The 70,837-nt window shown below is 46.0% G+C and overlaps 2 protein-coding genes across 4 annotated transcripts; both read left to right on the forward strand.

Moving 5' to 3' along the window:
• The first annotated feature begins 1,183 nt into the window (after positions 1-1,183).
• NARS1 (asparaginyl-tRNA synthetase 1) lies at positions 1,184-27,513 on the forward strand. Its single transcript, XM_081212948.1, has 15 exons — positions 1,184-1,372; positions 4,709-4,791; positions 5,128-5,193; positions 5,756-5,848; positions 6,062-6,151; positions 9,817-9,895; positions 11,829-11,899; positions 12,984-13,070; positions 16,060-16,281; positions 16,927-17,126; positions 19,521-19,656; positions 20,806-20,919; positions 21,820-21,951; positions 23,876-24,007; positions 25,740-27,513. Exons 1-15 carry the CDS (start codon positions 1,330-1,332, stop codon positions 25,869-25,871), a joined length of 1,680 nt encoding a protein of 559 aa, XP_081069074.1. The 5' UTR covers positions 1,184-1,329; the 3' UTR covers positions 25,872-27,513.
• Positions 27,514-33,436: 5,923 nt separating this feature from the next.
• FECH (ferrochelatase) lies at positions 33,437-58,049 on the forward strand. Of its 3 annotated transcripts, none has more exons than XM_081213073.1 (11): positions 33,437-33,679; positions 36,845-36,962; positions 38,247-38,366; positions 40,803-40,951; positions 45,304-45,438; positions 47,222-47,328; positions 47,888-47,986; positions 49,249-49,356; positions 49,853-50,017; positions 52,436-52,495; positions 54,452-58,049. In XM_081213073.1, the coding sequence occupies exons 1-11, from the start codon at positions 33,616-33,618 to the stop codon at positions 54,584-54,586; spliced, it is 1,260 nt and encodes a 419-aa protein (XP_081069199.1). In that variant the 5' UTR covers positions 33,437-33,615; the 3' UTR covers positions 54,587-58,049. The 3 variants fall into 3 exon arrangements, with proteins under 3 accessions (XP_081069199.1, XP_081069200.1, XP_081069201.1); XM_081213074.1 differs by having other exon boundaries at positions 36,851-36,962; XM_081213075.1 differs by lacking the exon at positions 33,437-33,679 and adding an exon at positions 34,030-34,298.
• The last annotated feature ends 12,788 nt before the right edge of the window (positions 58,050-70,837 follow it).

Raw genomic sequence — 70,837 nt, forward strand, 5'->3', positions numbered from 1 at the left:
TAGCTCAAAAATCTGCTGAAAGTGAAGTTTGACATTTCACCACTAGAGGTCTCCTCAGAGACCTGACTTTAGATAGCTAGAATATACAGTGGTACCTCAGGTTAAGTACTTAATTCATTCCGGAGGTCCGTTCTTAACCTGAAGCTGTTCTTAACCTGAAGCACCATTTTAGCTAATCGGGCCTCCCACTGCCGCCGTGCCGCCGGAGCACGATTTCTGTTCTCATCCTGAAGCAAAGTTCTTAACCCAAGGTACTATTTCTGGGTTAGCAGAGTCTGTAACCTGAAATATCAAAATGTTCAAAAGTAGGGGGTCCATGGTTTGGCTTCTGAAAAACATGGAGCCCGCAATATTTAATTAGGAACTACTGTGCTAGATGATGACAAGCATCTTGCTTTCCTTGCTACAGAGGAGTGAAAAATGTGTGTTTAATAAACTACATATACAGCTTTCCCCCTTAAGATAGACAGCTTTTTTTTAAAGAAAACTACATAAGAGTAGCTAAGCCAGCAGCAAAAAAATTACAAGGAACTTGCAGGGGTTTATTACAACATGAACTTTCATGATTCAAGCATGCAAATTTAAAACAAATATGCACACAAACTCATGCATACTCTCATATTCTGCAATTTGCAAAACCAGCATAACTCCCATGATCCCTAGCTAGCAGGACTAGTGGTCAGGGATGATGGGAACTGTAGTCCCAAAACATCTGGAGGTTGAGGAAGCCTGCTTTCGATACCTATTACATCCATAAATTACCATATAGCATATACTGTATATAGCATATATACTGTATTCAACACAAAAAACAGCGACAATTTGTTGTTGATGAAGGACATATAAAGGGCCCCACTACCTTCAGTAGCTTGGGGCCTCGTCAAACCTAAATCCGGCCTTGGGAAACACTGTTTTAATATAATATTTTAGCTTCCTGATCATTACATTTGAACGTATACTTTGACTTTCTCCAGCGACGTTTCACTTCGGATTTAACTGACGCAAACCGTTTCGAATCTTCCTCCCACCCCCCTTGAAATTATAAAGCGGTAATGGAAATTAATAATAATAATAATAAAATAAGTCCCCGCATCCCGCTCCTGACGCAAGCGGCGCGCAATGGGTGGCGACGTCGCGGCGGAGCGCAAAGCGGGGCAGCAGCGACTGCTGCGGCAGCCGGCCTCGCTTTGCGGCAAGGGCGGACTTGTGGGCGGGCAGGCCTGATGCAATCTCCCTGCCCGGAAGCGCAATCCCCTTCTTGAAAAGGAAAGGGAAAGAGGCGGCCGCCACCTGTCTGGTTCGAGGGGCGCGCGGCGCGCAGGAGCAGCGATGTCTTTGGAGATCCTCAAGCAGACGGGCGCGCTGGCCCTGGGTGAGTTTTGTGTGTGTGTGTGTGTGTGTGTGTGTGTGTGTGTGTGTGTGTGTGTCTGGCAAAGAGAGCCCGGCAGGGAAGCCTTCAGAAAAAAAGGCCCTAGGATCTGGCAAGGGCAGGCGGAGTTCCTGTCTCGTTCATAAGCAATAAGAATAATAATAGAAATTATTCACGTTGGGTGAGATGGCGCAGCTGCGGAAAGGGCCCAGGAACAAAAGATGCGCGTCCTCCTCCTCCTTTTGCCATTGTAGCAACTGCAGCCCTGGCCTCGGATGAATGAGGGGCCCGCCATCTCCACGCGTCGGAACCAGATTTCAAGGCCCCGAGGCGTTTGGCTGCGCGCTCCGTGCGCCCTAGACCTTTCCTTTCCCCATCGGCAGCTGTTTAAAAAAAGATCAGCTAGCGGCTGGTGTTAAAGGATTTAAATGGCCACTTATAGACCCGCCCTTCTTCCCCTGCTTTCCTTGGGAAGAGGCGCTGCACGCGATTGTATAGGTTTGCTGGTGCCTCGGGGCAGGGGACCTTTTCTTGTAGTCACCTATTCCCCCTGCCTGCGCTATAGCCACGTCCGCTTTCCCCCCTTGCAACGCAGGCAATCGGTGCAAGGGAGGATGGACCTGACGCTCTTCTGTCTCCTTCCAGCCAGCCTCTTGTCGGGAAAAGCGGCTTGTAGCAATGAGTTAAAGAAATGCAGCTACCAGAGTCATCCTGGGGGGTTGGAAAGTCGGGGTTCAACCTGCCAGACATGTTCTGGCGCTTGGAAACGGGGCTCCTCCTTCCGTTTTTATTACTCATGTTGGGTGTGCCAAGCGACGTCCAGGCTTGGGGGGTGGGAAGGTAATAAATGTCAGATATTTAAGAGGAAGGACCCTCGCCATCCCAAAAAAGAGCCTAATAAGGCCTCGGTGTGCAAATGGAGTGTTACTGGGGTGAACGGTGGACAATTGTGCAGGGTGGATTTCATTTAATTCAAATCGATTTAAATCACGATTTAAATCACTAGTCAGTAAGACTTGATTTAAATCTTTCTTTCTTTTTTACAGAAAGACTTATTCTTGCTGGTATAATCTTAATATTTACAACCAGAGGAAGGTTTCATTTTTTGCATAATAAATTTTCAGAGTTGTTTTTACAGTTGTATCAAAAATTGCTGATTTGGTTATACTGTACTATTAAAAATACATAGACAGATAATTATGAAATTCTTGTGAGGTTTAGTAAGTTAACTGTTTATATTTGGACAACTTATGCTGTACTTTATTGGAAGAAGAAAAATAATCATTTCCTTAATAACAATTTAAACAATTTTATTTAACTAAAGCAATAACATTATAGCATATGTATCCATGTTTGTTAACTGATGTGGTTAAACTTTTTTTTAAAAATGAAACAAAAAGTTAGACTGAGTTTTAGCACACATGAAAAACTTAAAACAAATCCTTATTTCCCGATGAATAGCTTTTGGACTATAATGTAACTTAAACAGAAAACTATCTTTAGAATTTTTTTTTTAAATGTCCAGTAGCACCTTAGAGACCAACTAAGTTTGTTCTGGGTATAAGCTTTCGTGTGCATGCACACTTCTTCAGATACGTGCATGCATACAAAAGCTTATACCCCGAACATAGGTGTCTAAGGTGCTACTGGACAATATTTTTATTTATTTCGACTGCGTCAGACCAACAGGGCTACCTCCCTGAATCTAGAAGATAAAATAGGAACAGCTAAAGACATAGAGGTGGAGGGGAAAACAGACAAATCATTATAGATAATAAAACCGAAACTGTACAGAATCTTCTTTTTAGAGCCAAAAGGACATTGAAGTCTTTAATACTGGGCTTGTTTGGGAAGGATGGTGCCGCAATAGAAAAGCTTGATTTTGGCCACAGCCGCCTGGTCTGCCTCACTTGGTGAGGGTCCTTGAAGGGTCTTGGATGCCTTATTACAGGCATCAGCAACCTTTTTCAGCTGTCCCTCAGGTCCACCGTTCCTCAGACCTTGTGGGGGGGCAGACTATATTTTGAAGGTGGGGGGAAAGGAAGAAATTGCTGTGCCCCACAAATAACCTAGAGATGCATTTTAAATGAAAGGACACATTCTACTCATGTAAAAACACACTGATTCCCAGACCGTCCGTGGGCCGGATTGAGAAGGCGATTGGGCCGCATCCGGCCCCCAGGCCTTAGGTTACCTAAAGGTAAAGGGATCCCTGACCATTAGGTCCAGTCGTGACCGACTCTGGGGTTGCGGTGCTCATTTCGCTTTACTGGCCGAGGGAGCCAACGTACAGCTTCTGGGTCATGTGGCCAGCATGACTAAGCCGCTTCTGGCGAACCAGAGCAGTGCCCGGAAACGCCGTTTACTTTCCCACTGGAGCGGTACCCATTTATCTACTTGCATTGGCATGCTTTCGAACTGCTAGGTTGGCAGGAGCTGGGACTGAGCAACGGGAGCTCACCCTGTCTTGGGGATTCGAACCACCGACCTTCTGATTTGCAAGCCCTAGGCTCTGTGGTTTAACCCACAGCGCCACCCGCGTCCCTAGGTTACCTACCCCTGCCTTATTATATGCTTCCTCCACACCTACTAATGCCATTCTTTTGTGTATGGGTGGAGCTGTTTGGGCTACCTAAGAGTTGTTGCTCAGAGAACGAGTTCATTGGTAGCCATTCCAGAGAGGAGATTAGTACCTTCTTCTCTGCATGTTCTCCTAGCCGAGTCTGATCCATCGACAGTCTCCATCTTCAGATGTTGGACTGCCAGCTCCCTTAAGCCCCATCCAGCCTGGCCGGTGGTCGGCTGTGAAGGGAGCTGAGAGTCTTGGGGCCTCCAGAGCAGAAACAGAGGTTCCCCACCAGTTTTTAGAGGTAACAACAACAACAACAACAACAACAACAACAACAACAACAACAACAAATAATTTATTTATACCCCGCCCATCTGGCTGGGTTTCCCCAGCCACTCTGGGCGGCTTCCAACAGAATATTAAAATACAATACAGTGGTACCTCGGGTTACATACGCTTCAGGTTACAGACTTCGCTAACCCAGAAATAGTACCTCAGGTTAAGAACTTTGCTTCAGGATGAGAACAGAACTCGTGCTCTCGCAGCGCGGCAGCAGCAGGAGGCCCCATTAGCTTAAGTGGTGCTTCAGGTTAAGAACAGTTTCAGGTTAAGAACGGATCTCTGGAACGAATTAAGTACTTAACCCGAGGTACCACTGTAGTCTATTAAACATTATCGAGCGCAAAGCAACAGTTTTGTGTAAATGGATCTCTGTGTGAATGAATGTGTGCTATGTGTAAGGCTCCTAATTTCCATGCCTGCTTTTACAGGAGAGGTCTATGTCTCTGATCGAGAGGGAAGTGACGTTACTGGAGACGGGTCGCAGGAGAAGCCTTACAAAACTGCTCTGAAGGTACCTGACTAGCCCAGTTTTGGTTCTCCCATTTTCTCCCAGGAGTTCACATCCAAGGCCAATCAGTGAGCTTATTCTGTGGGTTACGGCAGCTGGAAAGTCTTTGGTGCAACGGTGCTGGCAGCAGTTTGCACAATGTCTGTGATTGCCTGCTTCGCGTATCCTTAACATTTGTCTGCACAATGGGGTTCCAAAGAGCATTGAGGGCAGCATTCAAAATGTGCCAGGCACATTTTGGGAGTTGTAGTCTGGCAGTGCCCTGGCTGCCCCTGCTTTTAGAACTAGCTGTCTTAAAAAATAAAACAAAACTTATTCCATCCTTTTCTCTTTTTAAAGGCTTTGCTGTCTGCTGGAAAGGAGCCGTTTCCTACGATCTACGTGGACTCGCAAAAAAAAGACGAGGTTGAGTATTAATGGGTGTTTTTCTGCCGTTTCCACGGTGAAAGGATTTGGTTTTGATTGGCAGTAGGTTCAGGACAGACAAAATATAGAGTTTGCACACCAACACATAAGAATTTGCACTCGCTTGGTTAGCTTTAAAGGGGGATGAAACAAATCGGTGGAGGATTAATCAACAGTGACAAAAAGGTACCTGCGACAAAATGTTGCAGCGTGGAGTACTCTGTTCCCTATACCAGTCAGCCAGCCACACCCTTTCCCTGAGACTCCATTATGTTATTTTCCTCCTCCTCCTGCTTTTGCTAATATATTGTGTTTCTGCAAAACTTTGGGGTTCTCTCAATCTTGCTGGATAACTCCTTGCTCCTGGATGGTGAAGTTTTGACAGTGTAAATAATAGCACTTATTTTCTGAACATTGGGGAAAGGGGATGATAGTTCTAAGGAACTTTTGAGCCATCTTGTTGGCCACTAGATGGACTCTGGGGTTTTATGTTTTCATTGGAAAGCGAAAGCGTAACTCTCTTCTTTATGCTTTCACTTTCTCTTCTTTTCATCTGCCCTAGAGATGGGATACCATTTCCAAGACCCAGCTGAAGAATGTCAAAAAGCTGTGGCACAGGGAACAACAAAAAGCTGAAGCTAGAGAAAAGAAAGAGGTAAGGTTTGCAAACGTTGCTCCTTTTTCTTGTGGCATCTTCAAGACTCCCAGTGGCGGTTTAACAATTCCCCCCAGGGAATTCTGGGAGCTGTAGCTCAAATGGGGCCTTAATGCTAACGTTTCCATTGGTTCTAGTGTTCCCAGATCACTCCCCACACGCTTGCATTCAGAGTAGAGTCTCGACTAAACCACTCTTTAAAACAACCCGCAGGAAGAAGATCTCTTGCGCCGTGAAAAGAACTTGGAGGAAGCAAAGAAGATAATCATTAAGAATGACCCCAGTCTCCCAGAGCCCAAATGTGTGAGTAAAGCTTGAATGCTTGTGCAGACAACCTTAACCAGCTCTTTTCAGGGGGTGGGGGAGAGCCCTTTTAAATGACATACGCTAGGGGGTGTAGGCAATGTGGTTGCTTCCATATATTGGTCTACCAACTCATCCCATCATCCCTGACCCATGGGATTGGGAGTCCAACAGTATATAGAAAAGAAAAAGGTAAAGGAACCCTGGACGGTTAAGTCCAGTCAAAGGCGGCTATGGGGTTGTAGCACTCATCTCACTTTCAGGCCAAGGGAGTCGGTGTTTGTCCACAGACATCTTTCTGGATCATGTGGCCAGCATGACAAAACTGCTGCTGGTGCAATGGAACACCGTGACAGAAACAAGAGCGCACGGAAACGCTGTTTACCTTCCTACCTCAGCAGTACCTATTTATCTACTTGCACTGGTGTGCTTTCGAACTGCTAGGTTGGCAGGAGCTGGGACAGAGCAATGGGAGCTCACTCCGTTGCGGGGATTTGAACCGCCGACCGTCTGATCGGCAAGCCCAAGAGGCTCAGTGGTTTAGACCACAGCACCACCCACGTCCCTTGCCCAACAGTGTAGCCCATGATCCACACCCCTGATTTAAAGCGATAGTAGGAGGGTCCAAACGTTGAATGGGAATCTGTATTGTGCATGTTTATAGTTTAGCACATTAAAAATAAACTTAGCTCTCTTTTTTCGGGGTTAGAAACCCAAGTATTTCTAAACATCTGGATCATTAGACAAATGCATGGAGGATAAGCGTATATAACAATGGCTGCTAGCCACAGTGGCTATATTCTACCCCCGCTGTCAATGTGCCTTTGAATACCAGATGCTGAGAATCGTGGAATTGGAAGGGATCATCTAGTTATGTAAACAATTGATTAAAATACAACTTAAAAACAAGATTAAAATACAACATTAAAATGCAGCCTCATTTCAATAGAAACTCAAATCAAAAACTTTTTTGGGGATGAAAATGTCAAATCTTCACCAGACTGGTCCTACGTGAGCCAGAAAAAAGCTAGGGAAGTCCCCCAAAACAGTTCATCACAGAAGGAGAAAGGAAAGAGGGGGAGGGGATCAAGTTGATTCCAAGCCAAAGGCCAGGCAGAACAACTCTGTCTTACAGGCCCTGCAGATGTCAAATTATGTTAGCCTCTGGATCCATGCCTTAACGCAGATTAAAATCTCTGCTTCAGTCCCAAGCATGCCCTGAAGTGGTAGTGGGGAACCCTTCCCAGATCATATGACTGGATGCTTAAAGGGCAACTATCTTCTTTGGCGATCACGCGTACCTGAGTAAGATTGTCTTCCATGAACACGGTTTTAATAGTGAGTCCGCAAGTGACTGTGGAGGCCAATTCTGGATCCACACGTCCTTCCACAGTGGGGACATAGGTTTCCGGGCGGGAGTTGATCATGGTGTGGGTTTGCCAAGCGTGCCTTCCTCTTAGCGTGTTTCTCCCTTTCGTCCTGAGTTCGAGTGTCTTCAAAAACCCTGACACCTTTAGTAAAGGCTGTTCTCCAATTGGAGCGCTTGCAGGCCAGTGTTTCCCAGTTGTCGGTGCTTATACTACATTTTTTTTAGATTTGCCTTGAGAGAATTTTTAAACCTCTTTTGTTGACCACCAGCATTACGCTTTCCATTTTTAAGTTCGGAATAGAGTAGTTGCTTTGGAGGACGATAAATCAGGCAGCCGCACAACATGACCAGTCCAACAAAGTTGGATGTTGAAGAATCATTGCTTTGACACTGGCGATCTCTGCTTCTTCCAGTACGCTGGCATTAGTTCGCCTGTCTTCCCAAGTGATGTGTAAAATTTTTATCAGCATGCTCCAACTTAGGCCCAAACTATCTTGAGAGACTGCCTCCTTCCCTACAAACCTTCTTGGTTGTTAAAATCAGCAGAAGGGGCCCTCATAGTCGTTCTGCTGCCATCAGGTTTGGGGGGGGCATTCTCTGTGGCAACCCCTGAGTTGTAGAATTTCTTCCCCACAGAGGTATTATACAGCTTTTGGTGAATGCTAAAAATGGAACTCTTCAGCACCTGAAACGTCTTCCTGTAATCTGTTTTAACTGTTGTTGATACTGAATTTCAAATTGTTGTAACCTCACCCTGGAATCTGCCGGTGATTCAGGGTTTAAGAAATTTGATGATGGTGCTTTAGGGCTTTTCTGTCCAATAAGCATGTGTGGACCATAAGATCATAAGAGCTGGACCATAAAGAAGGCTGATCGCCGAAGAATTGATGCTTTTGAATTATGGTGCTGGAGGAGACTCTTGAGAGTCCCATGGACTGCAAGAAGATCAAACATATCCATTCTTAAGGAAATCAGCCCTGAGTGCTCACTGGAAGGACAGATCCTGAAGCTGAGGCTCCAATACTTTGGCCACCTCATGAGAAGAGAAGACTCCTTGGAAAAGACCCTGATGTTGGGAAAGATGGAGGGCACAAGGAGAAGGGGACGACAGAGGACGAGATGGTTGGACAGTGTTCTCGAAGCTTACCAGCATGAGTTTGATCAAACTGCAGGAGGCAGTGGAGGACAGAAGTGCCTGGCGTGCTCTGGTCCAGGGGGTCACAAAGAGTCGGACACGACTAAACGACTTAAACAACAACAACAAAGCATGCGTGGGGTTGCAGCCGCCATGTGTTAGCTGTGGAAAGTGACCTTGAGTGCTTGTGTCCAGGCAGGCTGCCAAATTTAGCTTGCAGAAATGCATGGAATTGGCTTCCCAGCTCACTGAATCATTCCACCTCCTCTGGCAGGAGAATTGGATTGGAAAGAATGTTTTTCCTTCCACCAAAAAGAGCAGACCAGGAAATCCATCTAGACTTTGACACATTTGAGGTTAGACTCAAACTACCGTATTTTTCGCTCCATAAGACACACTTTTTCCCTCCTAAAAGGTATGGGGAAATGTCTGTGCGTCTTATGGTGTGAATGCCTACGGATGGCGGGGGGATCCTGCTGCAGTCGCGAGCAGAGGATCCATGGTTCCCCTTCCTTCCCTCCTCCGTGGCTCACTTTGAAGCAGCAAAGCGGGAGAGGAGCTGCTTACACACCTGTAAGCGGCTCCTGTCCGGTTGGCTGCTTTAAAGCCCATGGATCCTCAGGATTTTTGCATTGGGTCACCCCAAGTTCACCATCAGATCACATAGCATGTCCATGGCTACAGCCTGCACCAAAAAAATCACGCACCCACTGTTGCCTGGGGCTGCAATGGCACAAAAACACGGTTACAAAGCACAGATCCACATGGATTCTCAGGATTTTTGCATTGGGCTACCCCAAACTCACTGTCAGATCACATGTCTGCGGCCACATCCACTGTTTCGTTCAGAATATTTTTTTTCTTGTTTTCCTCCTGTAAAAACTAGGTGCGTCTTATGGAGTGAAAAATGCGGTATTTGCTCCTTGTCTTGTGACATAGATTGGTTGGTCCTGATACAACTGGCGAGACTTGGAGTTTTTCTAATGTGTCTTGCTTTGCTTTTAATGCTTAAGGTATTGTAAACGGTATCTGAGGAAAAAAGCAACAACACTCAAGGAGAGTTTCTTTCGTATTCTTGATTCGGTGTTAGGCAAGCAATCTGTGTGTATATCTTGATAATATTTTCAAAGAAAAACAACTTACTCAGCTGCTTTCTAACAGGTGAAAATTCGTCACTTAGAGGCCCACAGAGGAGAGAGAGTCAAGGTCTTTGGCTGGGTCCACAGGCTGCGTAGACAAGGTGAGTGCCGTGTTAAAAGGAACCAGTTCTGTAAAGGGGGAACAACAAACTGCCCCTCAAAAGGATTGAAGCCTAGAAAATTTGTGAGAGAACCAGCATCGTTGCAAAACTTCAAGTTGAAGCTTCCTTAGGGAAAGCCAGTTTAATTTAGTAGACTGACGTAGTTCGTGGTACGTATCTTATCAAAGCAGCCTATCTTTTGTTAAGACTTGGGCTGCTGTTTCAGAGCACTTTCCCCTCAGAAAATGACTTAGTTCTTACCTTGCATGCATTTGGTCTCTGCACAGAATGTGACGCTCCTTTTTTATTTCATGGGCCTTTCAGCTCCGCTGTTTGCAAACTGAAACCAATAGTTCAGAGCTGCACAGTTAGTTTAATTTCCTTGTGAGGGTGTAAGATCCCTGGTGAGCTCTGTAGTCCTTTGCATCTGTGCATGTAGACTTATTTTTATCGTGCATATTTTAAGTACAGTAATACTTTAATGGGGTTGCTGTATTGCATCTTGAATTATAGAAGTTTATATTTTTGTGTTTTTGTACTATTCAAACTGCTTAGAAGCCTATTTTGGCATTAAGCGATTAATAATAATAATAATAATAATAAATTTTATTTATACCCCGCCCTTCCCAGCCAAGGCTGGGCTCAGGGTGGCTAACAACCAATAATAATAATAATGAATACAACTTAAAAACAAGATTAAAACACAAGATTAAAACAATAAAATGCAGCCTCTTCACAGGAGGAGAAAGGAAAAAAAGAAACAAGAAACTATTATTTATTTATTTATTTATTTATTACTTATACCCCCGCCCATCTGGCTGGGTTTCCCCAGCCACTCTGGGCTGCTTTCAACAGAATATTTAAAACACAATAAAACATCAAACATTAAAAACTTCCCTAAACAGGGCTGCCTTCAGATGTCTTCTAAAAGTCAAATAGTTGTTTATTTCCTTGATATCAGATGGGAGGGTGTTCCACAGGGTGGGTGCCACTACCAAGTAGGCCCTCTGCCTGGTTCCCTGTAACCTCCACTTCTCGCAGGGAGGGAACCGCCAGAAGGCCCTCGGTGCTGGACCTCAGCGTCCGGGCAGAACGATGGGGGTGGAGACGCTCCTTCAGGTATACTGGGCCGAGGCCATTTAGGGCTTTAAAGGTCAGCACCAACACTTTGAATTGTGCTCGGAAACGTCCTGGGTGCCAGTGTAGGTCTTTCAGGACCGGTGTTATATGGTCCCGGCTGCCACTCCCAGTTACCAGTCTAGCTGCCGCATTCTGGTGATAATATAGTGATAATAGCAGGCTCCTTGACTTCACTTGTTTCTTAGAACACCCTGGAAGGCTTGGCTGGTTAGGACTCGGCTACATTAGTTTAAAAAACAAAAAAACAGCTTTTGAATGCATTTTAAACATGCAACAGCAGATGGAGCTGGAGAGCAAAAAATTAATTCTTTGCAATTTTCCGTAACTTTTTTTCTTTTATTATAACGATTTAATTTCTGACTTATTTATAGTGGGGTTTTCCCTGTGTGTGGATTCATCCTTAGTTTATCTCTCTTGCTTTCGATCCTCACACACTACATTTGACGAGTATATAGTCTGTGTACACAGTAGGCGAGCTGCACAAATTAACAAGTATAAACCCTTTTCCACACAAGCACTTGTACCTGTGTTCAGGATAATATGTGTTCCCTCTTTCTCTCCATGCTTCTTTCACATGCAGTTCCAAGCTCTTCTCCACAAAATAAAATCATATATGTATTTAAGGTGTCATGGGACGTCTCTCTCTCCCCCCCCCCCCCGGGAATATTTATCTTCCTTGTTTTGTTTTTTAATAGTAGAAATAGTTTTGAGGGTTTGGGATGGAAGGGGATAAAGGATGCCTTTCAACGAAAGGGAATTTAAATTCTAACACTTAACGCTTCTTTTTTGCTAGGGAAGAACTTGATGTTTATTGTATTAAGAGACGGCACAGGATTCCTTCAATGTGTCTTGTCAGACGAACTGGTAAGCTGCTTTAAAGGTGTGTGAGTGTGTGTGGGCACGCACGCGCGCGCGCGCACACACAAACACACACACACTCTTCTCACCCTTCTGTCTCCAACACACACACACACACACCACCCCTTGCTTTTACTCTTCTTCCACTCCCAAACCCCCAGGGCCACAAGTTAACAATAATACAGAGAAAGAGGCTGAGGAGGAGGTCTGGATGTGCAGCATCTTTGAGTCCTTTTGATAGGTCAAGGATGATGGGAGTTGTGGTCCAGCAATGCGGTGCAGCCAACACACATTTTGGAGAGGAAATTAAATAATGTTCGGGTGTGGAAAGTTTAGAAGAGGACCCATTACGATCCAGTCCGTCCCAGTTCTGGGGTGCTCTGTCCTCAGAATATGGCGGCCCACCGGAAGTTGAGTGGGACAAGACTGCAGCGATCATTGGATTACAATCGCTAAAACAGGCAGAAAAATAATGATTAAGTGGTCCATCAAGATCTCTTAAGACCCTCAGAAATCTTCAAGCGGTCTGGTGAGAAGAAAGTTTGGGAACCACAAAGAGAGAACAAAAGGGAGCGATGGGACCTTACTACAAATGGAATTCTATGGCTCAAACATGGCCGCCCCAAGTTCTTACATGGGTGCGTCCGTGTCTTTTTTTCCTATACAGTTCCTTCTGAGAGCAATGGAACATTGTCAAGTTCTCTTTCTCCCTGGAGGAACTTTCTCTGTTCAAGGTGAAAATGGCAGTAGGAAAATCAGTGTGCTAGCTCCTCCATGATATCTGGGGTTTTGCAGAACAATTAAAAGGGGTGAGGGGAAGAGGTAGCGCTGAAACCTGCCTGGACTCGGGATCTGATCTGCATCATGAATCTGCCCAGATCAAATCAGACGAGTCGTCTTTGGAATTCACAATCTATGGATTCCTCCTCCATCCCTAAGCGAGAGACAACTCTTGGCTTTTGTGATGAAGCATTCTCAGTGTTTCCTTGGGAGTGGTGCGCTCCCATCTGCTCTTTAAAAAATAAAAGAAACCAGGTAAAAGCCTAGCCCACACAGCCTGAATTTCCTCCTCTGGTTCTCTCCCTTCTAGTGCCAGTGTTACAATGGAGTTGTCCTCTCAACCGAGAGCACCATTGCTATCTATGGAACTCTGAACCTTCTTCCAGAAGGCAAACAGGTGAGTAAGGGAGTCTGCATGCTCTCTCCTTGCTCCTGTCAAGGGAAGGGCTCTAGCTGGAAGGTAGAGAGTTTGCTTTGCATTCCAAAGGTCTTCCGTTTGGCATTACCTGGTGGGGCTGGGGAAGCCCCTTATCTGAACCCCTGGAGAGTCACTGCCAGTCAAAATGGCCTCCCTGTTCTGCAGGTGGTAGGGAATGTTTGTTTTTTTGTTTTAGTTTAGGGAAGCTTTTAATGTTTAATAGACTATTGTATTTTAATATTTTGTTGGAAGCCGCCCAGAGTGGCTGGGGAAACCCAGCCAGATGGGCGGGGTATAAATAATAAGTTGTTGTTGTTGTCATCCTCTTCCAAGCATGGTATTGCTCCAGGAGATGATCGGACAGGCTTTGGAAACCAGTAGAGATTTGCAGATGACATGGCTGGCCTTGGTTAAGTTTCAGAAGTTGATTGTGTAAACTGATTTGCTGTTGGTGTTTTTTCTTGTGAGAAACATGGTGACTAGCAACTGCTAATGATGTCTCACAGCTAGAGCATTTCTGGATAAGGTCTCAAAGTGTCTGTAAAGCCAGGTTTGATTTTGAGGCTCTGTTCAGTGTTTTGAGAGCGAGAAGAGTGCTCAAGACTTGCAGTTTCTGCTGCTAGCAGCTGGAAGTCATTTAGTCCCAAAGACCATAATTCTGTTGACTATATAGCTCTGATGTGGAGATGGGAATGCAAACAAATGGGTTATCTTGGTTTCAAAGCCAGAAATACAGCATGTATGGCGGTTAAGTGCTGCTGTAGCCCTGTGTCAACATCACACGTGTTATTCACATGCTAAATATATTCATTGAAAGTCATCCCCCCCCCACAACACCCCACCATCTCAAGAACAAAGGACTGCCAAGCTGGTTAAATGGGATATTATCATTGAAGGAAAGAATTTTGATGGTGTTAATCCCTCAAGTCTGGTTTTTCCATTGTGATACATAGTTTTAAGTAATAATAATAATCTAATTTATTATACCCCACCCATCTGGCCAGGCCTCCCCAGCCACTCTGGGCGGCTTCCAACAGAATATTTAAAACACAATAAAACATCAAACATTAAAAACTTCCCTAAACAGGGCTTCCTTCAGATGTCTTCTAAAAGTCAGATAGTTGTTTATTTCCTTGACATCTGATGGGAGGGCGTTCCACAGGGCGGGCGCCACTACCGAGAAGGCCCTCTGCCTGGTTCCCTGTAACCTCGCAATGAGGGAACCACCAGTAGGCCCTCAAGAGCCGGACCTCAGTGTCCAGGCTGAACGATGCGGGTGGAGACGCTCCTTATAAATTCGCAGGAAATGAAACCTGTAATATTAACCAGCAGGGGGAGCTTGTGGAGTTATCTAGAGAAAGAATTTAATTTGCCTGAGAAATAACGCATTGGCCTTTGGGATATGTTCAGTACCAGCCATGTTGTATTAGCTCAGATATAAAGAATAAAACAGTGCAAAATCATCCTGTCAGGGGATGCCTCCCACACTCAAGTTCTTGTTTCCTGAATCTCCGGCTCCATCTGCACAGTTGATTTAAAGTAGTACCATACCACTTTAACAGTCATGGCTCACCCCCCCCCCCCCGCCAAAAAAGCAAAGAATCCTGGGAGCTTTAGTTTTTGTTAAGAGTGCTTGGTACTCCCCTGTTCCCCTCCCAGAGCTACAATTCCCAGATTTCTTTGAGAAGAGGGACTGATTGATAAACCACGCTGGAAACTGTAGCTCTGTAAAGGGAGTAGGGGGACGACCCCCATCCTCTCCTGATCTTTGCACACTTAATTTGGAGATCTGCAGGAAGAGTCTTATAACTGTGTTCAACTGATTGGGAAACCTGATTGCGGGAAGGTTTCAGCTTAACACAGTTAGAAATCCCCCTTTGTGGTCTTTTGCGTGAAGTTCAGGAGAAGAGAAAGGGCTTGTGTGGACCTTAGAAGGAGGAGGGGGCTTTCAGGTGTGTCCGTGTCCCATTTTAATCTCTGCATGTGACAATGACAAAAATCCACCAACAGCACACAAATCAATATGGCTAACCTGATCCAAAACACCCACCCACCCCACTCAAGACATGAAAACAAAGACCACCACAGCCAACCACAAATGAACAACCACACCCTAGGCCAACCCCAACCTCTCTCACCACCAAAGGAACACAAGCAGAGAACCTGCACAAGCAACGCTGACACCAAACCCTACATGTAGTGAAATAGAAACATCGCCACCCGACCCTCCCATCTCTCCCCCCCCACCTCTTCCCCCCTTTTCTTCCTAATGTCTCAACGAATGAAACTGATTTGTAAAAATGTTACATGGGGAAAAAACATGAGAGAGAGACATCGCACACTTTTGTAAATCAACAAAATCTTTTATATATATATATATATATATATAAAATAAAATAATCTCTGCATGTGTGTCAAGGGGCTGCTGGGGAATGCCCCAGAGCTGAGGTAAGGGGAAGAACAGGAGCCTTTAGAAAAGGCAGGAGAGGGAGAGGAGGACAAGCAAGCGGAAGGGACTCAAGCGGCGAGGACACTCCCGGATGCTGGAGAGCAGCAACACCACTTGACTAGTTCAGGGACAGAGGGAGACTCAGTGCCCATTCCTTCGGCACAGGACAGGAGGGGGTTAAAACGTAGGGAACAAAGGAGGCGTTTGGGGCTTCCCAAGCTCCTCTGCTGGAGGAGGAGCAGAAACCTCCCACTTCCTGGATCTGCTACTGAGGATTCGGATGCATGAAGCTATGCTCTGTACCTTTGTAAATAAGGACTGTAAATATATCTCTGAGTGAGTAGAGATATTCCTTGCGAAAGGCTTCTAGACCCATCACAAGTGGACTTTGGACCACCTGATGTGCTGTTGTTTGCTGGTACAGAGAGCCTTGTTGGTAGTTGCAGGTGATTTTAACAGAGCATAATATTTGTGCTTCCATCTCTTTCTCTTTCAACCTATGCCCACACCCAACCACAGGCTCCAGGAGGCCATGAGCTGTGTTGCGACTACTGGGAGCTCATTGGCCTGGCTCCCGCTGGTGGGGCTGATAACCTTGTCAATGAAGAGTCAGATGTGGACGTGCAGCTGAACAACCGGCACATGATGATTCGAGGAGAGAACATGAGCAGGATCTTCAAAGTGCGCTCCGTGGTTGTCCAGTGCTTCAGGGATCACTTCTTCGACCGAGGGTATTACGAAGTAAGTAGATCTGCTGCTTCGCTGATCTTAAAGGAAGGATCTCCAGTCTCTGGGATCCCCCTTCCCACTCCAAGAAGTACATCTGCAGCCTATTATAAAGTTATTATTAGCTCTTTTTTCCTCTTCTCTTTTCTTACTATTTTCTGTTAAGATTTACAGTCGTACCTTGGATCACAAACACCTTGGTACTGGGATGTTTTGGTTCCCAAACACCACAAACCCGGAAGTGATTGTTCCAGTTTGCGAACATTCTTTTGGAACCTGAACATCCAAAGGGGCTTCCACGGCTTCTGATTGGCTGCAGGAGCTTCCTGCGGCCAATCAGAACACACAATTTGGTTTTTGAATGTTTTGGAAGTCGAACGGACTTCCGGAACGGATTCCGTTCAACTTCCAAGGTACGACTGTAGTTTGCTTTTTAATCGTGATGTAAAATGTTTTAATAAAACTTTTTTTAAAAAAAAGTTCTTCTTTATTAGATTTCTCTCTTGCTTTTGATACAGCAGACTACTTCTGTCTTGTTCTTTCTGAACTGTACACAAAGAATCCAACATTTAGCTCTCGGGCTTAAGTTAGCTCTTCGGAGGTAGACAGGAAATGGTGTTACTCAGTACATGCATAATCTCATTTCTGCTTCCCTTCTAGGTCACCCCTCCAACGCTGGTCCAAACGCAGGTTGAAGGAGGCTCCACTCTGTTCAAGATGGACTATTTTGGCGAAGAAGCCTTTTTGACACAGTCCTCCCAGCTGTATCTGGAAACTTGCATCCCTGCCCTGGGGGACACTTTCTGCATTGCCCAGTCCTACCGGGCTGAGCAGTCTCGGACCCGCAGGCATCTGGCTGAGTAAGAGACCCTTTTTGTGGCAGAGCAGGGGAACCTTTTATAGCCCTTCAAATATTCCTGAATTACAAACCCCATAATCCTCAGACAGTGAATGGCCAGGGATGGTGGGAATTGAACAGAAAGCCTGCAACTTGCACACACACACACATTTAACTTAAAAAAATTCCTTCCAGTAGCACCTTAAAGACCAACTAAGTTAGTTCTTGGTATGAGCTTTCGTGTGCATGCACACTTCTTCAGATACCTTTCCGCTGTGGTTTTATCTGAAATGGTGTTCCTTATAGCTTGTAAACCATTGTTGTGTGGGATGTTGGTATACAGAGATTCGACATCCATAGTAGCTAGGTATCTGAAGAAGTGTGCATGCACACGAAAGCTCATACCAAGAACTAACTTAGTTGGTCTTTAAGGTGCTACTGGAAGGAATTTTTTTTATTTTGACTATGGCAGACCAACACGGCTACCTATCTGTAACTGGAACATATTTAACTTGTGCGCGTTCAGATTTGGCAAAACAAAACAAGAAAGAAAATTAAAAAGGGGTTGAGCGTTCAGGAAAAAAGACTTTGCCACCTCCCATTGGCTATGTACAATTTTGGTTTTAGGCATGATAATCCGAAACTTAACCCCTATGTCTGTTGCGGGCTTGCTGTAGTTCAGCAGTGTCAGGAGGGCCAAAGATTGCTCACACCTGATGTATAGGGCAGAGCAGTGTTGTAGCGTGAGTTGCCAGTGCCCAGGGCAAGGTCAGCACCGCCAACTGATAAGGCTAGAACAAAGGGGCAATCATTCGGCAACCTACCAAAATGGGACGGGCTTGGTCGGGAGTGGTTATCTTTCTAAAGCTCATGCAGAGGGTGTCCTAGGAACCGGACATCTTCTAAATCTGCTCCTCAGTCCACCCACACGAACACTGGGAGATTTTCTGTGTGAGGGGGAGGGCATGCCATTTATTATTATTGCTGCTTTCTTCTTTTTTCTTTTAACAATAGTAATAATAATAATAATAATAAATAATACATTTTTATTTATACCCAGCAGCTAACACCAGTAAAATTACAATTAAAAAAACCCCCAATTTAAAATACAGGTTAAAATATCATTTAAAATGTAGTTTCATTTTAATAGTAGCCCATAGATAAGGGGAGGGAAACATAAGGGTCAGACTGAGTCCAAACCAAAGGCCAGGCGGAACAGCTGTCTTGCAGGCCCTGCGGAAAGATGTCTCGCAGGGCCCTAGTCTCTTCTGACAGAGCGTTCCACCAAGTCAGGGCCAGTACTGAAAAGGCCCTGGCTCTGGCCCTAGTTGAGACCAGTCTAACCACCTTACGACTTGGGACCTCCAAGGTGTTGTCATTTGTGGACCTTAAGGTCCTCCGCGGGGCATACCAGGAGAGGCGGTCCCGTAGGTACGTGGGTCCTAGGCCGCATAGGGCTTTAAAGGTCAAAACCAGCACCCCTAATAATTTTGCACAGAGTGGTTTTGTGCCGTTTCAGAGCAATTAGGAAGTGGCCTGCAGGTTGTTAGTAACAACTGACTGTTGAGCACTTTCTGTGTGTCGACTTAAAAAAAAATATATATATTTGACCGACTGAGGTCATGAGGCTGAGTTGCAGAGGTTTTTGGGCCTAGCCTTGTCAGCTTTTCATAGGTACGTAGAAGGGAGAAGTTCAGTTCAGATGCCTCTTTCCACCTCTGCAGCAGCGCCACGAAGAGACAGATACCTGCCTATCTTTTAGAGTTGTGAGCCACACTGAGTCCTGTTTAGCGCAGTTCCCATGTTGTGATCTCAGTCTAATAAGCCACCGTTTGCAAGGCTGTGTTTAAAGAAAAGGTGCTCAGCTGGTGCTTTTGTTGTTGTTTAGTCGTGTCCGACTCTTTGTGACCCCATGGACCAGAGCACGCCAGGCACTCCTGTCTTCCACTGCCTCCCGGAGTTTGGTCAAACTCCTGCTGGTAGCTTCGAGAACACTGTCCAACCATCTCGTCCTCTGCCGTCCCCTTCTCCTCGTGCCCTCCATCTTTCCCAACATCAGGGTCTTTCCAGGAAGTCTTCTCTTCTCATGAGGTGGCCAAAGTATTGGAGCCTCAGCTTCACGATCTGTCCTTTTAGTGAGCACTCAGGGCTGATTTCCTGAAGAATGGATACGTTTGATCTTGCAGTCCATGGGACTCTCAAGAGTTTCCTCCAGCACCATAATTCAAAAGCATCAATTCTTTGGCGATCAGCCTTCTTTATGGTCCAGCTCTCACTTCCATACATCACTACTTGGAAAACCATAGCTTTAACTATACAGACCTTTGTTGGCAAGTTGAGGGGAAGCAGTTTGCAGGCAATAAGACTGCGAGTTCCCAACGTGTTTTATATTGAAGGCGTCAATGTTCTCCTGCAGATACACACACATTGAAGCAGAATGCCCTTTCATGACCTTTGAAGACCTGCTGAACCGTCTCGAGGACCTGGTCTGTGATGTAGTGGACAGAGTCCTGAAATCCCCAGCGGCTGACATGCTTTATGCCCTCAACCCAGTAAGTGGCAGCGTGAAAAACCAAAGTTCTCCTGTTTTTACTAAAGCGTCTTTGCTTCTAAATCTTCAGGGGCCCAAGGCAACCCAAAGTGACTTATAACCAGAGCTTTTTTCCTTAAAAAAAATGTTTAGGGCTGGTACTCATTTTTACTTGAGAAAAGCACCATCAAATTTGGGTGGGAAATGAATACAGTAAATGGACAAAAGTACAAAGGGCATGCATTACCTCATATTACGTAGTTGACAGCTCACAGCAGCTTCCATATTGGCATGAGGTTGTTTGCACTGACATCTCATATTGAAACACTGCCCCTCAATGAGGCCAAACTTTAATCAGTAAAACACCACACATCCACATTCCACACTGCTTCACACATTAAACGCTCACTTCCATCTGAAGCTCTGGAGACACCAGGAAAGGAAATGAGGCTGCCATCGGGGGTAGCAACAGAACTGACAATTCACCGTGCTAGAGAAGAAACTTTTTTTTATAGTTTCTTCTCCCATTAGATTCACAAAACATTTAGGGGTATGCGTACCCCTGTGTACCCCCCAGAAAAAAGCACTGCTTACAACCCAAAGAGACCTACTTTATACTGTAAGCTGATCAGAGCTCCCATCTTGTGAGGATGGTTGGGGTACAAAGATGATGAAATAAATGTGTATTGTTTTAATTATTATTATTAAGTTACTTGTATACTTTGGTCCGGGACGCGGGTGGCGCTGTGGGTTAAACCACAGAGCCTAGGACTTGCCGATCAGAAGGTCGGCGGTTCGAATCCCCGCGATGGGGTGAGCTCCCATTGCTCAGTCCCTGCTCCTGCCCACCTAGCAGTTCGAAAGCACGTCAAAGTGCAAGTAGATAAATAGGTACCGCTCCGGCGGGAAGGTAAACGGCGTTTCTATGCACTGCCTTGGTTCACCAGAAGCAGCTTAGCCATGCTGGCCACATGACCCGGAAGCTGTACACCGGCTCCCTCGGCCAATAAAGCGAGATGAGTGCCGCAACCCCAGAGTCGGCCATGACTGGACCTAACGGTCAGGGGTCCCTTTACCTTTATACTTTCGTCCACAAGCTACCATAACTTGCCTTTGCAAATTGTTGCTTTTGTGGTCTTCCTCAGGCCTTTTCCTTCCTCTGTGTTTGCAGAACTTTGAGCCCCCGAAGCGCCCTTTCAAACGGATGAACTACACAGATGCCCTTGTATGGCTGAAGGAGAATAACGTGAAGAAGGAAGACGGCACATACTACGAATTTGGAGAGGTGAGCCTCTTGGGTTCCTGTTCAGCCTGCTTTTGTCCACTTGTGTTCCTTCAAAATCTATTGCATTGCTTGCTAAGTGTTCTGTGTGGGGCTGCCATGCAGAAGAAGGTTGTTTGCAGACATGGGCAGATTTCTGCATCCAAGCAGTTGACCAGGAAGGCCAGTTAAATGGAATACGTGACTCCCAAGTTAACAACAGCTACACTGGCTTCCAGTCCGTTTCCAGATGGAGTAGATAGCAAATACAGTTCTGTGTTTCCACTTCAAGTCTCCCGCCTCTTTTTAAGGGATTCCCCCTCAAATATTGTATTGTATTCCTGTAAACTATGTAGGTTCCCCTGCCCCCCCCCAAAAAACCTGCTGGTGCCTCTCTCTTGTAGCTGTTTTAGCTCTATGAGGCATATTTGGAGAATGAGTTTGCTATTAGCCTATAGCAGCCTTGCACAACCTGGTGCCATGCAGATACTTTGGATTCGAACTCGCATCAGCCCCAGCCCCAATTTGCTTCTCGGCTGCCGGGTGATAAGTGGTTTGAAGAGGGAGTCCGGCATGTATATCTAAGCACGTATTGCAGGTAGAGGAACCCCCAACTACAATTCCCATCATCCCAAGCCATGCTTGCGGTGGGTGATGGGAGTTGTAGTTCTGCAACACCTGGATGGCCAAAGGTTCCCCACACACCTGATTTATTGGTTGCCTAGTCAAAACAACGGGCGTTCCAAATCGCAAGCTGAGTTTGCAATCTCTATATAAATAAGTAGCGGCAAGTAACGTGAAATGCCAGGGTGGCTGGAGAAACAGTTCCCTTGAGCAGGGAAGTGGCTTAATGAGCGGAAGCATGGCAAGAGGTGTTCTTAGGCAGTAGATGAGCTAATAATAAGTCTTGTTCCCTGTCTGTAGGATATTCCAGAGGCCCCCGAGAGACAGATGACGGACGCCATTAATGAGCCAATCTTGCTGTGTCGATTTCCTGCTGAGATAAAGTCTTTCTACATGCAGCGCTGCCCTGAGGATCCCCGCCTTACTGAATCTGTCAGTTTGCATTCCCCGCACATATCCCATGCAGGGGCTAAGCCTGGGGAGGGACGGAGCTGTTAAGACATCTTCTTAATGGGTGTTTTTGCCCTCTGTTAAAAGGCTGCGTAGATATATTTTAAGAGAGGCGTGAACGTAAGGGTTAGAGGGTTCTTGCAACCAATGTAATCATTAGAGCAGAACACTCCTCTTGAAGCAAGCCTTGTTTTCCAGTTGTTTTAACTACATTAAGAGGCTGGTGTACAATGTCACTGAGCTATACTTTAAGGAAGGGTTTTCCAAACTTGGGTCTCTAGCTGGTTTTGGACTACAACTCCTGTCATCCCTAGCTAGCAGGACCCAGTGCTCAGGGATGATGGGAATTGTAGTCCCAAAGCAACTGTGGACCCAGGTGTGGGAAACCCTGCTTTTTAAGGGTTACATCACACATGCATGAGCATCCCTTGATTTCTGGCACTTGCTGAATGAGGTCTGGTCAGAACAGTCTGCAGAATAGAAGTAGTAAGACTGTGTCACGTCAAATTGCAGGTAGGAGACTCACTATGTGTTTTGAGTGTTCCCTGCATGTAGTAATTTAGCACATCGGAGAGAGCTGTGTTAAATTTCTTTCTGATGGGCTCGTTTTCTACATGCAGGGAACAGTGGCGTAGCGTGGGGGGTGCAGGGGGGCCGGCCACACCGGGCACAACATCTGGGGGGTAGGGTTAGGGGGCGCAAATCCATGGGTTAGGGGGCGCACATTACTTGCCTTGCCCCGGGTGCTGACAACCCATGCTACGCCACTGGCAGGGAATCTCTTTTGAACTATGGTCCAGCCTTTAGCACCACTTCCACCTGAAGTCTTGAAGTGATAAGAGCTTAGAATTCTGCCACTCAGTTCTGTGTAGAGTAGCTCTTACTCCATAGAAAAAAACATTGTATGTTTCTAGCGACACATAGGCTCTAACCTGTGCTGGCTCCTGTATATAATCCTGCGATAATCTCTGCTGGGCTTCGTGGTGCTGAGTGCCTTCCATAAGCTTTAGATGATGGCCCAGCTGTGTTCCTATCTGGACTGGGATAGCCTATCAGTTATGCTCTGGTAACCTCTAAGATAGATAACTGCATCACATTATATGTGGGGCTGCCCCTGAAGACTGTTCAGAAACTTCAGCTGGTGCACAATTCCATGGTCAGGTCGCTCACTGGGGCAAGATGGTTTGAGCATTTAACACAAATCCTGGTCTGACTGCACTGGCTGCCAATTAGTTTCTAGGCCCAAATTCAAAGTGCTGGTTTTGACCTATAAAGCCATCAATGGCTCAGGACCGCAATACCTCAAGGACCGCCTCTCCCCATATGAACTGACCTGGACCCTGAGATCATCATCTAAGGCTCTTCTTCATGTGCCTCCTCCATGAGAAGTCTGGGTGGGGGGTGGGGGGTGCAACACAAGAAGAGGAATGTTTTTGCTTGGCAGGGAGAGGAGCTGTACTTTCAGTCCAGTCGTAGGAAGTCTCCAACCCACCTGGGAGCCACAGAAACTGGGTTTGAGGAAACGCCTGGTGGGCCACAAATGGTCCAGCAGCTAATTAACTTGATCCCCTCCCCCTCTTTCCTTTTTCCTTTCTCCTTCTGTGATGGAACTCCTATTTGGGGACTTCCCTGGCTTTTTTTCTGGCCCACATAGGACCAGTCTGGATAGTTGGCCTTGGTGAAGATTTGACGTTTTCATTCCCAAAAAGTTGTTGATTTGAGTTTCTGCTGAAATGAGGCTGCATTTTAATGTTGTATTTTAATCAATTGTGTTATACCTGGTGTTTAGCCTCCCTGAGCCTGGTCTTGGCTGGGGAGGACGGGGTATAAATAAAATTTATTATTATTATTAATTATCTGGCTCTTGCTTAAACTGTTCAACATGCTTCGTCCTGCCTCTTTTTAGGTTGATGTGTTGATGCCTAACGTCGGCGAGATCGTTGGAGGCTCAATGCGTATTTGGGACAGCGATGAGCTGCTGGAAGGCTACAAGAGAGAAGGGATTGACCCCACGCCTTATTATTGGTACACCGACCAGGTGCGTGTTGATGGTCTTGTTCCTTTGGCCAACTGTTGCCGCACAGCCACCATGCTCAAACGCAACACACAGAGTCGTAGACCAAGGCAACAGCAAACGTTTGGCAGGCCAGTTAGTCTTTAAAGGGCTTAAAAGTTGTTGTTTTTTCACATTTCCCACCTGGCTTTATGTTTTCTGTGTACAACCAAGCCAGAGGCAGCGATGAGTCTAGGATGTTGGAGCAAATTTGATGAGGATAAATCTATTCCCTGATCTTTTGCGCTGGGAGTTTTCCCTGGAAAGGGTGTCTTGCCTATTTTGGACCCCACATACGGCCATGCCTCTTCATTCGAAACCATGTCAACGCATTCACAAACCCATAGCATGCTGGGTAAGGAGGATGGAGGACCGAGAGGGGAACTCCTGCTCCTCCCTCCTGGCAGCTGCTGCCCCCTCTTGCGAACGGCTACTTCTGCTTCTTCAGATTCTTCTGAACTGCAACTTGGAGGGCTCATCTGGCAGGAGGAATTTGAAACGCTCTCGCTTAGGGGCTGCCTCCTTTTTCTCCAGCTGCTGGGTGACCCAAATGGTCATGCTTGACACATTGTACGTTGCAGATGGCTGGTTTCTGTAGCAGGGGGCTGGCTCCCCTACTCCCCCACCCCACTCGCCGAAGGAGCAATTCGTTCCGATTCGTGCAATTTCCCATTGCCATTCCTGACACGGAGTTCTGCTGTGTGGCCTCAACTGTAGCGTTCAAAACCTTGGGGAGGTGTTGTCTTTCCTTAACTTGTTTGTTTCATAATTTGCTGAACTGACGCTGGTTTTGAAAACGCCGTGTGTCTAGGGAGCGTGGGCCAATCGGGCTGATCTTAACCCCAGCCGGTGACCCAAGGCGGCAGCACGTCAGGGCTGACAGAGGGGTCTTAGGTGGAGTGCAGGGGGCGGATTTTGTTTGTGATTGCCAGTGCTAGGCAAAAGCTTGAGGTGCTGGTACCCTCCTAACTGCTCGCTTTGGTGCCACCGCACCACTTCTGAGGATGGACGGGGGATATAAATGCAAATACCCGACCATAAGACGCACCTAGTTTTTAGAGGAGGAAAACAAAAAAATATTCTGAACGAAACAGTGGGTGTATGATTTTTGTGGCCGCAGACATATGTGATTTGATGGTGAGTTTGGGGTAGCCCAGTGCAAAAATCCTGAGAATCCATGTGGATCCATGCTTTGTAACTACGTTTTTGCGCCATTGCGGCCCCACGAAACAGTGGGTCCTTGATTTTTTTTGTGTGTGCAGGCTGTAGCCATGGACATGCTATGTGATCTGATGGTGAATTTGGGGTGACCCAATGCAAAAACCCTGAGGATCCATGGGCTTTTACCTCCCCCTCCCAGGCAGCCTCCTTTATCGCCAGAGTCCCTTATCTCCCTCCGATCGCTTGCCGGCTTTGTTTCAACACCCCCTTCCCTCTTTCTTAAAAAAAAAGCACGATCTGTTTTTTGCCCCTGGGCAATTCGGCTCCAGGGACCACGCATTCGCTCCGTAAGACGCACAGACATTTCCCCTTACTTTTTAGGAGGAAAAAAGTGTGTCTTATGGAGCAAAAAATACAGTAATTTTGGGTATGCTGGCACCAGGGCACTGCTCTTGGGATCAGGCTGCGAGATGGCTGGAGACAGGCGTGTTTGTGGGTGTTCTTTCCACCTGTCCATCCGTCGAGTGACTTGTTTCTTTCTCGTTTGGCTTTGCAGCGTAAATACGGCACGTGCCCTCACGGTGGCTATGGCCTGGGCTTGGAAAGATTCCTCACCTGGATCCTGAACAGGCACCATATCCGGGATGTGTGTCTGTACCCACGCTTTGTCCAGCGCTGCAAACCTTAACCAATGTTGCTCTTGTGGCAAAAGTCCAGCAGTCTTTAAGCAAAACCCTCCACAGGGCACATCTCATCATCCTTATAAAGCCATCCTGACAGGAAATCCAAGAGATCAACTTCTTTTCCTTTTTCTACCTCCCAACCTTTTCCAAATGAGAATCTGGAAATTTGAATTGCAGTCCACTGATTTCAGAAAACCCTTCTTTCTCCTCCTTTCCCAGATTTTCTCCCCTCCTCAATCCTATTGATGCATTTTAACTTATTGATTGCTAGGATAAACGAGCAGTGTGCAGTACTTGAGAAATGCACTTCTGTAGCAGCGCAGAGCCCATAAAATAATCGGGTTGTTTGGTAAAAAGGAGCCAGAAGCAGGGCTTTTGAAAAGGGAATATTTGAGTTTTCTCCCCAAAACAAAATTCATTAGTAAGTGCACAGTGTAACATAATATAATATATCTAATACAATAATCTGGGATAGTGTACTGCTACCCTGAGGGACAAACTAAGCCCTCCAGCTATTTTGGCCGTGGTCAGTAGCATCCAGTTTAAACGTTTTCCCAATCCAACATCAGAGTTCGTAAGAAAATCATGCCATCTCCATTCTTCAGGTAAACAGCTGAAATGTAGAGATGATACTGTTCTCCCCAACAAAACACTCAGCTTGGCAGAGTGACTAGAATGATAAAAGCATTACAGTGTAAAGAACCACCCAACTGAGAGGAGAACTAAACTCTAGATACCTTTTACCTCCTTCCTTAAAAATTTTCAGCCTGAATTCTTAGAAGTGGTGGCTGGGCAGAGGTCGGGCCCTTTAACTCTGCCTTGAAAAATTTCTTCATTAACAAAATGCTGCCCTAAAGTTACTGCAGCTCTAAGCCGTAGTAACCTACTATTCCCTAATGGGTGAGATTAGGGTGAAGAATATGATGGTCTTTTTTCTTTTAGCCTTTCATGTGAAAATCCTGTGTACCTCTTGTGTGGTAGGATATTCCCTGCTTCGGACAACATTGAAAAATCAACCCTAAGCAATTGTACCCATAAGGATCCCTTCCTGTCACTGTATTTTCATTATATCTGCATTTTGAACATGGCACTAATTGATGACTTCACTTGCCCAAGTAAGGATGGCTGCTGTCCAGACTCCCAGTTCCATCAAAACGTTTTCAGCAAATGTTCTCTTGGCAGAAGCCTCCTGTGTTTCACACTCGGTTAAGTTGCTTTTCAACATGCCTCTTGTTACGCAGTTCAGAAAGATGGTCTGATACAGCTTGCATTCCCAGAACCCCGGGAACTGAAGTTTTGAGAAGGTCCTTTGACCCTTCTCGGTTTCTTGCTTATCCTACCCACTGAATGTCTTGGGTTTCTTAGGAAAGAGGGGCCAACTGAAAATTAGAGGAGCTTTCAGGTGATGAAGCTGACTGACGTCATTGTTCCTCCTCTTTCCAGCAAGTGTTATGAAAATGGTTTTTAGTTATCAGACTAATTTAACTGGAGCAAAGTATGGGGTGTGTGTGCTCTGGGTCGTTGCTGTAGGACCTTGCCTGGTCAGATTTCTCTTATTCTTCTCACTGTTACATTTCTGTGATGATTGTGCATGCCTTGTTTTCAAAGCTGGTTGGATCTCGCAATCAATAAATTCATAGCACTGGAGGGGGGAAATGGTCTTGGTTCTGTCGCTGCGCTGTGTGTTCTAATTTTGCTCATTTTCACGTATTGGTAGAAGAATCCTGCCCTCCCACATCTTGCCTCCCTAGTTATTAAGAATGTAAGAACAGCTTGATGGATCCGGTCAATTTAGGGTAGAATCATATATTTGCCAACAAAGGTCCGTATAGTTAAAGCCATGGTCTTTCCAGTAGTGATGTATGGAAGTGAGAGCTGGACCACAAAGAAGGCTGATCGCCGAAGAATTGATGCTTTTGAATTCTGGTGCTGGAGGAGACTCTTGAGAGTCCCATGGACTGCAAGAAGATCAAACCTATCCATTCTGAAGGAAATCAGCCCTGAGTGCTCACTGGAAGGACAGATCGTGAAGCTGAGGCTCCAATACTTTGGCCACCTCATGAGAAGAGAAGACTCCCTGGAAAAGACCCTGATGTTGGGAAAGATGGAGGGCACAAGGAGAAGGGGACGACGGAGGACGAGATGGTTGGACAGTGTTCTCGAAGCTACAAACATGAGTCTGACCAAACTGCAGGAGGCAGTGGAAGACAGGAGTGCCTGGCGTGCTCTGGTCCATGGGGTGACGAAGAGTTGGACACGACTAAACGACTAAACAACAACATATATTTGGAAGGGACACCAAGGGTCATCTAGTCCAAACCCCTGCAATGCAGGAACCTTTTGCCCACAGTGGGGTCAAACCCACGACTTTGAGATTAAGAGTCTCATGTTCTACTGGCTGAGCTGTCCTACCTGTATACAGAGCTTTGGTAGCTGGATTAGGCAACTTCGTGGAGGATAGCCTTGACCTCCATTAATTTGTCAAACCCAAAGGGCATGGCTCCAGTAGAAGCGTGTGGGCTTCCCCAGCCCATTCCTGCAAAGTGGAGGCAGTGCACAATCCTCCTTGTGTGGAAGATCTTGCCACGTGCAAATCGGCTGCCTCTGCTTTGCTGCCCTTAATGTGGAAAAATGCCCCAGGCCACAGTTGAAGCTTGATGGTGCATTTGGGCTCTAAACTGTACTGCATTATTTCCAAACCCCTTTCACTGAGATAAGCAGAGTAAAGTGAGCACAGCTTTCCCCCTCTGCTTCAGCCTATTCACAACGCCGTTCTTTTATTTATCAAATCTCTGCATTTATCCTACTGGCCTTAGAAGGAACAGGGCTCTTTAGTCTCCTGTTTTGCTTCCCTTTGTGGCCTGTTGTGTGTGACATTTGTGTGCACCCAAGCACAGAATGTGGAGTTTGACTTGATAAAACATCAGGGACTTGATCTGATTGGTTAACCAATGAGTTATCTATGCTGCAAGGATTCTTGAAACAAGACCCTGCTATTGTTTAGTCGCTCTTTGTTTTGCCCTGGGCATTCAAAAGCTCTTGTCTAACCCCACAGAAGCTACCAGCTGCTCGGAATGCAGTAATTCCTGCTAAAATTACACAAGAAAGTTAAACAAAAGGGCCAGAAAGATAACTGAGCGAAATATAAAAGTACTGCACAGACATGTCATTGTCGTTATTCTTGACTTTGATATCCAAAAATCATTATCTGTCTGGATGTAAACAGAAGCAATTTTTCGACTGTTTGGTGCCAGTGTGAAATATGGCTGGCCTAGTGAGTCCTGAAAGCCAACCCAAAACTGATCCCAGATTCACAAACATGTCAAGATAACCTGGGTAGTGAATTCTTTAGCGCAACCTGATACGTTCCCAAATGTTGCCGGACTACAACTTCCATCATCCATTGAACATGATGGCTGGGGGTGATGGGACTTGTAGTCCAAAACATCTTGAAGGTACCAGGATTAGGAAAGGCTGCTTTAGGTTTATTGTTTTTTTTTTAAAAAAAAACAAATTCAGCAGCGATCTGCCAGTTTTATGTGAAATTAAACTCTGGGCTATAGAGCCCCTCCCCACTTTTAACCTGACCTTTGACACTTAAGATGTGTATTTTTAGAACCCATCCTATTCTTGCAATTTGTTTAAAACGGTTTGACGTATTTTAAACTGTTGTGGCTCATCCCGGGACCTTAGGGTGGAAGGTGGGTAAAAAAATCAAATTAAAATTATTGTTGCTTATTATTCAATTTGTATACTGCCCTTCATCTGCAGAGAACCACTTGTAGGCGTGGGCAGGTTCTGTGGATATACACCATTATATTAACCATTGTGCTTGTCTGCAAGGTTGCCCAGCTTGGACTCGATAGCAGTTTCGCTGGGCACAGAATCAATGCACGACTCATGCAAAAACTCGGGTGGGCCTAGTCCCTTACAGACTTCACTCCCCAACCTCCCTTTATTTAGCAATAGAATAAAGAATGGCTGACCCATCTAGTTAGGCCCATTGTGATTGGTTAAAAAAATTAAAAGATGCTAGGATGTGATGCAGTCACTTGTGGCCCTGGTATTCCCTCCATCTACATATGGCTATCCAGAGCAGGATGAAGACGTTTTGGTGTCTGAGGCAGAAACCGCCGCGCTCCAAACCACACAGCATCATCGCCCCTTCCCCTACATCTTGTCTATAACTCAACAAGAACAACAGTAGGAGTTTCTGCAAAAAACCCAAACTGATGGAAATGAATGGAAGCTGAGGAAATTAAGTTCCTTCTGTAGCAGAACTTCCTCAAATACAAATATGACACCCCAAGCCTGCCACCCGTGGCAAACACTTTCCACATTGTCTCCCAGCGGGGCTACCTGCGTGCCTGTTGTATAGTTGTGTCCGACTCTTAGTGGCCCCATGGACCAGAGCACGCCAGGCACTCCTGTCTTCCACTGCCTCCCACAGTTTGGTCCAACCATTTCGTCCTCTGTTGTCCCCTTCTTCTTGTGCCCTCCATCTTTCCCAGCATCAGGGTCTTTTCCAGGGAGTCTTCTCATGAGGTGGCCAAAGTACTGGAGCCTCAGCTTCACGATCTGTCCTTCCAGTGAGCACACTGGGCTGATTTCCTTCAGAATGGAGAGGTTTGATCTTCTTGCAGTCCATGGGACTCTCAAGAGTCTCCTCCAGCACCATAATTCAAAAGCATAAATTCTTTGGCGATCAGCCTTTTTTATGGTCCAGCTCTCACTTCCATACAGCATTACTGGGAAAACCATAGCTTTAACTATACAGACCTGCGTGCCTACCTGAAACAAAAGGTTATTGCATCGTCCTTCAGAGACACGCCAGCTCATGCGTTAGTAGTTAAAAGTGTTTTCTGGGTTGGTGGATACAATGGAACTGTAGGGGATGATGTGCTTACTGACCTGATAACAACCGCCACATTTACCCTTGCTTAATACCCTGGAATATAGGCATGTCCTCCTACAGTAGCCCCCCCCCCCCAAACCCCATGACATGACAGGATTGATTAAATAACCTAGGGCCTGAAGTCCACCCCATGTGTGCTTGTGTAGCAACTGGAAAAATGCAGCTGGCTGGGATGTTAAACTGGGCAGGGTGTGTGCGCATGAAATGAGCAACTAGAATACAGTGGTACCTCTGGTTGCAAACGGGATCCGTTCCGGAGGCCCGTTCGCAATATGAAAAGAGTGCAACCCGCAGCGGTGCGGGTTGCGATTTGCTGCGCATGTGCGTGATGTCATTTTGCGCTTCTGCACATGCACGAGCGGCGAAACCCGGAAGTAACCCTTTCTGGTACTTCCGGGTCGCCGCGGGATATAACCTGAAAGAATGTAACATGAAGCAAACGTAACATGAGGTATGACTGTACTGATCCTCATCTCAGCAAAGCAAAGAATTGTTTTAAAACTGGCTTTATCTCCAGTCTCGCAATACCAAATCTGGGCACCTGGCTATTCTTTTTATTCATTTTAGTTCCAATATAACATTCTGCCCAATACCGAAGGTTTGTTCCTTGTTTATTTGCTACATTTATATCACTCCTTTCCTTCAAGAAGTTCAAGATGGCGGACATCTTGTATACATCCCTCCTGTATTTTATCCCCTTCCCCCTTTTTACCCAGCCAGATGGGTGGGGTATAAATAAATAAATAAATAAATTATTATTATTATTATTATTATTATTATTATTATTATTATTATTATTATTATTACAACCCTGGGAGGTAGGTTAGGCTGAGAGACAGTGGCTGGCCCATGGTCATCCAGCGAGGTTCATGGCTGAGAATCAGGAGCTCAGGGTGGTTTACAGGGGGAAAAAATAAAACCAGACAGAAGAGTTCTGGACGACTCAAAAGGTTTCTCAGGGTTACTTCCAGATTGTTGTTGCTTTCAGGTAGGATTCGATCTCATACCAGCAAATTTAAGTTGTGCAGTTAAAATGGTTGCGAGCTCCTGTGCAACAAACCTACTTCTCCCCCCAAAATAAAACTTTTGGCAAAAAGGAAAGTGATGAAAAATGCACTGTATACCTGAAGAAGTGTCTCCACCCCCATTGTTGAGCCCAGCTCTGAGGTCCAGCTCTGAGGGCCTTCTGGCGGTTCCCTCACTGCAAGAAGTGAGGTTACAAGGAACCAGGCAGAGGGCCTTTTCGGTAGTGGCGCCCACCCTGTGGAACACCCTCCTGTCAGATGTCAAGGAAATAAACAACTATCTGACACTTAGAAGACATCTGAAGGCAGATGGTTTATTGTGTTTTTAATATTCTGTTGGGAGCCAGCAAGAGTGGCTGGGGAAACCCAGCCAGATGGGCGGGGTATAAGTAATAAATTATAATATTATTACTGGAAAATGTGGGATAACATCTGCTCGACGCATTGCCATCTAACCTCCCTACAAACAAATCAGAATGAATATGCAACAAAAAGTCACTGCATAACTCTCTCCGGAATTTTTGCACAAACACATCAGAATGAGGGCTAAATAAAGAGCTGGCACTGTCATCTTACTGTGGCACGATGAGTCAACATGTCTGGCTGTTAAGCAACAGGTTGGTGGTTCAAACCCACCCAGGGACAGCTGTGGGCAGAATTCCTGCACTGCAAGGGGCTGGACTGAATCTCCCAACTCTTATGATTCTATGTGGTCCTCACAATCGAATCAGAATGAATGCGTAATATGAAGTCAACACTGTTGAACCACTCTGGAAACTTTTTTTTGCAAACACACCAGAATGATGCTCCTCTGCGAGTAGCCGAACATTGTCCCCCCTCCCAGCAAACGCATCAGAATAAATGCTAAATAAATCGGCCAAACTGTGCATGCTCAAGAAGCACAGCACCTTGAAGCAACCTCGCCTTTTTGTGACATTGCAGGGTTTTTTATTATTTAAATTTTTAATTTTTTCCCATTCTTTATAATCACACTTTCATCCAGGGATGTCAAATAACTTACAAAAAAATCATTCAGTCGAAAATCTAACAACATGAATCAAAACCATCCTCCTATTATACATAACAGTATATACTTTTGTCCCTCCTCATTTATCCTAATTCCCCCCTTCCTCCCCTTTAACCCCTCCCCCCAACACTTGTTCTCTCTTCAGATCTTTAACCATGAGCACAGATTATTCATTCTAATTTGGATGCTTGGGTTGGCTTCCCCCAGTGCTATCCAATTCCTATAACTTGTCCATTTATTCAAAATCTTTTGACATTTGTTTTCCCATGTCTCTTCCGTCATTACTTGTTCAAATATATCAGATTGCATATGTTCAAAAACAGTCATTCCATTTTTCCATTATCAATTTATCCTTTTCTTTCCATCCTAATGCATTGCACTTGACCTGATAAAGGTCAGGTTTGGGGTTGTTGTTTTTATTTTTTCTTATGATCCAAAAAACCTTTTTAAAAAGAGTTAGGGGCTTTTCCAGTCCCATCCTAGCGCAAAGCGCCGACTCCCTGCGTCCCCGCACATGACTCGCCTTGCAGACTGTGGGAAGGGCGGAGAAGGAGGCGCCGCCTTCCGCCCCTTTTTGCGCACAAAGGGCTTTTCGCCTTTTCTCTCTCGTCGCCCCGCCCCTCTGGCTAGCTTGTCACAGCCCAGGCGAGCAAAAAGTGCTTCTGGAAAGATTAAAACAAACCCACCAGTGTGGGCGAGACTCCCTGGGAAGGCATGCCACAAAGCAGCTCAGTTAACTCGAGGAAGGAACTGTACCGCTCGGGCTGCTGCACAGTAACGGAATGCATTTAGTTAACACAAACATGGCTGCTGCCTTCAGAGCTGCAAACCGAGCCTTGTACCCATGTAAGTGAACAAACCGGCTGCATCTTTCTCCAAAGGGTCGTTGCAATGCCTATTTCCTTCCCCCTCTCTTCCTTACTAAGAGGATTCTTCCCCCACCCCGCAGAGGGGGAATGGGGAGAGTACCTTTTAACTGGGTTTTGCTGGCTGCCTAGAGAGGGAGAAATGAGGCTGCTCTTGCATTTTCCTTTTCCCGGGGTGGCGGGAGATGCGCTTTTGTTGCGGAGGTCGATCTCCCGGGGTCACTGGAGGGGTGGGTGGGTGGGTGGGAAAAGAGAAAAACGGCGTTATGCAAGCAGCATGTTGCAGAGGGCTCTGTCCGGCGTCTCTTATATAAGGACTTCTAGCAAATGCATTGCTTTTTTTGTTAAAGTGACAGCGCCGAAACGGCTTTTTTGCAATCCTGTGCAACTTTTTACGCGGAATCAGGGTAAACAGACAGGGCAAGAGAATTGTTCTTTTTTTTAATTATAGAAAAGCGTTTTCAGCACGCTTTGCATAAATCAGCAAAACAAGGCTAGTACCTGAGCGAGCGGAAAGGGAGCTATTATTTAAAAAAATTAAAAATCCACGCCCACCTGAGACCCGCAGAATGCACGCGCGGACTATATAGCCCTCCCAGGTAAGGCTAAAGTGCGCGCGGTTGGTTTTGTGCAAGCGATCGTCGGTTTGGGTGCGAAAACGAAAGGGGATCCGTGTTGCTGACGCCGAGAGCTTGTTACACAACGTGGCCGCCGGAGAGGAGAGTTTGCGTAAAGGGCTTAGCACCACCTCTGGAGAGCTTTGCATCCGGCGTGCAGCATCAGGGAAACGGAGAGTTCTAAAAGTGCAAACTGCAGGAAGTTTGTTGTTCTTCTGCTTGGAACCGTTTCACTTTTGGGTGTGTTTAAGTTTAAATTAAATAATTGCAACTGTTTTAATCTGGTGGGTTTTTTTTTAAATAGCTGTATTTTATGGTGCTGTAACCCATCCAGGGAACCTTAGGGTGAAGGAACAAATACTGTGGAATGAATATTGTCAACATTTTAAGAAACCAAAGAGATCTGCAGTTTTTGCAGACCTGCCTCTCAGCTGGATGTTGCAAGGCTCATTTTTAAATATGGAATTCGTGGGTTTTCTCCCTCCCCTGCTAGGTACAATCTTTTCCTTTCAGGGAAAACTCAGGTGGTGAATGTCAAAAGAACTGTAGCATGTTGGGAAGCCTCCAAGTTTTCAGAACTAAAAATATTTAAAAGGTGGGAGGGGAAACCAAAGCAGCCAATCTAACCCCTATAGTTGAATTTGAAGCCCATTTCAAGGCTTTCATACCAAACTTGCATGTATGATTATCGCTGTCACCTTTAAAGACTAGAATTGATCACAGTCTCTCACATGCACAACGTTTGGTGAATGGGCGCTGATGAAAAGTTTCTACCAAAAACAGTGTTCGAAAGTCTAAGCGCTTTTTGCAGAAGGGAATTTCATTAGTGTGAGCAGTTTCCGAGCTCTGGGCTCAGTACTGTGACTAAGATTTCAGATTAAAACTGCAGTGTGGAAAGAAAGGAGGACTTTTTCCTGCCTCCCCACTTCCAGCTACTCTCTGAAGACTGGAGAAGAGACCCTCTTCAGAATATTAGGGAGGTGAGCAGGGGAAGGACTGGACCATGTGAAAAATGAACATAATATTTTAGCTGCAGTTCATTCATTTTCAGTTTTGTATTAGTGCGCCCAGACATTCCATTGTTGCGCCCATAACCTAGGTTTAAGGTGCCCTTTAGCTCCTAGTTTTCATATCTCAGTTTCTAACACTGACCAAAACACAAAATGTTGAAAGTGTGATACTGGATTATGAAGGTTAGTACAGTGGTACCTCTGGATGCGAACGGTATCCGTTCCGGAGCCCCGTTTGCATCCAGAAGTGAACTCAATCTGTGCGTGCGCGGGTTGCAATTTGCCGCTTCTGCTCATGCGCGTGACGTCATTTTGACCGTCTGCGCATGTGCAAGCGGCGAAACCTGGAGGTAACGCGCTCCGTTACGCGCCCCAGCGAGCAACCCAAAAATACTTATCCCGAAGCTACTTCAACCCGAGGTATGACTGTATTGTCAGCTTTACAAGTGAAGGTGAGCAGTTTGCACTCCTGTTATCAACTGTGAAGTTGGTTCCCCCCTTCCCCAAGCTCTAGACCAGGGGTCGGCAACCTAAGGCCCATGGGCCACAAGCGGCCCATGGGGGTCGTTTAACCGGCTCATGGACCCCCGCCACTCGGTCGGCTCCCATGCACTGTGCTAAACCAGCATGGAGCAGAGCAGGGACTGCCTTCTGCAACGCTGGCCAGCTTCCCATTGGCTGCAGGAAGCTCCTGCAGCCACTGGGTAGCTGCGCATGCCTCTTCAGCGCTGGAAGGAGCGCTGGAAATAGTGTTCCTGCGTGCGCGCACTCCGGCCCACTGCTGAGTCTGCAGGACCATGAATCAGCCCAAGCCACAAAAACTTTGCCAACCCCTGGTCTACACAAGTCAACTGCCTACAAATGCAGCCCTTGTTGTTTTATAGGCAAATTTTAGAAGATCCATAATGGAGAAGCTCCGTTTGGGGGCGTCAAGTTTTGACCTCGCACAAGGCACCATATTACAACAGATGACTAAAGTATGCCTATTGTGCAGGCATCACTAAGTGGGTAGGCGGCATTGTGGAGACAGAAAAAACGCACAAGAGAAGCTCTAGAAATGGCCCTGGAAATATGCTTAAATTTAACAACTGTAGAGTGAAATAAACCACTCCTTAATTTTTTCCTAAATTCCTGACACCTGCTTATCGGGGGATTTTCTGTTGTGTTTATTTTCTGATTGCATTTGCATCCGTGTGTGCATCCGATTGCATTTGCATCTGTGTGTGCATTTTCGCGGCTGGTCTGTGACCGTATTAAGAAATTCATTCATTCATTCATTCATTTTCGAGGAAATGCTTTAGCTCAGTGACAGAGGCCGTTTTATGCATGGAGAAAGTCCCACGGTCAGTTCTTGGAGGTCACTCTGGACCGTTCTGGGCTTGGTGAGGACGAATCATCTGACTCCGTATAAGGCAGCTTCTCATGGGTTTTGAATGAACGAAATACCGCATTGCAAAGAAACAAACCAAGTAATAAACTAATTGTGGGTTGTTCTGTTTTCCCCTTGCTCTTGTCTAGTCACAGCAAGCAATGGCTGCAGTCGGGCAAGAGTCCAGCTACAAGGGAGATGTCAGTCAACAGCGACGGCAGCTGTGCAGGCCCAAAAAACCAAGCCTCAGGCACAACCTGAAAAGAGGTAGGGAGCTGTTGTGTGGGTGGTTCATCTGCACAGGAACTGATAAAGCTCTGCATATGGGTGTAGTTTAAACTGTAGAACCTCAGAGAAATTACATGCTTTTCAGAGAAGGGGGTGGGGACCCTGCGGCTGTGCAAATATTGGTGGACTGACAGGCGTGAGGGGAGTTGCAGACCACCAATATTTGGAGGGCAGCAGGCTTCTCACCCCTGCGAAAAAAATTTAAAAGTAATGTCAGGCTGTGCATACACTTAACAGGGAGTAAGCCCAATTGGAACACAGCGAGGCTTGCTTACAAATTAAAATGGCTCGGATTTTGGTGCCTGTTAAGCTAGTGTTACCCGTTGGCTGATGAGGAGTGAATATTAACGCCTCCCTTCAGTGCTGGATTTACGTATAAACTAAACAAGCTATAGCTTAGGGCCCCACTCTCTTGGGGCCCCCAAAAAAATTTAAAGGAAACAAAACTGGATGTGCATTTCCAAAATATAAAATAAAAAAACAAATAAAATAAAACCTACATACAGCAACAGTGTTTTGTGTTATGGAGGCTCCTATGATGTAAGTAATGGGCCCCGCCTGCTAGCTTGCTCCCTAAAATATCACTAGTTGGCTCATTTTTATATACAGGGTGCCAACATTCTGCTATTTATAATTATTAGTAGTTTGCATCATATATTTACACCTCTTATTTTTTCAGGTTATAGCAAGTTTCTAGAGACTAGATTATGAGTCTTAGTAAATTGTGTTTCTAAAGGAACTTTTGTTATTGCCAAATGCCAATGTGTTTGCATTATTAAGTTTGTTATGAATAAAAAAATCATTTTAAGTTAGCACTTAATAATAATTTCACTATTAATATACTTCTTAATTATTTAATTATTTTGCAATGTTATTTTGCACTTAATTATTTTGCAATGTTTCTAGGCCGCCTTTCAGAGGGCCTTTCCAAACCAATTTGGGCGTAAAATAAAATGTAAAACTTCAATATAGAGTTTCAGTACAATAACAGTAATTTAAAACGGGCACCCATTACGATGCCTTCCAAACGTGGGTTGGACTCCATCTCCCATCAGCCCAAGCCAGCAGGAGTAGCTGGGGGATGCTGGGAGTTGTAGTCCTAGCACTATGTGGCAGGCACCCTGCTGGTTACCCCCAGGTTAAAATATCTCACAGTCAGCCAAATAAGAAACAAACAAAAAATGGAAAGTGGAAGGCAGCAGCCCTTGTTTTATTTCGAATTGATGTGTTAAACTTATCCTCCTGTTCTCTTTTTTCCTATAGGAAACCTAAAACAGGGATCTTGATGTTAAACATGGGAGGCCCAGAGACACTTGGAGACGTCCATGATTTTCTACTTAGGCTTTTCCTTGACAGAGACCTGATGACTCTTCCGGTCCAAAAGTAAGACTTAGTGCTTTGGTCTGCCCGAAGTCGTGCTGAGTTGCTTGCTGTTTTAGGAGAGTTAGGAACCCTTTCTTTCTTTCTTTCTTTCTTTCTTTCTTTCTTTCTTTCTTTCTTTCTTTCTTTCTTTCTTTTTAAACACCTGGCTTTCTTTATTGTTTCATAAAATGTATACACCATTTGATTGTTGTTTAAAAACACACACCCTTAAAGCAATTCATGAAGAGAGCAAAGCAATAAAATGACCGGCAAAAGCAGTTAAAAACAACTAATGTGTTTTTCGCTCTATAGGACGCACCGGACCATAGGACACACCTTGTTTTAGAGGGGGACAACAAGAGAAAAAAAAATCTCCTCCTCTCTGCTGAGCGCCCCTTTAGCGAAGCGGCAGGAGAAACGGAGCCCCTTCCATTTCTCCTCCCGCTTCGCTGAAGGGGTGCTGCGCAGCTCTCCTTCTCTGCTGAAGCCACGAAAGCAAGACTCTCCCGGCTTCAGCGAAAGGAAGCAGAAGCCTGCGGAGCACAGCTACCCCTGAAGCCTGGAGAGCGAGAGGGGTCAGTGCGCACCGACCCCTCTCGTTCTCCAGGCTTCAGCGAAAGAAGCGCGGAGGGAGCGCTCCCTCTGTGCTTCGGAGGCTTTAGCTGAAGCCAAGGAGCCTGTATTCACTCCATAAGGATGCACACACATTTCCCCTTAATTTTTGGAGGGGAAAAAGTGCGTCCTATAGAGCGAAAAATACGTACTTAGAACATTTGTAAAATAATTAGCAATAAGCTAATAATAAATAAGCAATAAAGCTAAAAGCAGATTAAAACACATGCCAATCTGAGCAGGCTTTTGGTCAGGAAGGGTGAGGGTTGACTTCCCTGTCTTGGTTGGAATTTTCATTAGCTGACTTAAATGTGATGCAGGTAAGTGGAAAGTATTTGACACCTTGTGTGGTGTTGCATATGTCTGCAGGGACGCGGACTTATAAAAAATATGGGGGGGGCCCCGGGAAAGCTCATGAATAATAAATAAGCTCATGAATATGCAAATAAAGTGGCGCCGCCTCCTCGTGAGCGAATAGGGGAGAGCGTGCTGCGCCTATTAATCAGCTCCAGAACAGCTGATATGCGGGAAACGTGGGGCTAGCCGGAGAAGAGAGGGCTGGCTGGGAGGTGTGGCCGGTCGGGATTCCCCTGTTCTCGCGGGGGCTGAAACCGCCAGGAGGAAGGAAATCCCCCCCGGCAGTGCCTTGGCAGTGGCGGTGCTGCTGCGAAGCAGCAAGGCAGGAGCCCCCGCCCCCGGGGATTCCCTAATCTCGCGGGGGACGGCCGGGGCTCTCCGACTAGGGCGCGCGGCTGGCTGGCTGGCTGGCGAGGGAGCAGGTGGGGAGGAGGCGGGGGACGGCGGCGGCGCTCTGCTGGAAGGGCGCCCGAGATTATTGGGGGGGCTGAGCCCCCCAATTTTTTTTTGAGGGGGCTCGAGCCCCCTCAGGCCCCATGGAGTCGGTGCCTATGTATGTCTGGTAACATTGAAACGGTGCCTTCAGTTCCTGCAAATGGCTGGCTTGCAGTACCATGCCTTGCCAGCCAGTCTGTGGTTTCTAGGTGTGCTAACATGTGCATAGCTGCTGATGGCTCAATCTGAAATCTGTGTCCAGGGCGGCTGTCTACCAGCTCCATCTGCTACTCAAGTTGAGACCCTACCTGCCCATGGACTGTCTTGCCAGAGTGGTGCATGCTCTGGTTATCTCCCGCTTGGACTACTGCAACGCGCTCTATGTGGGGCTACCTTTGAAGGTGACCTGGAAACTACAACTACTGCAATCCAGCATGCAGTAGCTAGACTGGTGACTGGGAGCGGCCACTGAGACCACATAACACCGGTCTTGAAAGACCTACATTGGCTTCCAGTACGTTTCCTAGCACAATTCAAAGTGTTGGTGCTGACCTTTAAAGCCCTAAATGGCCTCGGTCCAGTATACCTGAAGGAGCGTCTCCACCCCCATCATTCTGCCCGGACACTGAGATCCAGCACCAAGGGCCTTCTGGCGGTTCCCTCACTGCCAGAAGTGAGGTTACAGGGAACCAGGCAGAGGGCCTTCTCGGAAGTGCCCCCCCCCCCCCCCGTGGAACGCCCTCCCATCAGACGTCAAAGAAATAAACAACTATCAGACTAAGGCATCTGAAGGCAGCCCTGTTTAGGGAAGCTTCTAATATTTGATGAATCATTGTATTTTAATATTCTGCTGGAAGCTGCCCAGAGTGGCTGGGGAAACCCAGCCAGATGGGCATGGTATAAATAATATATTATTATTATTATTATTATTATTATTATTATTATTATTATTATTATTATTATTATTATTATTATTATTGTTCAAGATGCTGGTGAACCGGATGGAGGTAAAGTGAGATTGCTATTGCTAACAGTCATGTCTCGACATTTCAGTAAGCTGGCGCCTTTTATTGCCAAGCGACGGACACCCAAAATCCAGGAACAGTATAGTCGGATTGGTGGAGGGTCGCCTATTAAGAAATGGACTGCTACGCAAGGAGAAGGCATGGTGAAGCTGTTGGATGAAATGTCTCCCCACTCTGGTATGTGAGTCCTTCCTTTAGGCATGTCCTGCAAATACTTTTTAAAAAAGACTCTGCACACATTTGTATGGCAAAAATACTCTCTTCCAAGCGGTGCATGTGAAAAAATCCATGTACAGTGGTACCTCGGAAGTCAAACGCCTTGTGACTCAAACGTTTTGGCTCCCGAACCCCGCAAACCCAAAAGTGAGTGTTCCGGTTTGCGAACGTTCTTTGGAACCCGAACTTCCGGCGTGGGTTCCATGGCTTCCGATTTGGTGCAGGAGCTTCCTGCAGCCAATTGGAAGCCGCGCCTTGGTTTCGGAACATTTTGGAAGTTGGACAGACTTCTGGAACGGGTTCCGTTTGACTTCCGAGGTACAACTGTCGTGTCCTAAAATGCGAGAAGCACAGTTACAGGGAGCCAGGCGGGAGGGCCTTCTCAGAAATAGCACCCTCCCTGTTCAATGCCCGCCCATCAGACGTCAAGGAAATAAGTAACTATACAGTGGTACCTCGGGTTACATACGCTTCAAGTTACACACTCCGTTAACCCAGAAATAGTTCTTCAGGTGAAGAACTTTGCTTCAGGATAAGTACAGAAATTGGGCTCCGGCGGCGCAGCGGCAGCAGGAGGCCCCATTAGTTAAAGTGGTGCTTCAGGTTAAGAACAGTTTCAGGTTAAGAACGGACCTCCGGAACGAATTAAGTACTTAACCCCAGCCTTTAGAAGAAATCTGAATGCAGCACTGTATAGGGAAGTTGTTTAATGTTTTATTTTTATATATGTAGGAAGCCGCTCCACTCAGGGTACAAATAATAATAATAATAATAGTTATAACCAGAGACAAATCCCTTTAGGGAATGTTGGGATACTGCCAGGGAGACGGGGGCATCAGGCAGGCCCCCAGCTGGCTCCAGCCACCAGCCGGCAGCCGGGCGATCACCAGTCTCCCTTGGAACAGCATCATACCGACACGAGCCTCAGATACGTTTAGAGACTCGGCACGCTCTATCAGCAGAGTGAATAAATCTTTGCACAACAGAAGTGGCGGACAGAGAAATGTGTAAGCATATTTACAGCATTTATTCAGCATAGTTCAGGAACAAAGGAAAAAACATGTCTGCTTCCCTACGTGTCCAGCAAACAGCTGAAAGCAAAAGCAATATACAGAACGGAAGTTCCCGGCAAGTGCTGGAAGTAAACAGGCATGTGACACACAACAGTCATGCCTGTTCCCTTTTAAGGTGGAACGGAACTATATCCTAACAGGGAAGAGCTGTAGCTCAGTGGTAGAGCATCTGCTTTGCAGGCCAAAGGTTGCAGGTTTAATCCCCAGCATCTCCAGGTCGGGCTGGGAATCATAGAGTTGGAAGAGACCACAAGGGCCATCGAGTCCAACCCCCTGCCAAGCAGGAAACACCATCAGAGCACTCCTGACATATGGTTGTCAAGCCTCTGCTTAAAGACCTCCAAAGTAGGAGACTCCACCACACTCCTTGGCAGCAAATTCCACTGTCAAACAGCTCTTACTGTCAGGAAGTTCTTCCTAATGTTTAGGTGGAATCTTCTTTCTTGTAGTTTGGATCCATTGCTCCGTGTCCGCTTCTCTGGAGCAGCAGAAAACAACCTTTCTCCCTCCTCTATGTGACATCCTTTTATATATTTGAACATGGCTATCATATCACCCCTTAACCTCCTCTTCTCCAGGCTAAACATGCCCAGCTCCCTTAGCCGTTCCTCATAAGGCATCGTTTCCAGGCCTTTGACCATTTTGGTTGCCCTCCTCTGGACACGTTCCAGTTTGTCAGTGTCCTTCTTGAACTGTGGTGCCCAGAACTGGACACAGTACTCCAGGTGAGGTCTGACCAGAGCAGAATACAGTGGCACTATTACTTCCCTTGATCTAGATGCTATACTCCTATTGATGCGGCCCAGAATTGCATTGGCTTTTTTAGCTGCCGCATCACACTGTTGGCTCATGTCAAATTTGTGGTCAACTTGACCAATGTCCCCTGCATAAAACCTCAGAGAGCTGCTGCCAGTCCGTATTGACAGTACTGAGCTCGATGGAGCAGTGCTTTGCCTGGTAAACGCAGAAGGCACCTGCCTAATACGCAGAGCTAACAAATTCTGCGGTATAGTTGCTGCGTTAAGCGGCCCGTTTCATGGCAAACATCCAACGGATGTTGTGAGGAGCATTGAGCGATGGTTCTCAAAGAAAAAGAAGGTGTAGCATGGCCAGAACGCTGCCTGTTCATGTTTGAACCAGCTCCAACAAGTCCCCCTGGCTGCTGATACTGAACACAAGCAGATCTGAGTGTGGCTCGCCGTTCCCGCCAAAACCGTTACTCCTTCCTTATCATCCAGCCTGAACTCAGGGGAGGAACCTCGCAAGTTGTTGGGTGGGGCCGCTGACAGTTGCTCAACTTGAGGGCGCCGGGGGAGTCTGGCAAAATGAGAACCTTATCAGACACTCTCTAAATGGTCCATTTGGCAGGCACCCAAATAACCAGAGTTCTATGGGAGATGGAACAGGTGGAACCAAGTTGCAACAGCACCTAAACCCTCCCCATTGGCAGACCCAGATGCAGATGTGTTTAGTTACCATGCATTGCCTGTCCATCTCTTGACCCGGTGATGTGTCAATCAGCCATTCTGGATCAAAGCCACCAGGCGGAACTTTGGTATCCGCAAGCACGATGCTTTTAAAAGAGACCTGCTAGCGTGGGACACAAGATTGATGTGCGTTGCACAGCAATTGCACGTGCGAACTGCGGTAATTAGACTAGCGCATGTAGATCATGTTCTTGACACAAGTAAGCACACTGCGAAAGATCTGAAGGCTAGTCTCCAACACTCCCTCGCCTTGTCAGGCAAGTCAGTAGCTTTTACTTTTTTTTTAAAAAAGTAAAATTAGTGTGTTTAAAAGGGCTGGGGAATTGGGAGCATTAAGTTAATGGTTTAGGGAGCCTTATCTGCTCCTGTCAGACCTCATCACTCCCTCTGATTTTACAGCCTGGCTTCCCCAGTGAAAGCCGCCCTGCCTTTTATCTATTTGTACACCCTTTGCATCTTAACTTTCACTCCTATTATGTCAGGCAGGCCTCTTCTGCTTCTGCCATGGCTGCGGGCTACTGGTTTTTTGCTAGATAAGTGCAAAGCAGGTAGGAAAGGGGAACAGCGCTTCTTGGAAGCTGGCTGAAGTCTGCGACTCCGACATGATGGAAGTCTTTGCTTCCTCGGAGTTCTGTTTAAAATGGTTAGTTTGTCTATTTTCTCCTTTCCAGCTGTCAAGGTTTCCTATTTGGCAAAATACAGTGGTACTTCGGGTTACATACGCTTCAGGTTACAGACTCCGCTAACCCAGAAATAGTTAAGAACTTTGCTTCAGGATGGGAACAGAAATTGTGCTCCGGTGGCAGTGGGAGGCCCCATTAGCTAAAGTGGTGCTTCAGGTTAAGAACAGTTTCAGGTTAAGAACGGACCTCCGGAACGAATTAAGTACTTAACCCAAGGTACCACTGTACCAATTTAGTGGGTCATTGGGAGTTGCTGTGATGTTTGCCCAAAGTGCTCCTGTTCTATTAAAAAGATGTGCAAACCAGCTGGGGTTTTTTCCCCCTTCAGTTTGAGGATTTAGGTCACACACAAACCCTCTACTGTAAGTTCGAAACTCCCATTGTTCTAGGTGCATTTTGCGACAGCGAATTTCATTAGCGCAAGCAGTTTCTGAGCTCTGGGCACAGTGCCGCACCTAAGATTTCAGATTAAAACTGCAGTGTGGAAGGAAAGGAGGACTTTTTCCTGCCTCCCCACTTCCAGCTACTCACCGAAGACTGGAGAAGAGACCCTCTTAAGAATATTAGGGAGGTGAGCAGGTGAAGGACTAGACCATGTGAAGAATGAACATAATATTTTGGCTTCAGTTCATTCATTTTCAGCTTTGTATTCTTGTTATTAAAAAAAAGGTATTCTGTTGTTGCACCCATAAGCTCCGTTTAAGGTGCTGTTTAGCTCCTAGCTTTCATATCACAGTTTCTAATGCTGTTGTAAATGCACCACTTGGAGAGCCTTTCAGAATTGTTGAGTTGGAAGGGACCGCGAGGGTCATCTAGTCCAGCCCCCTCTTTATTGTTTTTAAAAATGTTCATAAGGCAGAAAAGACACTCCTACAACTGGAAGGCACAGGCAATGTTTACACCAGCTTTTTTGCCAACCTGGTGCCCGCCACATGTTTTTACTACAACTCCCATCAACGTGTGTGATCCAAAACGTCTGGCGGGTGCCAGGGTAGCAAAAGGCTGCCTCGCATAATGTTTAGATCACGCTGCTCCACAGAATAAGGTGACCAGCCGTCTTCTGTTTCCAGCGCCGCACAAGTACTACATCGGATTCCGCTATGTCCACCCTCTGACGGAGGAAGCCATTGAAGAGATGGAGGATGATGGCATTGAACGGGCTGTTGCTTTCACACAGTACCCACAGTACAGCTGCTCCACCACAGGTGAGCTCATACCTGGAGTACAGACTCAATGCCCGGCCTCCAAAGGCAGGCCTTGGTCTAATCCAGGGGCCAATTCTGGGAATCTGCTTATTCTATGCCTCAGCAAGAATACGCAAGGCAGTATCAAAATACAGTGGTGCCTTGCAAGACGAAATTAATTCGTTCCGCAAGTTTTTTCTTCTTGCGAGTTTTTCGTCTTGCGAAGCATGGTTTCCCATAGGAGTGCATTGAAAATCAATCAATGCGTTCCTATGGAGACCGTCTGGGGACAGAGGGGAAGCGCCGCGCGCCTTCCCCTCTGTCCCCGGACCTGTTTAAAGCAAGGGGCGGCGGGGAGAAGATTGCTTCTCCCCGTTGCCTGCCCCGCAATCTCCGGGGACAGAGGGGAAGGCGCGCGTGCCTTCCCCTCTGTCCCCTCTTTTGAAGCAAGGGGCGGAGGGGAGAAGATCGCTTCTCCCCGTTGCCGCCCCTTGGTTCAAAAGGGGTCCGGGGAGAGAGGGGAAGGTGAGCACGCCTTCCCCTCTGTCCCCGGAGATTGCAGGGCTGGCAACGGGGAGAAGCGATCTTCTCCCCGCCGCCCCTTGCTTCAAAAGAGGGGACAGAGGGGAAGGCGCGCTGCGCTTCCCCGCTATCCCTGGAGCTTGCGGGGCAAGCTTCGTTTTGCAAAGCAAGCCCATAGGGAAATGCGTCTTGCGAAGCGGCTAAGAAAACGAAAAACTCCTTCGTCTAGCGAGTTTTTCGTCTTCCGAGGCGTTCGTCTTGCGGGGTACCACTTTAGTCTTCCTCTTGATTTTGAGTAACCGCAGTCCATTCTGCACATCTAGTACTACGGAACAGGCTCAGGTCAGGTGCTAGCATCTAGGCTTGCTAGAACCCCAACACGAGTTCTCCAGGAGTTTCCCCCCAGCGCTGCCTCGAGTTGCCTGGGATTGGACCTTCTGCATGCCAAGCAAGTGCTCTGCCACTTGCGCTCTACTTGGGCAGGAGCAGCAGCAATACTGTACAGGGTTCTCCTTTGGCTCATTGCACAATTCATGCTGGTCTTGCTTTATGTGAAAGTGAGGTGGCGGCTATGTCAGCAAGCAGCCAGGCAAGTATTTTTTTACTTAGATGTGGACGTGCAGCAGAAAATGGTATTCAAAACTTGATTTTTAAAAAATGGTTTAGAACCACTCAATATCAATTTCTGAGGAGCAATAGGCAGGGGAAATGTGGAACCTGCTTAGCTGTGCCACAGCCCCAAAATTATTAGCTGGAGGTGACCTTTTTCACTGTTACCACTCATGTTGTGGAATGCTCTCCTTGCTAAAATATGAGAGGCCCCATCAGTATTGGCGTTCCGCCGGCTCTTGAAGACATAGTTCGTTACATGAGCTCTCCCCCGAACCTCCTCTCTTAACTTGTTAATGCTGAGGTCTTGTTTTATTGCTCACTTTAATTGTGTGTGTCTGTTTCAGTGTTTTGTTGGAATTGCCTTGTGTATTTTAACGTGTGCTTACATTTTCTGGTAGCTGTCTTTATACTTGTAAACGGCTTCGAAGCCACTTGGGCAGTGTAAATTCGGTAACAGTAATAATTAACAATAATAATATGTCCTTTTTGAGCGGTGTATCTTCCTGGCGACACCAGCCTGACCACTGTGAGGGACTAAATGGGCCTTGGGTCTGATCCAGCAGGGGACTCATCCTTCACAGAGTCCCTGTATCCCCTCCTTCCTTACCACAAGTCGCCTTTTCTGCTCTTTTTGCCTTTCTGATGGGCTCATTGCTTTTGTCCCCTTCAGGGAGCAGCTTAAACGCTATTTATCGCTACTATGACAAAAAGGGGGATAAACCAAAGATGAAGTGGAGCACAATTGACAGGTGGCCAACGCATCCCCTTCTCATTCAGGTACGGAATTCTTAGTGGGAACCAAAGCGAGGAGCAGCGGAAACCGGCCGGGTTTGCCAAAGTGCCAAGCGTCTGTAGTGTCTGGGAGGGCAGGATGCAGGACAGTGTTTCTCCAACTCGGGTCTCCAGCTGTTGTTGGACTACAACTCCCATCATCCCTAGCCAGCAGGATGGGAGTCGTAGCCCAACAACAGCTGGGGACCCCAGGTTGGGAGAAACACTTGATAGGATCTCTCTGATGTGCAGTGAGAACGTAGGTTCCTCAAGGAGCTCAAGGCTGTATTTGTGAAACAAATAGATAGCTGAATAGGTCAGAGTTCTTACTTGGAGCCTTTCCCCATATTTTATAACCGTTTTTTGTTTTACTCTTATGTAAAAATGCATAATTGTTAGTTGGTGCATGCCTAGAAAGGTTGGAAGAAAATCTTGGTGCAACATAGGATATTATTATTATTATTTAAATGCATTCAAGTTCTCAACTCTGCTTGAGGATCACTGTCATGATTGGGGAGGCTGGCATTTGGACTTGTGTTTTATTTCTCCAACTTTTGCTTTTCAGTGCTTTGCAGACCATATCCAGAAGGAACTGGACTTATTTCCACCCGACAAAAGGAAAGATGTAGTTATTCTGTTCTCCGCTCACTCTCTGCCAATGTCTGTGAGTAACAGCAATCCATTTCCAAAGCTGCAAAATATTTTCTTAGAGGGGCAATTTTTTTAAAAAAAATCCTTGTTTGTATGATCTAATGATCCATTCACCAGTTTGCCTGTCCTTGCACAAGACCTGCTCCCTGCCTTGCAGGCCATCTTCCACCTGGCCTGGGAGGGTGGAGCCTGGACTGACTCCATCTACAAAAGCTGAGGCTGCTTTATTTTAGATCTTGTGATTTATATGGAAATTTTTCAGCTTGGTTGTGCATATCAAAATGTTTTATTTATTGTTCATGACTACTTTTGTTATGTTGTGGTTATGTATTTTTTTCTTATGTTGTAAGCCACCTTGAGCATGGTTTGAACTGCGGAAAGGCGACATACAAATAAAATTATGTATGTCTGTAGAGTGTCAGAAATACTGGGTTCTTCCTCTATCATTCTCCTGTGCCGCACAGGGATTTTTGAGATCTGTGGAAATTTGGTGCCATCTAGTGGTTTCTCTTTAGCACCGAAAATAAGTTGCAATGCTGCAGTTCTGAATTAAGCTGTCTGGAGTTTGAAGGCACAAATGTTGCTTCAGTGGAAGAACAAATCACTAGAAATTATTTTTTAAAATATCCCCCGATAACATATTGCATCTGCTTGAAATGCCTTGTGCCTTGTATTAAACTACGGTTGGCTCCTGAACGCCACAAACCCGGAAGTGAGTGTTCTGGTCTGCAAACTATTTTTGGAAGCCGAACTGTCCGATGTGGCTTCCGATTGGCTGCAGGACCTTCCTGCAGCCAATCAGAAGCCATTCTTTGGTTTCCGAATGTTTTGGAAGTCGAACGGACTTCTGGAACGGATTGCGTTCGACATCCAAGGTATGACTGTATCTCCCTAGGAAGTGGAATGAATAGCTGGGCCTCTCTGTCAAGTGTAGCTCTGTAAGGAGAATTAGGGTCTCCCAGCGACACTCAGCACCCTTGACAAAACTCCATTTCTCGGGATTCCTTGCAGGAAGCCATGGCTGTTTAAAGTGGCGTGATACTGCTTTAAACATATATAGTGCAGACAGGGGCCATAATTTATTGGGTATAAGAAACAATTGGTTCTAAGCTTAGGCTGGGACCGCATCTGATGGGATGCCTTATGAGTAATGGGAACCCTTTAACTGGCATGTGTTGCTGCAAAATGTGGACTAATTATGGTGGTTTGATAATGTAGTGTTTGTTTTAACCCCGATTGAGCTGTTTTAGCTAACTTGCCCTTTCTGTTCCATAGGTAGTTAATCGTGGCGATCCGTACCCACAAGAGGTGGGAGCAACCGTTCAGAGGGTTATGGAGAAACTCAACTACTCCAACCCGTATAGGCTTGTGTGGCAGTCCAAGGTATATTTCTATTTCATTTATTGACATCATTGGCATACTGTCCAGTGAAAGCCCGCAGGACAGTTAGCAATAAGCTTGTTCAGCTGTCGGAATTGGCCTGTGAGAGTAGATCCTGATAGGGATCTGACCCACAAAGCTTAAAAGTGTCCCCACGCCTGCTTTAAAATGTGGTGTATATATTGAATCACAACTTAATACAGTGGTACCTGGTACTTAATTTGTTCTGGAGGTCCGTTCTTAACCTGAAACTGTTCTTAACCTGAAGCACCACTTTAGCTAATGGGGCCTCCAGCTCCTGCCGCACCGCCACCACACGATTTCTGTTCTCATCCTGAAGCAAAGTTCTTAATCTGAGGTACTATTTCTGGGTTAGCGGAGTCTGTAACCTGAAGCGTCTGTAACCTGAAGTGTCTGTAACCCGAGGTACCACTGTAATCTCTCTCTCTCTCTCTCTCTCTCTCTCTCTCTCTCTCTGTGTGTGTGTCCTTTACCCTAGGTTGGTCCTATGCCTTGGCTGGGGCCTCAGACGGATGAGACGATCAAAGGGCTTTGCCAGAGGGGAAAGAAGAATATTTTGCTGGTTCCAATAGCGTTTACTAGTGACCACATAGAAACGCTCTACGAACTGGACATCGAATACGCGCAAGTCTTAGCCAGTGAGGTAAGCTGTTCTGCTTTCCTTGCCATTCTGCACAGTTGTAGGCTGAAGGCTTTAAGCCTGCTTAATAGAAAGCAGATCCCGTTATAAACATAGAGTCATAGAATTGTAGAGTTGGAAGGGACCCTATGCAGGCATCTCAGCTAAAGCATCCATGACTGATGGCCATCCAGCCTCTGCTTAAAAACTTCCAAGGAAGGAGAGTCCACAGTCTCTGGAGGGAGATGGTTCCACTGTCCCAACAGCTCTTACTGTCAAAAGTTTTTTCCTGATGTTTAGTCAAGAAATCTCCTTTCTTGTAGCATGATGCTTATTTCTGTGTAACCATGTTTAAAATAGGGCTGTAGGCTTTGTTTCCAGGGGGCAGCCATGTTTATCTGCTGGCAGCCAAAACAGCAGAGAATTTATGTGGCGCCTTCAAAACTTAACAGATTTCATTGGGCACAAGCTTTCGTGGATTACACTCCACTTTCATCAGCTGCCTGCACGAAGTATTATTGTGATTTAAAGACAGGTAGGTAGGTAGGTTCTAAGGGACGCGGGTGGCGCTGTGGGTTAAACCACAGAGCCTAGGACTTGCCTAACAGAAGGTTGGCGGTTCGAATCCCCACGACAGGGTGAGCTCCCGTTGCTCGGTCCCTGCTCCTGCCAACCTAGCAGTTCGAAAGCATGCCAAAGTGCAAGTAGATAAACAGGTACCGCTCCGGTGGGAAGCTAAACGGCATTTCCATGCGCTGCTTTGGTTCGCTAGAAGCGGCTTAGTCATGCTGGCCACATGACCCAGAAGCTGTACGCCGGCTCCCTCAGCCAATAAAGTGAGATGAGCGCCGCAACCCCAGAGTCGGTCACTACTGGACCTAATGGTCAGGGGTCCCTTTACCTAGGTAGGTTCTGCGATTTTGTGTTGGCACCCTTCACCATCCAGGTGCCCCTGCCAGGGCCTGTTGGCTTTTGTAGTACAAAACACTTGAAGGCACCAGGGTGGCAAAGGTTGGCTGTGATGGTAGAATAGTCCCTCACCCCCAACCATGTTTCAGTCTGTACCTGTAATTCAAGATGGTGTTTCTGATTTAGTCCATGAAAGTTCATGTCATTAGAAATTTATTCGACTTTAAGGTGCCACCATACTTGGTTATACAGTGGTGCCTCACAAGACAAAATTAATCCGTTCCGCGAGTGTCTTCGTCTAGCGGTTTTTTCGTCTTGCGAAGCAACCCTATTAGCAGCTTAGCGCTATTAGCGGTTTAGCGGCTATTAAAGGCTTAGCGGCTATTAAAGGCTTAGTGGCTTAGCTGCTAAAAGGCTATTAGCGGCTTAGCGGCTTAGAAAAAGGGGGGGGAAGGCGAAGCAAGCCCATAGGGAAATTCGTCCTGCGAAGCAACTCAGAAACGGAAAACCCTTTCGTCTAGCGGGTTTTCCATCTTGCGAGGCATTCGTCTTGCGGGGCACCACTGTATTTTACATATTGTCTGTTTACAACCCAACTTTTCAGCCAAAACTAACCCCTGAGATTTTGCTCTCATTTGTAGAAGTATTTCTATCTGATTAAATGTCAGTCTGGTATACAGCGATGTAACACTTAAGTGGACACCAGGCGTTCAGGGCTCTGTATATGTAAACAAGAACCTTGAATGCGGCGTGGTAGTGTATGTCTTAACAACAATTAAAACTCAGCACCAAGGAACTAGACATTAAAGACGAAAGGGTGTGTGCGTGTTGGGTGTTTTCTCCTGCTCTCTGTTAGCGGATGACACAGTCCAGGATTTAGGTTATTTCCTCTTGAGAGGGACAGGATGGAAGCAGCTACATGTGACATAGCAGGTTGGCTGTGATGGTTAAAATGACCACCAATAGAAGCAGCCCTTTTCACTGCTGTGCTGTTGGTTGGACGCAAGCACTAAATATCAGTGCAGTTTGCAAATGGAAAGCCATATTTGGGTAAAAATCCCGGGGTTTGGGTAGCAGAAAAGAGTTGATGTAAGTGGGTTGGTTTGGCGGGGTTTTTTTGGGGGGGGACCATTTCCCCAGTCCCTTGGCAATCAGACAGTGTGTTTGCAGATTTTTCCTAAGTGATTTCCAGGGTGCTGGAGGGACATGGGACTACAGCAGCAGTGGGGAATCCGTAGCCCTCCAGATGTTGCTGAACTACAACTCCCATCATCCCTGACTGTTGGCCAGCCTGGCTGAGGTTGATGGGAACCAGGAGTTTCACATCATCTAGGGGTGCCACAGGCTCTCCATAACTGGACTGCAGGAAAGCTCCTGTACTGCTCTAATAACGTATGAACTCGGCTTAATTCTACCTCATTAATTCCCGTTGCTCTCTGCATCATCCTTGAAACAAGGGCTTTGTCTGAGGGCTATGGACTTAGTGAGATGATACCACGTGTTAAACCATTTGCTCCCTCTCTTCTTCTCCAGTGTGGAGTCGAAAACATCCGAAGAGCAGAATCCCTTAATGGAAACCCATTGTTTGCCAAGGTAATTCCACCCCTTTTGAGTCTCTCGAGTCTCCTAGTTAGGGATGGCAGACATGATTCCCATCCTTGTCAATTTTACAGGGGTTCAGCTTTTTTTCTACCGCTCCTGTTAAGTAAGAGGAAGGGATGTAGCTCAGTGGTACAGCATCTGCTTTGCATGCACACAGATGGAGCAAGGTTGAAAGCAAACTATTGTATTGGTAGACCATGTATACCTGAAGGAGCTTCTCCACCCCCATCATTCATCCCGGACACTGAGGTCCAGCACCGAGGGCCTTCTGGTGGTTCCCTCACTGCGAGAAGTGAGGTTACAGGGAACCAGACAGAGGGCCTTCTTGGTAGTGGCGCCCACCCTGTGGAACACCTTCCCTTCAGTTGTGAAGGAAATAAGCAGCTATCTTATCTTAAAAAGACATCTGAAGGCAGCCCTGTTTAGGGAAGTTTTTAATATTTAATGCTGTACTGTTTTTAACACTTGATTGGGAGCCGCCCAGAGTGGCTGGGGAAACTCAGCCAGATGGGCGGGATATAAATAATAAATTATTATTATTATTATTATTATTATTATTATTATTATTATTATTATTATTATTATTATTATTATTATTATTATTTTATTATTATTATTATTATTATTATTATTATTATTATTATTATTATGTGAATTCATCCGTCACAGCTCAGTAATGTCTACACTGGCTGGCAGCAGTGCTCTAGGGTTTTGTATGGGGCCATTCTGGGCCTTACCTGGACATGCCTGGGATTGAACCTGCGACCTGCTGCATGCAGTGCAGTTGCACCAGCACTGATCTCTTGTTCAGGTGTGGAGAAATTATTGGACTGGGTTTTCTAGTTCGGCAGAGCAATCCTGACTCCTGCAGAGATAGGGAGGAGGATTAGGCTAGGACAAAGGAGTGTCTTTGCTAGGAACCCCCCCCCCCCCAGTCCACCTATGGAAAGTTCCACAGAGTAGTTGTGTCCAACCATCAGTGCTTGGAGACAGCAAATTCAAAGCTCCCCTAATTGGGATGTGAATAGGTGCTAGGGGAGGCTAGATGTACAATTGCAATCGGAATAATTCAGCCCCCGTTGCAAATCAGGTTTATTATCAAAATTGACAGACTTTCAGCTGTTTTGCAATGAGCAAATCAAAAGCAGTTGAAACTTCGGTTGCTTCAAGTGGTTTCCCCAAGTTCAGCTGAAAACGCAATAATAGTGAGACTGGAGAAGCCAACATAAGTTGCACTTTCAGCTGAATTTGGGAAACCACTCGAATATTTCCGATTGCCACTGTATTAGAGATTTAATTCTTCCTTCCTCACGTTTGTGAGTTCAGCAGAGTGCCATCCCTTTGCAGCTGAGAAGGGAAGCTTAGTTTTAGCCTTTTAGTTTAAGTAATCCAGGATGCTTTAAGGCAGTCTGGAATTTCCTGGTATTTCCCCCTTTTCTAATCCTTAAAATAATAATTACACAGATAGCCTTGTAAAAGATAAAAAATAACATTTACTAACTCAGGATACTTGCTGAAGAGCAACAGATGCAGCAATTTGGTTCCGGCAGGCTTAAAGAGGGTCTCCTCTGTGGGGTGTGCATGAAACAGGGCCTTCTCAGTGGTGTCATCCAGGCTGACACCAATTTGTTCCCTTCCTGACTTCCACAACCAGTGGAACCAGTGCCACCCAAGCATTTAATTAATAAATGCCCAAGATACTCAATGGTCTATTGAAACACACCTGGAAAATCTTGTGAAGGGAATTTTCCATATCATACGTTTTTAATCTCAATTTGGCCTTTGATACTCCCTTGCATCAATAAACCCAGCAACAACAATAATAACAATGGACATAAATTGTAAGATCACCAACTTGCACTTTCCTTTTTGTTGGAAGCCTAATGTTTGTGGTTTTTGTCGTTCGTTTTTTTAAAAAACATTTTATATTATTTTACTTCTTTTCAGGCCCTCGCAGACTTGGTCTCTTCCCATCTCAAGTCGAACGAAATCTGCTCCAAGCAGTTAACCCTCAGTTGCCCGCTTTGCGTGAATCCCACTTGCCGAAAGACAAAATCGTTCTTTACCAGTCAGGAGCTGTGATGCGCATTTGCAGTGGGTTCACCTGACCCTGCGGATCCTGCCCTGTGCGCCCGTTTACACTGCTTTCTTTTGCCCCGCTCAGGGCCACTTCAGACGGGACGATTAGCCTCTTCTGTGTGATAAGAAGGGTCCCAAATGGGGCTTGCACTGGTCTGAAGGAGGGATGAATCTGAAATCTTGGTATTTTTATTTTTTGTTTCTATGGAGGGATCTTGCGTTGGAAGGGAAGTAACATTTCAAAGGGTTTCATCCTGCCGGGGTTGCTGAGAACACACTTGTCTTCCTATAAAGGCATTCAGGGGACTCTTAGCACCTTGCAGTATCAAGCTTGGCACTGAAAAACGAGCAAAACTTCTGATACTTATGAGCTGCATATATACTGGAGTAGGGTTCAGCAGTGATGTTGAATAATAGCGACTGGCTCAATTTCAGCTTGCAGGGACTGGTTGCTGTCCAGGTTAGTTTAATCACTTCTAGAAGAACTACTCCAAGGATCTTGACCTGAGAATTACAACATAGATCTCTTAATATGTACTTGTCATAAAAATAGTATTTTAAAAATCCTTCCATGTAGGATACTACTTTTTTCCCCTATGTGGTGTGTTTTGTTTTTTCGCGCTTGGAACTCTGCAACTAACCACACTGACCATCACACTGCTGATACTGGTTTGTTTCAAATCAACTGACACCTTTTTTAAAGCATGTATTTGTTTTTTTTTTTTTAAAAAAGGTTTTTTTTGTGGGGTTCGTTCTTCCCCTCCCCCCCCCCACCCCAAAAAATGCAGAATTGATTCTGCACCAGCCCAGCAGCTTTCAGTTCCTTTGACAGCAGAGTTATCCAAATTGAATGGACGTGCGATTTCGGTGGTCTCGGTGGCAGCGTCTGCCCAATAAGCCAAAGATCAAGAACTTGTGCCCCTTCAGATGTTGCTTGACTCCCACTCCCATCAGCCCCAGACAGTATGGTCCAGTGGTCAGGGATGATGGGAATTGCAGTCCAACAACATTATGAGGGCCAGAGAATCTCCATCCCTACAAACCGCCCAGATCCTTGGCCTCATAAGCCTTCCTGAACTTTCAGGCCTGCCATTCAGGCTTGTCCCTTGGCGCCCAGTCAGGTAAACAAACCACCTTAGCTTGACATCATGGTTTGTTTCTCTGTAAGGAGCCAGGATTCATTAAGCCAGCAACGAAGTTTGGGTTGTTAGGGACAAACCAACCGCGACCCCTAGTTCTGACATCGCACCAAGAGGCATCCGGCTGGTCCACAATATGACATATTAAGCCAGGGTTCTCGGCTTATCATCATGGTCAAACTTGGCCTTTGTACAAAGGGAAAGCTTTCTATTTTTTCCCTTGGAAAGCATAACCTGTCAAGAAATCGCCGTAGCTTGGGGCGGGGGGAAGCTACATTGAGACAGCATTGATTGTGTGTGTGTTGTGGTTCAACGAGTACAAATGTCTCTTCATAACTTCTGGATGAGACTCTGGGAAGCGCTGCATCCATATAACAGCTTGGACCTGAGGAGTGACTCCTCTTTTCTGGCCCAGGAACCACATTCAGCCTTGGCCAATCCTTTGGGGACTGCATATCAGCAGTGGGTGTGGCCAGCCACTCATTCTACCTGGAAGACAGGTAAGGCACACAGGCCCCCCCCCGATCTGTGAAGATGAGCTGAGATGTGGGGATTATCACACCACATCATACATTCTATGATTTATTTTTGCTGTTGCCAAATCAAATTCATAGGTGGTTGTTGGAGCGTAAAACATTACTGGGAGGGGGCGGTTCTTGATCAGGCCTCCAAAATAGGGGCTAGCCACCCCCATCCCAGCTCCCATAAGCTGAGGCTAGTTTCAGCTGGAGACCTTCAGTAATCAAGTTGTGCAGGCAATGTTTTTATATCTATGTGCATAAGCACTGATGGTTGTGCAGTTCTACACACAAAAGGTGCAGAGTATGTGCAAATCAATGGGAAATTCTGAGCTTTGCTCAGTATGGGTAATTGCCAACTGACGTCGGAGAATGTGTGAATCGATCAGTGGTGTCTTTTTACATTGCTCAGTTAATACACATAACTTGTGTGCAAATTTTGTATGCCACTTGGGGAATTATTCTAGGGGAGAATGTGAATGTTACCTGGTGAGCATTGTCCGTTTTGCATATTCTCCACGGCTGTGCTATGCTTGGTACCAATGTGATCTGGACATGGTAAAATAAAAATCCACTATTGATGACCTCTGCATATTCTGCACACCTCTGGTTATGTGTACAGCCATTGGCGTTCGCAAACCTACATTTCTGAAGTTGGGTTAACCACAGTGTGTGTGCATGGAACACATTGGAATGGATGTGTCAGTTTGAAAAAAGCAAAGGTTTTTTACTCCTTTGCCTAGTCCTCAGACCTTAGTTGGCACAAAAGAGTCTTTGAGAAAGAGTATTCTTGCAGAGTATTGCTGCTTTTATTCTTAAAAAGTCTTCTCCATCCACGACCGACAGCTTTTACACACACCAAACGCAACCAGCTTTCTACCATTCAACCAACCCACGCCCAACACTAACGTTGACCACTCTATACAGGTACAATTTGGTGAAAGGTTGCATGAGTCATTGTAGGCCGCTGACTCATGCTGACTTAGTTCTTTTAGTATTAAAGAAACAGCAGCTAATTTTTAGCCATGACATGTACCCTTGCAAATTGCCTGGCTGATGCTTCTGAACTGGAACTGTCAAGAAATTCAGGCTCGATATTTCCGACAGCCTCTTACTTTAGATCATTCCAGTGGGGAATTTTAGAAATGTGCGTCATAAGGACTTGCTAGTTCTTGTCATACATTACGTCAGGTGCATGGTAAAATTACGGAACCAAGAATGACACCTGGGCACTTGCTTAAAAGCAAAGTTTGGTGCTTCCTGGGAAATGTCAACCTCTGAAATGCCTTCAGGATCTCTTAAGAATTGCCAGTAAATGTAAAACATTCACCAGGCTGTTGACACCCACAGCAGGTGCCATTTGTCCTCCAGTGGTAACTGCTCTACTCCAGAAGCTGCCCTGTTGAATGTAGACTATTGTGAGAAGCGAGTGCCCTTCCCATTTTCCTCCGTTGCTCCTGTGTTAGGAGCCTTGTCTCTTTTAAACTAGCGTTCTTGTCTTCACGGAGAGCTTCCTTTTCTTTGAACAAGCGGGAATATGAGGCCGTTCTTCAGAGCTGCGTTATAGATCTGCTTATCGCTTTCTAGCTGTCAAGCCACTGTGGTTTTTGTGGTATTTCTATGGATGCAAATTGATCTGGATTTAATTCATGTTGTCAATTAAACTCCAAATGATCTATTAGAGCGTTTTTTTCTTTTTCAAATGGTGGTGAACACGCGAGACTGCTGGTGGCAAGCTTGTACTGTTGGTTCTTGGCAGGCAGAAGATTATACATTTCCTTGAGTCAAATAAATAAAATGTTGGACTCTGTCTCTCTCTGTTTTTTTTTAAAGAGTAAGTATGGATAGGGTAAGGATGCAGGTGGCGCTGTGGGTTAAACCACAGAGCCTAGGACTTGCTGATCAGAAGTTTAGCGGTTTGAATCCCTGTGGTGGGGTGAGTTCCCGTTGCCCGGTCCCTGCTCCTGCCAACCTAGCAGTTTGAAAGCATGTCAAAGTGCAAGTAGATCAATAGGTACCGCTCCAGCGAGAAGATAAACGGCATTTCCGTGCGCTGCTCTGGTTTGCCAGAAGCGACTTCGTCATTCTGGCCACATGACCTAGAAGCTGTATGCCGGCTCCCTCGGCCAAAAAAGCGAGATGAGCGCCGCAACCCCAGCGTCGGTCACGACTGGACCTAATGGTCAGGGGTCCCTTTACCTTTTATGGATAGGGTGAGGAAGTACGTTTTATGCTGTGGGATACGATTAGGAAACTAATCCTGCTCCCACATCAGTAACTAGTTTTGCTTTAGAACCAGGATGGGAAAACGCTGCCTCTCCCAGATGTTGTTTGACTACAACTCCCATTATCCCTGACTTGGCCATGTAAGCAGGGGCTGATGGGAGTTGGAGTCCCAGCAACTCCTGCAGAGCCACATGTTCTCTAGGCCTTAGGGAGAAATGGGGTGAAGGGTGACTGAAACCCACAAATCAACTCACCAGCCTAATCTTGTTCATAGATGCCACAGCCCAGACCTGTAAGCCTGGAATGCTCTCCTGAGACAGACAGATGCCAGCCATGTCGTAACTGTAGACATGAGCAAACTTCGGTTCTGGGTGGTGGGAATTTTTATGTATATAGGATGATAAAGTTTCGTAAAGCTTCACATTGATCATAATTTATAAAGCACACATCTTTGCAAGGAAAAGCTAAAACAACAACAACAACAAATACATTATTTACACCCCACTCTGGGTGGCTGCCAACAGAATATTAAAAACACAATAGAACATCAAACATTAAAAACTTCCCTAAACTGGGCTGCCTTCAGATGTCTTATAAAAATCATAATTGTTTATTTCCTTGACAACTGATGGGAGGGTGTTCCACAGGGCGGGTGCCACTACCGAGAAGGCCCTCTGCCTGGTTCCCTGTAACCTCACTTCTTGCAGTGAGGGAACCTCCAGAAGGCCTTCGGATCTGGCCCTCAGCATCCAGGCTGACGATGGGGGTGGATACACTCCTTCAGGTATACTATTTGATAAAGGGAAGTTGTGGACTCCCTTGCTTGGAGGTTTTTAAGCGGAGGTTGGGTGGCCATCTCTCATGGATGCTTTAGCTGAGATTCCTGCATTGCTGGGTGCTTATCTAGATCAGTGTTTCCCAACCGGTGTTCCGCGGCACACGAGTGTGCCGTGAGACATCGGCTGGTGTGCCGCGAGATGCCTGGAGGGAGGCGGGCGAGTCGGGCGGCGAGAGGCGGGGCGGCGGCGGCGAGGAGAGGCCGCGCCTCCTGCTGCTGCCTGGCGCTCCTCCTCGCAGCCGGCAGCGCTGCCTGGGCGCCTCCGCGCGACTCTGCCTCGCTGGGTTTGGTCTCCCAGCAGAGACGGGTCACACGCGCACCTCCCTCCCTCCCTCAGCCTGCGCGGAGGGAGAGCCAGAGAGAGGCATCGCTCCTGCGCGGTGGGAGAGGGAGCAGCCGGAGCGATGCCCCAAACGAGCTGAATTCCGAGCGAGGGACTGAGGGGGGAGGGAAAAAACTTTCACTTTCGTGTGTCCCTCCCGGCGTGACGCTGCGCGCTGACGTCACGGGGCGGGGCTTTAATGGTGGTGTGCCGCGAGATTTTTTTTCAGTAAACAGGTGTGCCGTTGCCCAAAAAAGTTTGGGAAACACTGATCTAGATGACTCTTGAGGTCCCTTCCAACTCTGCAATTCTATGATTGTAGTAAAATCTCTTAAGTGCTTTACAAGATGTTTTAAAATTATTAATAAAAAACAAAAAAAGAGATTAAAACTTGTCAATAGGGATAGGTTTGCCCAAACAAAGCAAGCAATAAAGGCACCTGCCTAATGTCAATAGGGAGTTTCAAAGTGCAAGTACTGCCACACCAAAAAGACTTGATTTCTTACACCTGCAGAATGAGCACTGTGTAGAATCTGTAACTGATAGAATGGACGCATGTGGGATAAGTTGATCCCACGAGTAAACTGGTCCCTAGCCACTAAGGGCTTTATATATACGTACCAATACTTACACCTTAACCTTGGCTGGGATGCGGGTGGTGCTGTGGGTTAAACCACAGAGCCTAGGGCTTGCCGATCAGAAGGTTGGAGGTTCAAATCCCCGCGGCGGGGTGAGCTCCCGTTCGGTCCCTGCTCCTGCCAACCTAGCAGTTCGAAAGCACAAAGTGCAAGTAGATAAATAGGTACCGCTCCAGCGGGAAGGTAAACGGTGTTTTTGTGCGCTGCTCTGGTTCGCCAGAAGTGGCTTAGTCATGCTGGCCACATGACCCGGAAGCTGTACACCGGCTCCCTCAGCCAATAAAGCGAGATGAGTGCCGCAACGCCAGAGTCGTCCGCGACTGGACCTAATGGTCAGGGGTCCCTTTACCTTTACCTAATCTTGGTTTGCTAACAAGCCAGAAGTGCAGAAAAGATGATGTCAATGTAGAACACACAAAACCAAAGGACTGCACTCTTTCTTTCTACCTCTTCCTCAAACCCCAACAGACAGTGCTTGGATGCTCATGCAGATTGCTTGGCTGTCGGCTGAGAATCTGCCCAGACGTGAAAACTGAAGTCTTAAGTTTTGTGGGAATGTTATAATGGCTATAAAAATTGATTGGGGTTTTTATCTTCGTACCAAAGAAGGGAGGAAGAATTAGCTGGCATTAACGATGAGGCATCGTGTTTTATCCCACGGTAGCAGGAGGTATTTAAAATTCAATTTTTATGTATCCTTAACCTCAAGTGGGATAATTACCCCAACCTGTTTGGTTTGCTTTTTGCTGCTAGCCCATAATGTAGATAACAATTAATTTTCCAGCTTCTGGCAGGCAGATGATGACGGGGGGAGAAACACGGGTGATTTTCGATTAGCAGGGAGTGTATAATTAGCGCAGATGCTTTCTTTTGCCACATCTATTTGGCTGACGTCTTTTTGGTAGCATTAGTTTATAATTGTTTATACAGTATTTGCATCTGAAAAGGATGGCAAAGCAAATCCTTGAGTGCATTGTACGAATTGCCTAGCCTAATCACCAAATCTCTTAAACTTACTCCATTGTAAGGCAATATCAGGGTATCACAGCTTTATTTGATAGTACGCTGAAGGCGCATCAGTTTTGAGGCTGCGTGGGAAAGCGAAGCTCTACTAGCTGTAGAGTAGAACAGAAAGTACAGATAGGAATGGCCATTGTCTTGGATGACTTTAAAGGGGTACTGGACAAATTTGTGGAGCATAAAGCTGGCAATGGTTATTAAAAACAATGGTCATTTACCCCTGGTATCAAAGACAGTAGCTGACTGCCAGCTGCTAGGGTACCCAAGCAGGAGAATATTACTGGCACTTGTGCCCTGGATGTAGGCTTCTCATAGGCGATTGGCAAATGAGGGAACAAAATGCTGGACTAGACAGACCTTTGGTCTGATCCGGCTGGGCACTTCTTCTTTTTTTATACATTTTTATTGATTTTTTTAACATATCCGTTCCAACAGTCATACAACATATCTTCTCATCTTCTACAATGTTTTAGACTTCCATCAACACCTCTGATGATTTTCTGTTCTTTATCACTTATTCTGCATTTCTTAATTTCTATACTGCATTTAATTGTCCTTAACTAATAATTCTTTTCATAGTCTTTCCTGTAATATTTCAAATAATCCACCTTACAAAACTTCTTGCAGTCTGCTAGCGTAATCTGTTCATCACAATTACTTTTCAAATAGTTCATATATTTACTTCAGTCCTCTAAGAATCTCTGATCCCGCAGGTTTCAAATCCTGCCTGTTAATTTATCCAATTCTGCATAGTCCATCAGCTTCATCCTCCATTCTTCTTTCACCGGTAATTCTTCTTGCTTCCATTTTTGTGCCAATAATATTCTTGCTGCTGTCGTTGCACCAGCTGGGCTCTTCTTATACGTTCTTTGCCACTGTAAAGGCACATGGATAAAGTCTGCCTAATAGCAGCGCAAGCTTGTGTCGTGCTGGTTTATGGAACTCACTCAACCTTAGCGATTTGCTTCTAGAAACTGGTGCGTCATCATCAATATCAGCGAAACAGACCTGGTGTAAAAACCAGTCATATACGCATAGAAAATGTGCAGCATGACATGCAACTTTGATGCAAGTGATGTCTTCACCTTTTTATTAAAGCACAAATAGCGAAGCTGCATGGGTTGCCTTCACTGCTTGTCTTTGCTTGGGAAAAGCAGGCTGAACATCTCATGCTATGTTGTTCTCCAAACATCAAAGGCAAAACAGGTGTGTGTTTTGGCAATGCGCTGAAAGATCCTTGTTGAGGGATGCAAGCACAAGCAAGGACATAAAACCATTGGCTCCTAGCAGAACCATCTACGGCCTGTGAGACCCCAATTGGGGCAGCTGCTCCCCCAACATCCCTGCAGCTGCTAAAGACCCATAGGAGCCAACTCCTAGGGGCTGAAGTCCTTTGGCCTCCCCAATAAAATATTTGAGGGGGCCACTGTGGCGATCACAGAGGGTCCCCAAACATTTCACCATCTATTGATCCCTGTGCCACCACTTTATTTCTCGCTGCCACCACCCAGGCCCTACCAGGGACAATACTGAGTCCAGTCAGGGTTAAATTGGAACATAAACTTCTGTTTATTTATTGCAGTTTAACAAGCGTGTGGTTTCATAAACAGTATCGGTTCATTATTATCATTGGGTGCCTATCCAGACCTACAACTTCCGCTACCTGCTCTCACTCACTAAACCACCTCTCAGATATTTACTTGTCTTCTTAGCCCCTAACTGTTCCTGACTCAGCTTATTTCTCGACACTAACTCAACCTACCCACAGACTCACTCCCACTCCAACCAACCTCCCAACGAACTCCTCCCTTCGCCCCTCCCAGAGCTGGTTTTATAGTCCCTCTGACTCCACCCCCCGGGTTCTGATTGGGTAACCCGTTTAACTATTTCACCTCCAGCACTCTCATATATTAACGTCATAGCCACCCCCCCAAGTTGATGGGCATTGCCATTCAAATGGTGCGTGTGCACCATGTCATGTGATCGATTACGCAGGGCGGGGCGTCCCTGGCCTCCCCCCACCATATTTTATTCAAGTTGGCCCAGACCAAGGGCCACATATCCCATTGGCTCCCAGTCGGCCTGAGAGGACTCTTGATTACTCTGCATTTTATATCTTAGTGTTTTTAAATTGTAAGGCACCCTGGGTTCTGCAAACTGCCCTGACACCTCCAGGTATAGGGCCGGTATATAAAGTCAATAAATAATAATAATTAATAACGACAGTGAGCCTCAAAAACATCACTTACACCCATCTGAAGCTGAATATTATGTGGAGGAGATTAGCAAAAGGTGGGCAAGCTATTATTCACAGAAGCTTGCCCTCCTCCATTACTCTGTGAGAAACTCCTAACGTGCTCCTGCAGAGCACCCTTTGGAAACGACGGCCTCGCACAATTTCCCATTCCCTTATCAAAAATCAGCTGAAACCCAAGGACAGCATTAACAAAGAGCTTTTTAAAAAAAAAAAATAGCAAGAAGAGGAGGGGGAAGGGAGAGCAGGCAATTTGACCTTGTCTCAAATGAAAACCCACCCACAACTGTTAATTTATTTGGTTATCTATTAACAGTCTCTAGGCAGCTTAGTTTTTACGTTTAAAATTAAGTGCTTGATTGATTATTTTCTGGAACAGTGATGGGATGTTGTTCTATACTTAAGCCAATCCATTAGTGAGCTCTCATTACTGATCTCTGGCATGTGTGTGTGTGTTTATGTAGAAAAGGCATTGAGGGTGAAGGGAAGACCAGGGTGAGCTCAGATTCAAGATGCTGTATGGATTTGATTAGCCATTAAATGCAGGTCCAACATGAATGTATTGCTGTATACATGCATGTGTGTACATATGGAAGCCCACGCATATGACCCTGTGATCCTCATTCATAAAGGTAAAGGTACCCCTGACCATTAGGTCCAGTCGTGACCGACTCTGGGGTTGCGGCGCTCATCTCGCTCTATGGACTGAGGGAGCCGGCGTTTGTCCGCAGACAGCTTCCGGGTCATGTGGCCAGCATGACTAAGCCGCTTCTGGTGAACCAGAGCAGCGCACGGAAATGTAGGTCTGTATTAAGAGCCATGCCACAGAACTGCATGAATTTCTGTTTAATAAACCTTTTACCAAGACCTATAGGGAGCCTGAATCTGTAGGCAAGAATCAACAGGCAGCATATCTTTCATTACCAGGGTTGTTGAAATATACTCAGAGTCGCAAAGTGATTTCATGCTCTTTATTCAGCTCATAGTGGTGAGGAGGAATGAATGAAAGTTCCCTCACAGTATCTGCTTTATATACATTATTTACACAATGGGCTGCACATGATTGGCTAATTCCGGAATTCTACTGTAAGCCAATCAGGTTGTGGATTCACTTCTATCTGGAGCCGGATTGGGTGGTTCCTGCCAACCAATCATACTGCTGCATTGTTCTAGGACCAATCAGACTGCTGCATTCTGAATCCTATTGTTCTAGGACTAATCAGACTGCTGCAATTTGGATCCTATTGTTCTAGAACCAATCAGACTGCTTCAGTTTGGATCCTATTCAACTCAGTACATAACAGTTGTCAACCTCTTTATATAGTAGCCTTCTTAAACGTTTCTTCAGGTTTACAGTGGGACCTCAGTTTACGAACTTAATCCGTTCCAGAAATTTGTTCTTAAACCAAATTTGTTCTTAAACCGAGGTGCGCTTTCCCTAATGAGGCCTCCCGCTGCCAGTGCCCTTTCACCGTTCAGCCTCCGTTCGTAGACTGAGGTAACATTCACAAACCGGAAGACTACTTCTGGTTTTGCCGAGTTTGTAAACCGAAATAGTGTGTAAACAGGACTGTTTGTAAACTGAGGTAGCACTAGTAGATAGGTAGCCGTGTTGGTCTGCCATAGTCAAAATAAAAAAAATTCCTTCCAGTAGCACCTTAAAGACCAACTAAGTTAGTTCTTGGTATGAGCTTTCGTGTGCATGCACACTATCAAGCCTTAAAAGTTTGCTGAAAATTATGCTATTCCCAACGCCCCCAGAAAGGAAATCTAGAATGGTAGTATATTTAATTCTCCTGCAAGAGTTCAGGGAAGAAAAATCTTAACATTTTGAAGCTCTAAATACTATGATTAGACCATGACCATAATTACCGCTCTATGTTGGTTCCTTTTATACCTGTTCCCCCACCCCCCGCCAACCAACGCATAGCAGATGAATCAGCTGAAGGGAGATATAGGTACTCCTGGTCACTAAGGCCACCTGAGCCTCACGTGGCAATTCTGGATCCAAGAGTACACCCAAACTTCAAATGTGGAATAGTCTGGGTATTCTGAAAGTGTACGTAGGAATAAGCCATCACTATTATTTCCTTAGGGACGCGGGTGGCAGTGTGGGTTAAACCACAGAGCCTAGGACTTGCCAATTAGAAGGTCAGGGGTTCGAATCCCTGCTACGGGTTGAGCTCCCGTTGCTCGGTCCCTGCTCCTGCCAACCTAGCAGTTCGAAAGCATGTCAAAGTGCAAGTAGATTAATAGGTACCGCTCCGGCGGGAAGGTAAACGGCATTTCCGTGTGCTGCTCTGGTTCGCCAGAAGCGGCTTAGTCATGCTGGCCACATGACCTGGAAGCTGTACGCTGGCTCCCTCGGCCAGTAAAGCGAGATGAGCGCCGCAACCCCAGAGTCGGTCACGACTGGACCTAATGGTCAGGGGTCCCTTTACCTTTACTATTATTTCCTTAATCCATGTGTAGTGAAATTTGCTTAACTGCAGACTGAATTGTCTCACAATGTTGTATGTAAGTCCTTCCATTCCATCCATGGGCCAAACCAATGTATAGAGGAAAGTGGAAGGTACAATTCACATTTGGTTTGTGATTCAGCTCAGAGAATGACTGGGCAATGCTAATTGCATTAATTAAAGATAAACAGGGTTTGAGCTTTCTGTTGATCCTAAAATGGGGGTTTATTACGAAGCTATTAAATCCAGTCATGTCAGTGTGGCGGCTAATGGAATGGGGAATCTTCCACCATTCGTGCCCATATGGGTAAAAAATATGGAAGTAACAGTTCTCAAACTGTATTAGAATCAGAGAAAGGTGACAAGTGAGAAGTCTGTAGAAAATAGGATTTGAGTTGCTCAATATGGAAATGAGAAGTACAGTTGATAATAGCGGTCAGTCATTTTCTTGACATCATAAATTGCTTCCTTTACTCTTGCCGTAAATTATAGACAACGCTAACAGCATTAGTTAAAGGTACAACAAACTGGATATGTGTTGTCTGTTGGTCTTGAAACTAAACTAAACGAATCCTAAACGATTTAGGCCTCAACCCTATGACCACTGGCCTGGGACGGAGACCTATTGGGGCTTACATTCATTGTGTTGTTGGTCAGCTAGTTGTCCAGCCTCACAAAAGCCACTAGATTCATCTGGGAGGAAGCAGGCAAGAGATCCTTTAAACAAGAATGCTCTGAGATGCTTCGCCTTGTCACAGCTCTGAATCCGGCAGCTTCCCCCTTTATTGCAGGGAAGAGTGAATAGTGGACCCGTCTGGCTGTCACAGGCCTAATCATGTCAATTCTTCCCACTCATCACATCACAGGCTGATTGGAAAATGCTTGCCCGCTGCTAAGAAAACACCCCACTTAGACTTATTGCATCCAGAGAAATCTCCAGGTGCTACAATACCCGAGTTGCAAAAAACCAACCTGCACGGTGCCCCTCCACTGCGGTACAATATGCAATGGTCAGTTTGTTGACTTAAAATGGCACCTTCCTCACCCTACCTAATGGTAGAGGCTCAGCCTCTGGAATTCTCCTTTCTCCGCTGACAAAGTACAAAGTAATCCCTTCCAGAAGTCCGTTCTTAAACCAAAACTGTTCTTAAACCGAGGCGTGCTTTCCCTAATGAGGCCTCCCACTGCCGGTGACCTTCCACCGTTCAGATTCTGTTCTTTGACCAAGGTAAAGTTCTCAAACCGGGACACTACTTCCGGTTTTGCGGAGTTCGTAAACCGAATTGTTCATAAACAGGACTGTTCTGAAACTGAGCTACCACTGTATTTCTGTAATATTTATTGGAACAGGATGATGAAAGGGATGACTTAAAACAACAAGGAATGACGCCTGGGTAATCTCAATCACGGAAGGCCAACATTAACATCCTTCCAGCACCAGGTGAAGACCTACTCTTTCTTCCAGGCAACGGAGAGAACGTTTCCTTCCACCGCTGAGCATCTTTCTCCCCATCAAACCACAGCAAGGAACGGCTTGCAAATTAATCGTGCTTGTCAGTCACGGCTTGGAGAGCCTTCCCCGTTGTCCCACGCCACCAATTTGCTTTTGCACCTCACCGAGTTGGCTCGGAGGGTCATCCTCCCCTGCTCTGTTGCAGCTCCCTCTCCCCTCGTGACACCTCGCCCCTCACTTCCCTCTCCCGTTCCCCAATACACAAGGCGAATTTAGATTCAGGAGCGAACGCCAGAGAGAGAGAGAGCGTCATTTAATTTGTACGCCGTGCCCTGATTGAATGGCATTCTTTATTGTGACCGCGCAGAGATGGATCGTCTCTCAGGGCTTTGCAGTCTTTTATCCTCTGGAGTTCAGAGGTTACATCAAAAACTGCCTGCCTGCTGCCTGAGGTGACCTATGAACCGCAAAGGCCAGGAGGTCATGAGGCCAGTGAAGAAGGCAAAGGCACCGAGAGTGTCATCCCCATTGTTCTCGAAGGAGAAGAGTTTAAGGCTGCACCACATGGCTCACACTGGGTGGAATAACGAGAAATGGCACCCGCAACTGCCTTGTGATAAGAACTGCCGTTGAGCCTTGGGGGTCACTCTCGCACCCCGCATATATTCTTATAAGCATCCCATTTTAACAAGCACGTTCGTTCTTTTCTGTCATGCTTTTCGTACCTATCTAAAGCCAATAAAACATTTAATTATTTTTTTTTATCTGCTTCGCACATGTACAGAAAAGGTTTGCTGAGGTGGTTAACTCTCTAGGGTGCTTTTCTCCTTTTTTTGGTCAGGACTGTCCAGAGCTTGTTGATAATAAAGGAGCCTTCACTCTCCGTCAGAGCAATTTTTATGTTCTTTTAAGGATTGTACACAAAAGCAGGGAAAGAAACGAAACTCTTTTAGCAATTAAATAATAACAGTAGCACAAGGAATCCATTGGCACTATAAAGAGCAACAAATTTATTGCGGAATAAAGTTTTGCAGTCCAAACCCCACAGTATACTTGTAGGCCTTTAAGATGCCACCATGGCGTTGGTTTTGCTACAACCGACTAGCATGGCTGCCTGCCGGGAATCTTACGAATTAATCCTCTGCCTCGTGGCTCAGGAAGAGTTCTGCCACCAATTTTGTTTTCCCAGCCACAAGTGATGGGTTCCCACAGAATACGCGTTGTTATGTACTGAGCCGAATCCTAGAACAATAGGATCCAGAATGCGGCAGTCTGATTGGTCTGCAGGAGCCAGCTCCAGGTGGAAGTGAATCAGCGATCTGATTGGCCTGCAGGAACAGCCAATCAGGCTTCTGGAGGAGGTGAATCTGCAACCTGATTGGCCTACAGGAGCAGCCTGGAATTAGCCAATCACGCGGGGCCCATTGTGTAAATAATGTATATATAGCTAGACGTTTGGGGGGAAAGTTTCATTCATTGCTACTATGAGCTTAATAAAGAGCATGAAATTCACACTCGGCTCTGAGTATATTTCACATGTGTTGCTTCAAACAGACATTTTCTTTGTTCTCTTTACTTTCTTGCGGTTCCCTGCCCCCTCCCCTTCCTAGTCGCTTGATATAAACTAGATCTGAGCAGCTTCCATGCCTATGTATGTGGCCACACTGCATTACGAGCCTGATTCTTACAAATGCATAAACACTTTGGCTAGGATCCATTTTGTGATGGTTGCTGGAGCCAACCTCAAAAGCATCCCTCCTTGAAATACTTTGATCTCTCTCTCTCTCTCTCTCTCTCTCTCTCTCTCTCTCTCTCTCTCTCTCTCTCTCTCTCTCTCTCTCCCCCCGTCAGGGTTTGAAAAGCAATGTAAGTAATGGCTGTATGAGAATTTTTCAAAAGAAAAATAGTGCTGATTTGCAATGTTTTTCTTCAATTTCCTGAACAGATCATATACGTAGCATTTATTTCGTGCTTTACTATGAGCTTTTTAAATTGCAGCAACTTTAATAGACACTACTGCAGCTGGAATTACCATGGCTGCTGGCACCAGACTCGGCCTCCAATGGATCTTTGTTAGAGGATTTAAAGCACGCTCATTCCAAATACAGGGACTTAAAAGAGTTTTCTTTTTTTATATCACTACCTCCCTGACTTGGAAGTGGTTAATTTGTACACCCGCTTCCTTCCTTCCTTACATTGCTTTCCTTGGATGTGATATCTTCTTGCCCAGGGAACTTCATCCTGATTGTCCATTACCGTGGTAGACGCAAGCTAACTATCATTTATTTCTTTATTAAATATCTAGCCTGCCATTCCTCTCAAAGGAGCCCAGGGTGGCAAACAACAAGTGATGAAAACGAGAAAAAGATCCCTTAAAACAATTCCAGTGCAGATGCAGACTGGGAAAGAGGAAGTTCTTCAGTAGGCACTGAAAGGATAACAGCAATGGTTGTTGTTGTTGGCATCCATCTTTCTTGAGAGACAATGGAGTGCGCCTCCAGGGGTGAAGTCAAACCCCTGTGTCAGAAGCACCAAAGTGACCTCCCCGGGGTGCAAGCCTGGAGAAATATACTCGGAGTCAAGAGTGAATTTCATGGAAGTTCCCCCAGAATGTCTGCTTTATATACATTATTTACATAATGGGCCCCACATGATTGGCTAATTCCAGGATTCACCTGTAGGCCAATCAGGTTGTGGATTCACTACCACCTGGAGCTGGATTGGGTGGCTCCTGTGGACCAATCAGACTGCTGCATTCTGGTCCCTATTGTTCTAGGACCAATCAGACTGCTGCATTCTGAATCCTATTGTTCTAGGACCAATCAGACTGCTCCATTCTGAATCCTATTCAACTCAGTACATAACACCTGGGCAGTGTGTATGGAGGTTTTGGGGGTGCCCAGATTACAAGACCCGCCCCTCTCAGCCTTGCTGATGTGGTCCAAAGGAAAGCAGAGCAAGACGTTTGGCTGCAGGAGTTGCCAGAAGGAGGCATATAAGGCGTTATTCAACCATCTTAGCAACGGGTTTGTGTAGTTACAGATAGGTAGCCATGTTGGTCTGCCATAGTCAAAATAAAAAAATTCCTTCTAGTAGCACCTTAAAGACCAACTAAGTTAGTTCTTGGTATGAGCTTTCGTGTGCATGCACACTTCTTCAGATACTTCTTAGGTTTACTTCTTAGCCTTTTCTTCTCCCATAGATATCCCAAAATAAGCAGTGCCTATCTAAGGAGGAGATACCATAGTGTGGGTGTCACACCTACATTGTGCGGAACCTGCAGAGCTCAGTGATCAATTTGGTATATAAGGGATGAGCAATCTTTTTAGGCAACTAAAAACAGGTCGACACTATGCCTCTCAAGCATATTCAGTGCACGTTTAAGGC

The sequence above is a fragment of the Podarcis bocagei genome, assembly GCF_964188305.1.
Source record: "Podarcis bocagei genome assembly, chromosome: 11".
In the NCBI taxonomy this organism is placed as follows: Eukaryota; Metazoa; Chordata; class Lepidosauria; order Squamata; family Lacertidae; genus Podarcis; species Podarcis bocagei.

Excerpts from the sequence above, each read along its gene's own strand:
- FECH (XM_081213073.1), top strand. The coding sequence starts at position 33,616 with ATGCATTTAGTTAACACAAACATGGCTGCTGCCTTCAGAGCTGCAAAC. Across the intron at positions 45,439-47,221 it reads GTACAGCTGCTCCACCACAG|GGAGCAGCTTAAACGCTATT; the intron begins GTGAGCTCATAC and ends TGTCCCCTTCAG. Across the intron at positions 52,496-54,451 it reads GAAACCCATTGTTTGCCAAG|GCCCTCGCAGACTTGGTCTC; the intron begins GTAATTCCACCC and ends ACTTCTTTTCAG.
- NARS1 (XM_081212948.1), top strand. The coding sequence starts at position 1,330 with ATGTCTTTGGAGATCCTCAAGCAGACGGGCGCGCTGGCCCTGG. Across the intron at positions 4,792-5,127 it reads CTTACAAAACTGCTCTGAAG|GCTTTGCTGTCTGCTGGAAA; the intron begins GTACCTGACTAG and ends CTCTTTTTAAAG. Across the intron at positions 17,127-19,520 it reads ACCCGCAGGCATCTGGCTGA|ATACACACACATTGAAGCAG; the intron begins GTAAGAGACCCT and ends GTTCTCCTGCAG.